General features: G+C 46.3%; 5 protein-coding genes across 8 annotated transcripts in view; 3 read left to right on the plus strand and 2 right to left on the minus strand.

The window, feature by feature from the left end:
- The first annotated feature begins 2,747 nt into the window (after positions 1-2,747).
- Positions 2,748-7,829, plus strand: hpca (hippocalcin). 2 transcript variants are annotated; one of them, XM_034544928.1, is made up of 5 exons: positions 2,748-2,843; positions 3,537-3,596; positions 5,681-5,686; positions 6,294-6,399; positions 7,634-7,747. In XM_034544928.1, exons 1-5 carry the CDS (start codon positions 2,748-2,750, stop codon positions 7,729-7,731), a joined length of 366 nt encoding a protein of 121 aa, XP_034400819.1. In that variant the 3' UTR covers positions 7,732-7,747. The 2 variants fall into 2 exon arrangements, with proteins under 2 accessions (XP_034400819.1, XP_034400818.1); XM_034544927.1 differs by lacking the exon at positions 5,681-5,686 and having other exon boundaries at positions 3,537-3,818; positions 7,634-7,829.
- A 10,910-nt stretch (positions 7,830-18,739) lies between these two features.
- Positions 18,740-19,474, minus strand: LOC117739207 (gap junction beta-3 protein-like). Its single transcript, XM_034545501.1, has one exon. The coding sequence runs from the start codon at positions 19,472-19,474 to the stop codon at positions 18,740-18,742; it is 735 nt and encodes a 244-aa protein (XP_034401392.1).
- Positions 19,475-21,582: 2,108 nt separating this feature from the next.
- Positions 21,583-22,512, minus strand: LOC117738787 (gap junction beta-4 protein-like). Its single transcript, XM_034544914.1, has 2 exons — positions 21,977-22,512; positions 21,583-21,877 (listed from the first exon to the last, which is right to left on the minus strand). The coding sequence occupies exons 1-2, from the start codon at positions 22,510-22,512 to the stop codon at positions 21,583-21,585; spliced, it is 831 nt and encodes a 276-aa protein (XP_034400805.1).
- Positions 22,513-24,404: 1,892 nt separating this feature from the next.
- zgc:91944 (uncharacterized protein LOC436941 homolog) lies at positions 24,405-34,898 on the plus strand. 3 transcript variants are annotated; one of them, XM_034544859.1, is made up of 11 exons: positions 24,405-24,798; positions 25,807-25,999; positions 27,138-27,603; positions 27,877-27,962; positions 28,698-28,808; positions 29,792-30,010; positions 30,665-30,821; positions 32,479-32,561; positions 32,818-32,913; positions 33,035-33,153; positions 34,257-34,898. In XM_034544859.1, the coding sequence occupies exons 2-11, from the start codon at positions 25,918-25,920 to the stop codon at positions 34,470-34,472; spliced, it is 1,635 nt and encodes a 544-aa protein (XP_034400750.1). In that variant the 5' UTR covers positions 24,405-24,798; positions 25,807-25,917; the 3' UTR covers positions 34,473-34,898. The 3 variants fall into 3 exon arrangements, with proteins under 3 accessions (XP_034400750.1, XP_034400749.1, XP_034400752.1); XM_034544858.1 differs by having other exon boundaries at positions 24,405-24,648; XM_034544861.1 differs by lacking the exons at positions 24,405-24,798; positions 29,792-30,010 and having other exon boundaries at positions 24,808-25,999.
- A 15,808-nt stretch (positions 34,899-50,706) lies between these two features.
- khdrbs1b (KH domain containing, RNA binding, signal transduction associated 1b) overlaps positions 50,707-52,258 on the plus strand; it is a 5,488-nt gene continuing 3,936 nt past the window's right edge. Inside the window, exons 1-2 of the mRNA XM_034544910.1 lie at positions 50,707-50,800; positions 52,124-52,245. Coding sequence (XP_034400801.1) covers positions 50,707-50,800; positions 52,124-52,245 — 216 coding nt within the window. The remainder of the gene's footprint in view (positions 50,801-52,123; positions 52,246-52,258) is intronic.

Consider the following 52,258-nt stretch of genomic DNA (forward strand, 5'->3'; position numbering starts at 1 on the left):
GATGGATTAGCGATTTGTGCCTCACGATGGAGGGATGATGGATGGATGGATGGATGGATGGCGCAAAGGGATTCAAAGTAGGGTGGTTTTTTTGGGGGGGGGGGGGTCACAAGCGGGGATTTAAACTCGGGGAGGACAGAATAATTTGTCCTATTCTGTGATTCTCGGAACCCTACGGGGAGGCGTGTGTCACAGCTCGGTTAAATGAATAGTAATACAAACGAGTGGGGAAGGGGAGGGAGGGAGCGATTGCAGTGAAAAAGGTCATTGTTGTGTTGTGTGATTTGCAGCGGAGCGCGTCAGTCAGGTGACGCACTCTCGTCGCTTTACGAGATTTGGTCTGCGAGGTGCTGTCGGGGATGACTCGTCAGCTCCTCCTGCAGCCATGTTGGAGGCCCAGTGGAAGCTAATTGTCGTGCCAGAATCAGGCGTGGCTCATTCCTGTCATGATTTACGAGACTTTTGTAATCTGTTTAAACTGTTTGAGTCTCGACAATTCTGTAACTCAGGGCGTCAGAGTATGGCATTGTGTCTTTAAACGTGGTCGGGTGCTTGCTTACTTGTCCAGTCCATTGGGATTAAGATGCATCTGTTGGCACGCCAGCTGTTTTTGCCGTAATCCCCGCACTCGTGTACCTTTGGCGCCATGAAAGCCCGGATCGCGATGAAGATACTGTCACCGTCTCAGTCGTGACTCTGGGTCTTCGTCTCCCCCCCCCCCCCCTGCTCCTCTCTTTGGAGTTATTGTCACGCTTTGTTGGTTTTTCTTGGACTCGTTGTCTCCTCGTGTCTCAGGATGACCCCCCCACCCACCCACCTTTACTTTCAGTACTTTCTTTTCTTATTCACTTTTGCTACAAGACAATCAGGGCGACGGGTTTCCTGTGTGTCATCGTTAAAGCATTCAATGCTTTAATTAGCGAATCTTTATCTCGCCAATTAAATCTCATTGTCTCTTCAAAGCTTGCCCCACACACACACACACACACACACACACACACACGGAGAGGTTCAGACCGCCTCGTGACTGTTCTTCAGACGTCAACTGGACGGCGTGGGCGGCTATTATTAATCTCCACAGGTACTAAAAAGCGTTTGCGTCAATGCGACTGTGTCAGACACAGCGGTTCCGCGCTCGGCTGAAAATGCACAAATTACTGTGTTGTAGCGAGACGTGCTCATTCCTCATACACATACGCCTCTCAGTTACCCCTCGAGGAGAAATGAATCTGTGTGTCTGCGAAGGGAATAAAAAAAAGACACATCTCTCAAATAAGATTGCAAACCTAACCGAAGCAATTTAAACGAGATTTAAGAGGACAGCGATGTCATGATTTGAGCTTTTCTTTTAACCGTCATACCTCGGCACAGTCAGTTATCCCTTCAGTCGCCTGGGAATTGGCGACAAGCATAACTGTCAGCGCACAAGCGTTTAATGTAACACATTCAGGACGAGGGACTTAATATGAGTCTAATTTTATTAACTGGAGCAGTGCGGCGATGGCGGCCTCCGACGCATTCCTGCTCGACTTTGACCAAGTCCACGCAAACATAAACGGGCCTGCGCACACGTTGGCGTAATTACCCAGACCGGAGGTCAACGGGGTCACACATACACACACACACACACACACACACACAGAGAAGCAGTGATGGTGAAACACACGCTTTAATTAGCTGTCGAATACAGAGGAGCAAAGTTGTTGAAAACACACCGAAACACCGTAATTGCTCACAAGAAAAAATAAACGTTTATGCGAAAACTACTTATATTTCACTTTAAATAAGGATTGTAAGCATTGGCTGAAAGTGAGAGTTACTTTTGATTAACAAGTACAAACATTCTATATCTTACAAAGATGAGATGAATTAAAGATACCTTCGTGTTTTTCTACTTTACATTATAATATTCCTTCATGCAATCAGTTGCAAAAGGTATTTTTAAAGGAGTATAAATACATTAAGATGCAAAAACCTTTTGAAACCGACCAGTTATTATTAATTTTAGGGTCAAGATGAAGATGATTGTATTTAACTTTGGGTGTTTTGCAATGTATTGCACGTGAGTTTAAGGTAAAAGGGCCACGGTGACGGTGCCATAACGTATACTTGCATCTCTGAAATCCTGTCTTGCTCCGAGCTGAGATAAAGATTAGGACACACACACACACAGACACACACACACACACACACACACAGACACACACACACACACACACACACAGACGCTAAACAGCTGATTTGACACACAAACGCACAGCTGGCTTAGATAAACCCCGTAAATGTGACGGTTGACGTCACGGGGGGCTTCTGGATTATTTAATGTTTTTTTCCTTGTGTGTGTGTGATGCAGCAGTATAAAGACTCGTGGCGTTGTGTAACATTCAGTGTCGGGGGGGTGGGGGGGGTGACACAATACTGCGTCACAGTCGCCTCGTGGGGTTTCTCTGCTGTTTGCTCGCTGGGTTTCTTTGCACTAACTCTACTTCTGTGTTTTTGCAGACGGTCCGTCATGAATAATCCTCTCTAAATTCCTCATATAAATATAAATATATATATTTTTCTTTTACCTCACAGGAGGTCGTCCATCTCTCGTCCCGGGTGCGTTGTCTCCGACCTGACCTCCTCCCCGATTGACAGGTAGGGGGAAAAAACAGCGGCCCGGCCGGTGCTGTGGTCACTGCTGTCGTCAAGGAAACCGAGAGCCCCTCCCCCCTCCCCCTCCCCCGCCCGCCCGCCCCGTTGCCATGGGGAAACAGAACAGCAAGCTGCGGCCAGAGATGCTGCAGGACCTCCGGGAGAATACCGAGTTCTCCGACCACGAGCTGCAGGAGTGGTACAAGGTACGTTCGGGGTGAAGAAGTCGTGGTAAAAGTACGACGAACACCACGGTTACAAAGTAACCGATTACGCTCGCTTTTTGCACAGCGCCACTCATCTTCAGTGTGTTTGTGTGACGGCTTAAAACATATGCAACAGCTGTGTGAGCCGTCCCGAATAAGAGCTGTGCATGTTATCCCGCCACCTCCACCCGACCCGTTACTTAAGCCCCACTGAACCCGGGTTTCCTTCACACTGACGGCGGTCAGCAGATTAACGGCTCCATTAACAACACGGCGTGGTATATATATTCCACCGTGGCTCAGAAGTTATCCACCTTTGGTCTTTCCAAGAAAAAGTTGTGGCGCCCTCTCTGGGGAAATGCCACTGGTAATGAAAAAAGAAAAAAAGTTTTCATTAAGCGCAGTAGTGTGTTGACTTTGCGCTCGTGAGAATATTTGATATGACGATGAAAAAGTAATTCCATCCTTTGTCACCTCTCGATCTCACAGACCTTTGTAAGATGTTTATCTCGACCGAACACGACTTCTTCTTCACGGGGCTCAATGTTGCTTCTGTGATGTGACATTTAATAAATTTGATTCACGATATTTACCAACTGGCTCTGAGATGTTTTTTATTAAGACTTCGCCATCGAGACGTGTTGCATTGCCCGGGAGGGACTCGTCTTCACCGCCGCGCCGTCTCCTCCCCAGGGTTTCTTGAAGGATTGCCCCAGCGGTACCCTGAACGTGGAGGAGTTCAAGAAAATCTACGCCAATTTCTTCCCCTACGGCGACGCCTCCAAGTTCGCGGAGCACGTCTTCCGGACGTTCGACACCAACGCCGACGGGACGATAGACTTCCGGGAGTTCATCATCGCCCTGAGCGTGACGTCACGGGGAAAGCTGGAGCAGAAGCTGAAGTGGGCCTTCAGCATGTACGACCTGGACGGGAACGGGTACATCAGCCGCGATGAGATGCTGGAGATTGTACAGGTGAGCAAGGGATTCTGGGTATTGTTCGTTGGGTTCGGGGGGGGGCGGGGTTGTTTGTACACTCTGAGAAACAAATGGTGCCAACCAGAACAGTGTAGGGTTCTTCGGCTTGTCCTCAGAGGAGAACTGCTTTTGCTTCCTGGTAGAACCCCTTTGTAGAGGTTTCACCTGGAACTTTTCAAAGTGGTTCTACCTAGAACCCAACATGAAGGGTTATACCTCAAACCATCTGTGAAAGGTCCCACCCAGAACCCACTCGAGAGGTTCTTTCTATCCAGAATATTTGGAGTGCTAAGACCTTTTTAGAACTCCTTCCCAAAATGGTTCTTTGGATCTCAAAGGAACCCATAGTTCCTGGTAGAGCCCCTTTGTAGAGGTTTCACATGGAACTTTTCAAAGGGGTCCCACCCAGAACCCACTCCTGAGGTTCTACCTATCCAGAATATTTGGAGTGCTAACAAGAACCCATCCAAAGGGACCCACGAGAACCCTTTTATATTCCATGGGTCTCATCTAGCACCCATCCAGGGGGTTCTATTCTGAACCCTATTTATCTGAGTTGTATCTACAACACCTTTTTAGAACTCCTTCTTCCCAAAATGGTTCTTTGAATGCAAAGCGTTCTCAAAGGAACCCATAGTTCCACAAACCATAACCCTTCAGGAAGAACCCGTTCGGGACCCTTACTTCTAAGAGTGTCCATACTCTGGAGTGAACTTGTCCCACGGCCACATGGTGCCATTCATGTTTCCAACCTCCAGGCGAGAGAACCACAGTAACGTCATCAGAGGAACGTCATTCTCCTCAATACGAATGCATGTGTAAATCAGTGGGGTTCCTTAAAGTCAATATATATAACATACGGGGCACATATCACGTGCAAGAGGCTCCACAGTAGTCACACGGGGAGTTATATCAGGACGTGGGTGCGGTGACCCCAAATAACGTCATAAATATATGAGTTACCAAACTTTCCAACAGAGAGAGGGAGAGAGAGAGCACTTACGCTATATGCTCGCTTTAATTATGCAACTTAATACATTGGCATGTGCAGAGAGATTTGAGAGGCGTGCTTATCGTAATGTGCTGACGGACGCCGTTGAGTACGGCTACATTAGTGCCGCATGTAATCCTGTCGCTCTCCAAGAGGAGAAACAAAGACTGCTCGAGATGTTCGCCCCCAGGTTCTCGCAGCACGTGTGTGTGTGTGTGTGTGTGTGTGTGTGTGTGTGTGTATGTGTGCGTGTGCGTCTGGGTTCTCGTAGATTAGCGGGTTAAATTTAACCCGAGTTTATCCCTGAGTGGGCAGAATACTGGGATTATCCTCAACCTCATTGAGGTTACGTTCTGTTGGATGAGAGAGGAGGGGCCTATTGTGTGAGAGAGAGAGAGAGAGAGAGAGAGAGACATCCACATCAAAAGATAAAAGACATGTATGGTTTTTTTGTCATAATTTGGCCTGTTTTTAAAATTTATTTTATAATTTTCATTCAATTTTAAAAGCAGTGCTGTATTACTCAAAACCTGTTTAATAGATATACAAAGCAATCAAACTATGAATTTCACGTATTTAGAGGCGTGCGCAGGTAAAAAAAAAAAAATCATCTATCGGACTTCCTCTTGTCCGGTGTTTTGAATAAACACTCCCAACATTTTGGGATTATTGCATTCACGAAGTCTTTGAATTTGAAACAAGTTCATTTCTTTGCGTCACATAATTAAGAGTCATAGTCAAAACCACAAAAAAAATAAAGAATATAAAGCCAAAAAGCCCCCGGCGTCTTTTTAGTATAACGTTTTTATGTTTTTTTCGATAAACAGCTTTCTTTTAGAAGATATGAACTCGTTTTATAGCCCGAGAGATAAAAGTTTTACAGCCGGTGCCCAAAAAGAAAAAAGCAGCTCATTTTGTGCCCCCTTCCCTTCTGAGGATGCTGCTGTGACATCGATCTGGAGTCAGTTTGCACACCCTCTGCTCCCAGTGGAGAACATGTGAGTTAATGGGCACGTAAGCTGATTGTGGATCAGCGTCCGAGGACCGGGCTGAGACTCGGCATCGCTGGCGGAGGTTAATTTAATGGCGCCGGGGGGGCTCGTAACGGTCCACGGATAAAGACGCATCGGATCAATGGAGTAAGCTCTACCTCTCTAAGCCCCTCCCCCTACGCTGCTCGGCATGTGGCACGGCGGTGCGATGCCGGGGTTGTGGAGCGGTGCGTCCGCGTGGGCGTTTATGAAGTATAATATAACGGATGTCATTGGATGATTGGATCGTGTGGTCTTCAGGAGAAATGGAGTGGCTTTATTTTTTTGAAGTTCAGCTGAGTTCTCTCCCGCTGAGTCTCCTTGATGGTTCCCTGCCGGCTTGAATTCACTTATCTTTCTGTTCTCTCTCTCCCCCCCCCCCCCCTCCACCTCCCTCCCTCTCCACCTCCCACCCCCGCCTTCTCTCCTTTCTCTCACTCCGTCTATCAGGCCATCTACAAGATGGTGTCATCTGTGATGAAGATGCCAGAGGACGAATCCACGCCGGAGAAGAGGACGGATAAGATCTTCAGACAAATGGACCTCAATAACGACGGTGAGAGGAGGACATGGCAACATGGAGGGGTGCTGAGGGAGGAAGGAGGGAGGGAGGAAGGAGGGAGGGAAGGAGGAGGGAGGGAAGGAGATGTGACAGTTTATCCACAATAATCTTTGAAATGTGCTCATTTTACTCCACTTTTAGGAATAAAGGTGCTAACTAGAACCATGTGGGGTTCCTCCGCTCCTCTTCACAGGATAACACTTTTTTTAAATGTTCCAACTGGAGTTCAAAGGGTTCTATCGAGAACCATCTGAGAAAGGTTTTACCCCAAAAACACACATGGGAAGTTCTACAGAGAACCCTTCTATGATGTAATGATTCCACCCGGAACCCTTTTTGGATGATATATCCAGAACCTTCCCACATTTTCAAGTGCGCCAAAAAAAAAGAACCTACTCAGGGGGTTCTGCTGAGAACCATTCTATATTCCAAAAGGTTTCATCTAGAACACAGCCAAGGGGGAAGAACCCTTTTGTATTTCGTGGGTTTCATCTAGAACCCAGCCAAGGGGGAAGAACCCTTTTGTATTTCGTGGGTTTCATCTAGAACCCAGCCAAGGGGGAAGAACCCTTTTGTATTTCGTGGGTTTCATCTAGAACACAGCCAAGGAGGGTTCTACATGGAGCTCGGTTTAATATGCCATGGGAACACAATCCACATCAACCATGGTTCCCGATCCAAAGGAACCTTTGGTCTCACAAAGAACCCTTGAATATCCCTTTCATAAAAAATAAATAAAAAGGTTCCTCAGATGGTTTTGAGTAGAACCTCAGCCCTTCAGGAAGAACCCATTTAGAACTACGTTTGGAAATTTATGAATGTGGAAACCACATCATCTTTCAGAGAATTTGGGACTGCATATATTAATATATTGTAAACAATATAACACAATAAAAAAAGTCCCCAGTTACAACATTATTCCACACTTTCATAAATCATATGTATGTGGAAAACAAGTTGATGCTGATAAATGTTCTTTAATCTCGTCTCCCGGGGAATAATAAGCGTCTGTGTGCGAACAGAAAAACTAATTATTTATTTTTGTCATTTTACGAACACAATATGCAGTAAAAAAAAAAAAGAAAAGAAAAGGACAGTGGAAGACCGAAAATGGGAGTAATATTCCACATCATCGAGACATTTAATAAGTACGGCGTTGTACAAAAAGGCGTTTTCTTGGAGCCGTATTCCTACAAAATAAAAGCTTCTTTTTTTTTTTGCTCTGCAGGCAAACTGTCCCTGGAGGAGTTCATCAAAGGAGCCAAAAGCGACCCCTCCATCGTCAGGCTACTCCAGTGCGACCCCAGCTCGGCCTCCCAGTTCTGAACCCTGCTTATGACCCTATGACCCCCCCCCCCCCCTCTCCCCCGCCCCCTCTGTTGCTATTGAAACAGTCACTCAAATCAGTGCATGATGGTTCTCGTCTCTCATATCATCTCTTTCATTTGTTCGTTGTCGTGTGCAAGGGCGGAGGAGGGATTTTAAGGAGGATAAGAAAACGCCATCACTATCATTTTACTTTCCTATATATATATATTTATATATATATATATATATATATATATAAATATAAATAAAAGGGACATGCGTACATTTAACGATCAGGCGTTCCCGAATGTCTCTCTCTCTCTCTCTCTCTCTCTGGAACGACACATTTCCAGAGAGCTGGTGACAAAGGGTGGATGTTTTTTTTTAGGGAGGAGATCCTCCAGCGCACACATGTACATCGTGTATATATTATATTCTGTATGTTTATGAATATCACAAGATGAACTTTTTCTCTTCACATATGGTTCACACTCTCTCTGGCATTGAAAAAGCAGTATTATGTAGCGCAGCTTCCTGGTCTGATATGAATGGGTGTAGAGGTGAGGGGGGGGGGGGGGGGGGGTTGGGATTTTACTGCTATATGATCTTTCGCTGAGAAAAAGAAGGCCTAAGATCCCATTCAATTTTCTATTGATATCTAGTGGCAATGTGTTGATTTCTAACATTATGTTTTTGTTTATTGTACATATTGTTTTTCCTCCTTTTATGTTATCGTGCTTTTAATTTGAAACCTTGAGGGGGACCAGTTTACAGTGACAGAGAGAGAGAAGACGCGAGATGGGATCGAGACCCTACAGTGGCTTAAGGGCATCCCATAATGCTTCTGATCGTTGTGCTCGCGACGACCTTTTACAGTATCGCACCACGTCGTGTTGTTTCTTAATCTGTAAAAAAAGAAGAACAAAGAAAAGTACGTTGAAGTTCTTCGACGACGAGCAGGAAAGCGTTACCACGGTTACCGCGCCCGCATGATCCCACCCAACCGACCTCACGAGGACCTCATGACGCCCCCCCGCCACCCCTCCCAGAGACACTAAGGGCTCGCTCATCTCCCTCCAGCCCTCTCGATGCGCTTTATTTGCCTCCCGGATTAGTTTAGATATTATATTACATATTACACATCCTTGTTTTAGGAAGGGGAGGGGCCTTCAGGTTCTTGTATACGGTGGTGTGTACAATGTAATTAAATGCATTCACTCGGAATACCGGAGCGATATTTTTCGTATTTATTTTGAAAATATTCCATTACCTGACATCTATAGTTTACTAGCTACTTTTTCAGTTCATAAAACATATTGTTCCAGATTTAAAAATAGATGCTAAACGTCTGAATTGGCTCCAAAACTTAAAAAAAAAAGGTTCGGTGTTTATTCCTTTAAAATCTTAATGAGATGATGATGATGTCAAGTGGTTCAGCAGCTCCACAAAAGGAGGTTTCGGGAACCGACTTTGCGTCGCACATTTGAGACTGGCGGCGAATAAAAGCGGTTCCTCGGTCCGCCACGTTGGATAAAAAGGACCCTCAGCTAGTTGGAGAAGAGCCCCCTTCAAACCAGACTCAAACCATATGATTTACATTAGCCCAATATGTGCACTTTGCCCCAAATGGCCGAGTGAGCCCCCACAAGGACCAAAAGGTTCCTCGCTTAGTGTCTCTGCCCTCTGCTGGCAGGATGAGGAACACCAGCCGCTTTAGTTTAACCCATTTTTGTTCTTTCTATTCTCGCTGCCTCTGATGAACTGGTACCTTGTGTTGAATGAATACGCCACCTTTCTTTCTTTCTTCCTTCCTTCCTTCCTCACCTCCTTTTCCTCGCTTCCTATTCTTTCTGTTGCATGAAAACCTCACCGCGAGGACGTCATGTTTGTTCCCGTTTGGACCTGACTAATTGAAATATACCTTTTGTGTTTCAAAAAAGCCGCACGTGTGTGGACTGTTTTCCTCTCTTTTCTGGCCGTGGAAGGAGTGCGTTAACGCGGACCCGGCTAACGTCTGGGCGCGAACTGGCCGAATATTCATTCCCTCGTTATCTCCACGGTGGAACCGGTCCTTCCTGTCAGGCCACTCTCAGGGGTTACGCTGCTAAACACACACACACACACACACACAGATGCAAAACTTTGAATAAATACTTTATTGACTTGACTTTGTCGAAATACATTAAAAAAAAAAAAATAACCTGCAGTTTTATTTTGCTCTCGACCTAAAAAAGCAGAAAAAGAAATGCACCAAATTCTCATTTACTCAAAACAGGCAAACACACACACACACACACACACGGTTTTATGACACTGTGGGGACTATTGACTGGAAGCAGCCTGGTGGTTTTCACAGAATATGCTGCTGTGAAAGACAGCAGCATATTCTATTATATAAACTATTATATATCTGTCCATCCTCGTAATAATAATAATAATAATAATAATAATGTGACCCTCGTTAGCACAGAAATACAAGAACAGACGCTCGGCATCCTGCACACTGTGCAAGAAGCCTGAGCCTCCAGGAGTACAATGGTGTTGTGAATGATGATGTTTCAATCCAAGCACTCCAGTGTGTGTGTACACACACACACACACACACACGCAGAACTGACGTGTCTAAATCCAGAAGCTGGACCTCTCCAGCGTCGCCCTGTGCAGCAGTCGGCTCCGCTCCGGTGCCCTTTGCCGGCTGCCAACACGCGATTCCAGCCTCTCGGCGTCTGACCTTTCCCGGTTGGGCTGGCGGAGGAGCCTCCTCTCCGAGGGAGGGAGGCCCCGGTGATGATGGGGACGGCGCGGAGGAGGGAGGGGGGCTCTGCGGTCCTGCCTCGGAGGCTCGGTACTCCGCGTCGGAGGCTCGCGGTGGCTTCCCGGAGGTTCAGGGTAGCGTGTTGGAGGTTCAGAGTAGTTTGTTGGAGGTTCAGAGTAGTTTGTTGGAGGTTCAGAGTAGTTTGTTGGTGGTTCAGAGTAGTTTGTTGGTGGTTCAGAGTAGTTTGTTGGAGGTTCAGAGTAGTTTCTTGGAGGTTCAGAGTAGTTTGTTGGTGGTTCAGAGTAGTTTGTTGGTGAATCAGAGTAGCTTCTTGGAGGTTCAGAGTAGCGTGTTGGAGGTTCAGAGTAGCGTGTTGGTGGTTCAGAGTAGTTTCTTGGAGGTTCAGAGTAGCGTGTTGGTGGTTCAGAGTAGTTTCTTGGAGGTTCAGAGTAGCGTGTTGGAGGTTCAGAGTAGTTTCTTGGAGGTTCAGAGTAGCGTGTTGGTGGTTCAGAGTAGTTTCTTGGAGGTTCAGAGTAGTTTCTTGGAGGTTCAGAGTAGCGTGTTGGAGGTTCAGAGTAGTTTCTTGGAGGTTCAGAGTAGTTTCTTGGAGGTTCAGAGTAGCGTGTTGGTGGTTCAGAGTAGTTTCTTGGTGGTTCAGAGTAGTTTCTTGGTGGTTCAGAGTAGTTTCTTGGAGGTTCAGAGTAGTTTCTTGGAGGTTCAGAGTAGCGTGTTGGTGGTTCAGAGTAGTTTCTTGGTGGTTCAGAGTAGCGTGTTGGTGGTTCAGAGTAGTTTGTTGGTGAATCAGAGTAGCTTCTTGGAGGTTCAAAGTAGTTTGTTGGTGAATCAGAGTAGCTTCTTGGAGGTTCAGAGTAGTTTGTTGGTGGTTCATAGTAGTTTGTTGGTGGTTCATAGTAGTTTGTTGGTGGTTCATAGTAGTTTGTTGGTGGTTCAGAGTTTGTTGGTGGTTCAGTTGGAGCACCTTCCTCCACCGACCTCACATGGATCTATACAAACAAATTATGAACAAGATTAGTCACATTTTTTATTATATAATGGCTCTATTGAAAGTCGTCTCATGCCCCATCCGGAAGGTAAAATGTGGGAACCTCACCGCTCTGTCGCGGCCCCTGGCTCCCTCGTTGCCGGGGCAGCAAGGCAGACCCAGGAATGAAGCGCAGGCAGCGGAGCAGCGGGCTGAAAACACCGTCTGGATGAAGCAGGTCACGATCAGAGGCACCCAAAGGATCAGAGTGGTACTCTGGGGAGGGATGGAGGAGCAGCGTTAGCAGAAAGAACACAGGGACGCAGTCCGGGTCCTGGTGTGACTCAGAAACCTCTTTAATTCTTTCTTTTTTTAAAATCAGACGGCTGTGGAGCGGGGACACGGCAGCGAGTCTGGGAGCTTCAGTCGGCACCGGAGAGAGTCGGCAAACGCGAATAAAATATGCAGAGCAGAATGTATCAGAGTGGAAGTGCACAGAGGGAATTGAGAGGAAGAAGAAGAGGAAGAAGAAGAGGAAGAGTGGCCGTCTGTGAGCCACGCTGACTCACACACTACAAAGAGAAGGAACGGTAACGGTTGGAAGTTTGGACGCTTTCTTTTGGAATTTAGGATGAATTATGCATGAAGCATAAAAAAATAAAATGACTTCCTCTAAGCAGCAGCTATTACATCAGAACCAGAAGCCCAAAAAAAAAACACACTTTCAGGTGATGTAATGGGCCCTCCGGCAGCCATGTTGGAAGGTCCCTCGCTGATAGCCGACTAAAACTAAAAGTGAGTCACTTCAGACTGAAAAGATTCATCTAGTTTATCTTAATTTTTTTTGGGGGGGGGCATCATTTTTTAAAAACTTTATTAAAAAAAAAAAAAAAGGTAAAACCAGAAGTGCGTGCAGTCAAAATGATCCCTAGTTTTATGAAATCTGAACAGATTGGGTAACAATTTTAACGTTCATCACAACAGCATCTTCCCGATGACGCGCACCCGTTAAACAATGAATGATAAATAAATCGCTCTAACGTACGTTTCATTGGGACTTAAATGCTCATCGTCGCTGCACAGGTCGTCATGGTTACGGGCAGACACAGAAGTGCTGAACTAGCTTGAGGACTATTGGGTTGTCAAGTGATTTTCAGGTCAACCGCTGCACACCGCACTTCTGCAACGTGCACTTTAATGTTTGTTACTTAAAAGTGTCTCGTGATGACGGAGCGTGCTGAACACACACACACACACACACAATAAAACACCTGCAGTCCAGGTTGCACATCCCTCCAATGCTGTGTTTGAGCTATTCACGGCCGCAATCCAGACCATGACCTCTGACCCTAAAGCCACGCCGCATGCATCCACAGCGGGACCGGCGTTAACGCCTCCACCGGGTACAGACCCAGCTCAACACAAAGGTCACCATAGCGATGCATTGCGGACGACTCGCCGCGCTAAAATGCCAAAGTGGTGTCGACGTGCGGCCGCGGCCGAGAGGCTGAGCGGGCCTGACAGGAGCGCGCTGGAACCGGACGCAGCCGGAAGTCGGGTCAGCATTCCTGCCACCGGCTGCACAACGTGACCGACTGAGTGACGGGAAAGACACCGCCAGCCTCACACACACACACACACACACACACGCACGCACGCACACACTCACGTAGATGCGCGTGGGGTCGAAGGGACACTCGCTGGTGATGCTGGAGTAGCCGACGGCGTCGGGGAAGCGGCAGCGAGTCAGGAGGCTCCGCCCGCCGTAGACGACGGTGCTCACCACGGACAGGCAGAGGCCGATGGCCGAGGTCGCCGCCATTAGCGCCGCCGCCAGGCCGCACGTGAAGAGTGACCACGTCTGTGGGGGGGGGGGGGGGGGGTGGGGAGACAATCAGCTGAAGCTTCAATGCTGTTGGGAAACTGAGGCAGAAGTAAAAAGATGAGGACAGCAAAGAATAATCTACATTATTATTATTAATAAATCAGCGTTGAAACACGTGACTCATGGACTCAAAAGGTTTTTCATTTGTCAAGTTTGCTCCCCAACTCAATTAATGCAAAATTAAAGTAAAAAATAAATTAAATATTTATATAATTAAACAATTTACTTTTAGCTTCTCATTCCCAAAATTATTTGTTAATGGCCTGAAAGATAAAAAGGAGGAGGCTGAAGTTATTTTGTATTTTTTCTCACGGACAACAAGAAGACCAACAACCAACAATGAGAGCTCCATTATTATTATCCATTATGATAAATAGAATATGTGCATTGTGGTTTATTCCCAGTCACTATTCAGCTGTAAATACTTTAATAAGGCACCAATTCTGCAGCTGAAAATAAGATCCTTTTTTTTTTACTGTCGTTTGCTCTAAACTGAAAAACATTTCTTCTTATGAACCAAATTAATGAGCTTTCCTTCGACTCGAGTCGCTACACATTATTGTATTTGTCATAAAGTGTGTGGTTGACACACACGCTTCAGAGATTTGAGATGTTTTGTTCTACGACATAAAAACACAACAGTAAATATTTAAGCTATTCTGCCTTCGTGGCACCGAGGTGGTTCATTTAAAACACCTCGTCCCGAGAGGCGGGTTTTAGTCCTTCAATGGGACGCGTTGATCCAAACCTCCTGATAGGAGCCATCAGCTGTGAGCAACCAGGACTGAAGGGAACCAGGACTGAAGGGACCCAGGACTGAAGGGAACCAGGACTGAAGAGAACCAGGACTGAAGGGAACCAGGACTGAAGAGAACCAGGACTGAAGGGACCCAGGACTGAAGAGAACCAGGACTGAAGGGAACCAGGACTGAAGAGAACCAGGACTGAAGGGACCCAGGACTGAAGAGAACCAGGACTGAAGGGACCCAGGACTGAAGGGAACCAGGACTGAAGGGAACCAGGACTGAAGAGAACCAGGACTGAAGGGAACCAGGACTGAAGGGACCCAGGACTGAAGGGAACCAGGACTGAAGAGAACCAGGACTGAAGGGAACCAGGACTGAAGAGAACCAGGACTGAAGGGAACCAGGACTGAAGAGAACCAGGACTGAAGGGAACCAGGACTGAAGGGAACCAGGACTGAAGAGAACCAGGACTGAAGGGAACCAGGACTGAAGGGAACCAGGACTGAAGAGAACCAGGACTGAAGGGAACCAGGACTGAAGGGAACCAGGACTGAAGGGAACCAGGACTGAAGGGAACCAGGACTGAAGAGAACCAGGACTGAAGGGAACCAGGACTGAAGGGAACCAGGACTGAAGAGAACCAGGACTGAAGAGAACCAGGACTGAAGGGAACCAGGACTGAAGGGAACCAGGACTGAAGAGAACCAGGACTGAAGGGAACCAGGACTGAAGAGAACCAGGACTGAAGGGAACCAGGACTGAAGGGAACCAGGACTGAAGAGAACCAGGACTGAAGGGAACCAGGACTGAAGAGAACCAGGACTGAAGAGAACCAGGACTGAAGGGACCCAGGACTGAAGAGAACCAGGACTGAAGGGACCCAGGACTGAAGGGAACCAGGACTGAAGAGAACCAGGACTGAAGGGAACCAGGACTGAAGAGAACCAGGACTGAAGGGAACCAGGACTGAAGAGAACCAGGACTGAAGGGAACCAGGACTGAAGGGAACCAGGACTGAAGAGAACCAGGACTGAAGGGAACCAGGACTGAAGGGAACCAGGACTGAAGGGAACCAGGACTGAAGAGAACCAGGACTGAAGAGAACCAGGACTGAAGGGAACCAGGACTGAAGAGAACCAGGACTGAAGAGAACCAGGACTGAAGGGAACCAGGACTGAAGAGAACCAGTACTGAAGGGAACCAGGACTGAAGGGAACCAGGACTGAAGAGAACCAGGACTGAAGGGAACCAGGACTGAAGGGACCCAGGACTGAAGGGAACCAGGACTGAAGAGAACCAGGACTGAAGGGAACCAGGACTGAAGAGAACCAGGACTGAAGGGAACCAGGACTGAAGGGAACCAGGACTGAAGAGAACCAGGACTGAAGGGAACCAGGACTGAAGGGAACCAGGACTGAAGAGAACCAGGACTGAAGGGAACCAGTACTGAAGGGAACCAGGACTGAAGAGAACCAGGACTGAAGGGAACCAGGACTGAAGGGAACCAGGACTGAAGAGAACCAGGACTGAAGGGAACCAGGACTGAAGGGAACCAGGACTGAAGGGAACCAGTACTGAAGAGAACCAGGACTGAAGGGAACCAGGACTGAAGAGAACCAGGACTGAAGGGAACCAGGACTGAAGGGAACCAGGACTGAAGAGAACCAGGACTGAAGGGAACCAGGACTGAAGAGAACCAGGACTGAAGGGAACCCCTCCTTCAGCGCGTTTACAGAAGGTGAGACGCATGAATCACTTTGAGAGTCGGGAAACTCGATAAGAACAAGAAGAGATGCACCGGGAGCGAAGAGGAGGAGGAGGAGGTGCAGGTAGAGAGAGCGAGAGCATACGAACCAGGCCTCTGCTCTTCTTGTTTTTAGACAGGACGATGGCCAGAATGCCGACAACGATTCCCTGCGGAGACAAATTCAAAAGAATATTCACCACGTTGCTCATGAAATGGATTTCCAGGACTTTTCCAAAACTTTTAAAAACAAGATTTGCATGACCAAACATTTTTGTGAAATCTTCGTGTGTACATGAAAAAGTGAGAAAATGTACTATTTAAATTAAAAACCCGAGTATGAGAGCGTATGCCTGCTTATATTTTCAACGTCTTTCTTTTAAAAGCATATTAATTATTTCCAAACTCAAATTTCCATGACTTTTCCAAAACTTTGGGGATTTTTTTCTCTTCCCCCAAGGACTTTTCCAGGCCTGTAAATAACCATTTTTAAAATTCCAGGACTTTTCCAGGTTTTCCATGACCGTACGAACCAATTCATTTCAGCGAACCGGAGATCATCAGAAACATCTCGGACCGATTCAAACAAACAATGTTCTGCATATTTATTTATTTTTAAAAAGGGGGGGGGGGGGAATTGCAATCAATCAACATTTTACAAAAAATTACAGTTTTGATCTCTCCGTTATTTTTCGGGCGCACTCACCACGAGGCCGGAGGCGAGCGCCACCACGTTGGCCACGGCGTACTCCATGGCCGCGGCCTGCTTGTGGAGGCTGACGTGTCGGAGCACCACGCCGTGCATCAGCGCCCCCAACAGGAAGTTAACGTGGCCCACGAGGAGCACGCTCAGACCCATCTTCATCAGGGTCCTGGGCTCCTCCAGGCTGGCACAACACAAACCTGAAGGGGGGGGGGGGACCACAACAGAGGGGAGTGAACTCTGGAGTCGTTACATCACCCACGGGGGGGGTGGGGGGGGGGGGGTATTGATCGGGGACGCGACATCGAGGTCAAACGCACGGCGGAGAGGTCGCGTGTATCAATGATTAGCTGCTGAGCACATAGCTGCTCAGAGGAAGAGCCACAGGAAACCTAAACAATAATATAGTACGTTAGACATTTATATATATATATATATATATATATATATATATATACACACATTTCTGATGATATATAATGCACACAAAAACAGAGTAATTAGTATTTCCACGAGCAGAAAGATTGATTCCTTTAGAAAAACTATATATTATCATGTTGAATTATTATTATTATTAATTATTTTTTAAGTTAAACATGAAAACGCTCACATAACAAATGTATTCTGATGAGTAAAATAAAAAAATATGTTTTAAGACAAACATGTTTCTGCATTTATTATGGGATGGTATCTGGTCTACATGATGATTAATCCTAACCTACACTTCTGTGTGTGTGCGTGTGTGTGTGTGTGTGTGTGTGTGTGTCACACATTCCTGCTTTCACAAAAACACATGCAGGACAATTTGCATCATCATTCATACACTATATTGTTAATATATATATATATATATAAATTAACGTGGAGTGTGAGGACTTTAACACGGTGCCTGTTTTTTTGTTTGATTTCAGGAAGTTCAATGTTTAAATGAAGGGAAATGCAGACAGACATAAATAAATAAAACAATTATGTATGTCAACAAATGACGTCACAGCTCATCAGCAGACAGGTGTGCCACACCCGAACACACATTCAGAGAATGTGAGACAAACAACGGCCTGCACTTTAAAGTCACTTTAAAAAATAAAGTTCCCCACGGGCACGCGCAGCCTTTTCTTTGTTACCTGCACCGGTCATCTCTGCTGGGGCACCACGGCGCGTCTCGTGCGTAGAGCTCATCCGCATGTTCTTTCTCTCTCTCTCTCTCTCTCTCTCTCTTTCTCTCTTTCTCTCTCTCTCTCTTCTCGCTCGGGACAGGCAGAAAGTGGAGTGACGCCTCTCCAGTTTTTCAAAATAAAATACCACCGTGTTTTAAAAACGACTGATAAACACGGAAGACCGTGTTGCTAAAGCACCTTCGGGCTTAAAGCAATGAAGTGCAGCAAAGTAGTGCAGCGTTCAGATGGTGCTTGACTAATAATCTGCATTAAATGAATATAATATAATGCTCAGTTATTTTTCTTTTTCATGCTTTTATTTTGAAACCACAGTTGCTAATTACCTGTTGTCTATGTAATTCCGCCAACCTTCACGCAGGTAAACGTGTGTTTGAAAGACAAAAACATCTCTCATATTCATGTTTTTTTTTTTTTTTACTTTATTTTATTCTTTTTCACGTTATGGACATTTACCTGTTTGTCAATCTAAGCCTGATGGACCAGACATAGAACATAGATATATATATATATATATATATATATATATATATATATATATATATATATATATATATATATATATATATTTAAATGCCTGTAGACTCACGCACGCTCACACACCAGTTGGACTGTGGGAGGGATCAACAGTGTAGTGAGCCTGCAGCGCCACCAGGTGGAGGAATGGCGTCATTAAAAAAGGGAGGAGAAGTCATATCTTATCCATGCTGCGGTTTTTATTATGGTATAGCTGAACATATTCTCAGTGCTTTTTACAATACTTTTTTTTAAAGGGGATACAAGAAACAAACAATGTTTATTGTCATGTACACAAATATGAGCAATTTTTAAACCAATTACTTCAAATCATTCCGCTTACATTTTGCAGGCTGAAATTCTTATTAAAAAATATATTAAAATATCGCTACTGTTTTTTTTTTTAACGAAAAAAACCCCCCAACATATTTAGATAAAAATTATACATAAAATTACTTTTTTAAATGACAAACCAATAAGACAACAATAAGAGGCTTAAGAACAACAAATATCGATTTGCCTATTTTGACGCCAGAGAGGACTTTCCGCCGCCGCAGTCCGCGTTCGGGTGGACCCTCCTGGACGAGGTCTGGGCGCTGCCCCTGTGTTTGAGGTTCGCCACCCGGAAGGCGATCAGATAGAAGACCTCGCAGATGTTGAGCACCACGCACAGGACGGACGCGCCCACCATGAAGTAGGTGAACACGGTCTTCTCGGTGGGCCGCGATATGTAGCAGTCCACCAGGTTGGGGCAGGGCTTGACGTCGCACTGCACCTTCCTGGGCAGCCGGAAGCTGTCGTAGACGTAGTGCAGCAGGTAGAGGAACGTGATCTCGAAGGTGGTCTTGATGAAGAGGCTCATCAGGTAAGTCCACCACAGGCCGCCGTGCTTCTGGCCCGGGTTGTCGTACAGCCGGGTGTCGTCGCCGTGCTTCGCCCGGTACTTGCGCTCCCGCTCCTCCCGGTAGGCCACGTGCAGCACCACCATGAAGGACGGGCAGGTGACGAAGATGAGCTGCAGGGCCCACAGGCGGATGTGGGAGATGGGGAAGAAGTAGTCGTAGCAGATGTTGGTGCAACCCGGCTGCCGGGTGTTGCAGTCGAAGTGGCCCTGGTCGTCGCTCCAGACGCGCTCGGCGGCCACCACGTAGACCATCACCCGGAAGACGAAGACCACCGACAGCCAGATGCGGCCGAAGGCGGTGGAGTACTTGTTGACTCCGCTGAGAAGACCCTGGAGGAACTTCCAATCCATGAGCTCAGCTTTGGTCGGCTTTTAGTAGATAAAAAAAACTGGAGAGAGAGAATAGAGAAGTTAGGCAGAATTTACCCCCAAAATAAAATAAAATGCATATTTCTCCTCTTACCTGTATAGTGCTGTTTATCAATCTAGATTATTTAGGTGTGAGCATGGAGACATTGGCCTTCTTTCTGATATTATGGAACTACTTGGCACTCGGCTTGTGGTGCTCAAAGATCCCTTAAAATGAATTTGGAGAAAACTCCCCCGAAAAACCCAGAAACATGACCCCGGTTCCTTCAGATAAACCCACAGACCTTTTAGTAAACAACTCCCTCACATGAATCTGTTAACAACGAAGGTCTGTGGATCCTCTTGAGTCACCGGGCCAGGATTTCTGGAAAGAGTCTAAAAAGCCAACGTCTTCCCAAACTGGGAAATTCACAAAACAATCTCTATTGATAAATAGAGCGACAGGTCGGGGGGGAGAATGTATATATTTCTTTAAATGCGGGGTGAGCTGTCCCTTTAAAATACCCCAAAAAATACATAAAATCAGCTTGATTTCGCTTAATATTCTGTAATCCCTTTCAAATAATTTACTGAGTACTTAACATGCTTCTCTTTTCCTACTAAACCACTTCGAGCTACGCAACCTCAACAACAACAAAAAGTGTGTGACCTCGTAGTACTTTAAAGTCTTTATCCAAACTGACTGATGACTCTAATACTCCAAATGTCTCAGCTTACCTTGAGAAGAGCTCTCAGTCCATGGCGTGCAGACGGGGAACCAGGCCACCCTCTCTCCTGCAGCGGCTTTCGGGTACTAACTGTCCTCAAGAAACCACTTGGACATAATCAGGAAAGGTGCGGCCCCCTTTTCGGTATCCACCCAACATGCACCTTCCAGGTACTTCCTGTCAAGCCTGAATTCACCTTAGACTTGCCAAAGTCCCTTTTTGCTGTGGCGAGGGGGCGGAGGGGGACCCTGACTCTGGATCGGATCCAGAAAACTGGATAAACACAAGACTCATTGGGGGGTTTGGGGATTTGGACCCAAATGAGGGATCTGGTTGTGACTTTGTGCAAGTGAACAAGCAGACCTTGAGGTGCGGCCGTCTACCCTCTTCCTCTTCCCCCCCCCCTCCCCCCGCCTCCCCCGATCGCCGCGTTCCTCGACAGGTGACTCGGTATCGGCGTCATCAGGCCGGAGATACGCTCCTTTGTGTCGGTTGATAAATCAGGATTAAAACACGGGGCCGCCGCCTCGCGTTTGTTTGCTCGAGCACTCCGGGAACCATTGGCACTCAAATACGCCTGAGATACCGAGATACTGAGATAGGGGGGGGGGGGCGCCAGTATCACCACTTACCTGTTCACTTTCTCAGGTGAGATAAGGTAGCGGCTCTTAATCTCCTCCCGGCCCGCTGTTGTGAAGGAATGCAGGATGTGTGGGACTCGTAGGAGGGGCGACGATAATGTCAATAACGTTACTCCCCATCGGGAACCGTGCTGGTTCGGTTTGTACCCATTTTAGAAACGTCACGATGTGTGTGTGTGTGTGTGTGTGTTATTTAAAATGTTGTAATCCACCATCTGGATCCTTATTGGTTCATTTGACCACCTGCAGGTTCTTTAAAGCTAAACATCCCCTCTACAGAACGCAGGTAATCAGTCTAATATCTAAGATTTAAAAAAATTAACGAGGCAAATTTCACAAGATGGTTGTTTATTTTTAGAAAATATCACCTTCATGTCCGGTTCAAGTTAGTCCAGTACACACACACACACACACACACACACACACACACACATATACAGCTCTCGGATAACAGAAATAATACACAACATTCTTATAAATAGTCAAATTACAGTAAATCACTGTTATTTTTTTATTATTAATCAAAAGCCTTTGAAAGCCAACGATATTATGGAATGAAAACATTTCATCTTTTTGATGTAAAAAAAGAGGAAAATTAGACATGACCTTTGTAAAAAAACAAACTTTTTCTTTAAAGTAAACCAGACTTTTTGCAGATAAATGTGGCCAACGGTACAAAAGCCACCGAACATAGTCGTATATTATATTATATCATATATAGTCGCACCCATAAACGCGTCTCTCAGGAGACCGCGATGCTGTACGCCGGGGCCGAGCTCTCGTTGCCGGCTCCTTCGCTGCCGTTGTCCACCATCTTGGCCTTCTCCGGGAGCGGCTCCTTGAACATGGAGTTCTCCTTCCCGGTCAGAGGAGTCCTGACCATCATGAAGGAGTTGTCCCTCACGGAGCGACCTCCTCCTCGGGAGCACTCCCGGAACCTCTTCCCGCACAGGTAGAAGATCTCGATGAGGGTGAGGAGGATGCACACGAAGCTGGTCACCACCATGAAGACGGTGAAGATCTTCTTCTCCGTGGGCCTGAAAAAGGGAACACGACATATAAGATCAACATGTTCCACCATTTAGAGATGGATCTCGAACCGTTATGGGCGTCGGGAGGGGGGGGGGGGGGCTCACCTGGCGATGTAGCAGTCCACCACGTTGGGACACGGCTCCTCGTTGCATTTCACCAGCGGGGGGAAGAACGTGGCCTCGTAGATGTAGAACAGCAGGAAGACGAACACGCCGTCCACCAGCACCTTGAAGAGCAGGCTGAGGAAGTAGGTCCACCACAGGCCGCCTCGCTTCTTGCCCGTGTGGTTGTACAGCGGCACGCAGTCCTCGCCGTGCTTCAGCCGGTTTTTGCGCTCGCGCTCCTCCCGGTAGGACACGTGGAGCGTCACCAGGAGCGACGGGCAGGTGACGAAGATGAGCTGCAGGGCCCAGAGGCGCGTGTAGGAGACGGGGTAGTAGTGGTCGTAGCAGACGTTGTGGCAGCCCGGCTGCCGGGTGTTGCAGTCAAAGTCCTTCTGCTCGTCGCCCCACACCTTCTCGCAGGCCACCAGGAAGACCAGGAGGCGGAAGATGAAGACGATGGCGAGCCAGATGCGACCGAACGCCGTGGAGTATTTGTTCACCCCGCTGAGGAGGCCCTCGAGGAAGGCCCAGTTCATGGCGTGGGTTCAGATCTTCTTAGGGACGAAAACAAAACAAAAAGAGGCACCGAGATGCGGCCGTGGAGCGCAGAAGAAGAAGGCTCCAACTGAACTCCTCCTCGCACGGCGAGCTTTAATACAGCTCTTATTGCTGCTGCCTTATTGGCACGGGTTGAAGAAAGGGAGGAACACGGGGAGAGCAAACATGGACTCATTCTTCTGCTGGTGGAGCAAACACCTCCACTAACCGGGGGGGGAGAGGGGGGAGGGGGGAGGGGGGGGGGAGATTGATAAATACTATAATAACTCACACAAGTTAAGTGAAGACAATCGTATAACAGTAAGACAATTAAAGAGATGGTTTGACATTTTGGGAAATTAGCTTTATTATTATTATTATTATTAGCTTATTAGCTTTTCTTGTTGAGAGTTTAATGAAAATATCTATACCTCGCTCATTTCTTAAGCATCAGCCACTCTGTCCAAGGTTGGAAAAAACTAATCTGCCTACCAACATCTTTTATTTCAGCAGACAATTGATTAATTCAATTTTTTCCAATTTAATGTGGCTTTGAAAAAATAATTAAAAATGATTCCAAAACATCACAATAAAACATTTTAAATTACACAATATTGATATTAACACAACATTAATATTCAAAATGTTATATTAGAAAACATACAGTACAACAATTGCATAATACAGTGAAAAACAAGTACCTTGATGAGGTCATCGACACATAGCATATATATTAGACTTATAATTGATTAAATGTTTGGTTTCAGATGATGCAAATAGCTGCCTTGCTGTTCATAATTGTTTTTAAACAACAAAAATTAAAAGATGAACTACTTAAATTATGAAAAATAGATCGCCACTAATGCTTCATAAACTAGATATTGGCTAATATGTAGCCTATGAGCATCGTTGGCTTTAAAAATATATATATATATATATATTTAAAAATGTTATTATTTAGTCGGGTTTATGAATAACACATTTTCTATTTCTGAATAAACCCAACCAAAGAATAAGGTACTTAAATTATGAAAATAGATCACCGTATGGGTCATAAACTAGATATGGGATAATATGTAGCCAATGAGCATCATTGGTATTTATTTATTATTTTAAAATGTAAATTATTATGTTGGGTTTATGAATAACACGTTTTCTATATTTCTGAATAAACCCAACCAAATAAAATAATGATATACTTAAATTATGTGAAAAGATATAGTGCATAATAGAGTTTATAAACTAGATATGGACTAATATGTAAACTATGAGCATCGTTGTTTTTTATTATTTTAAAATTGTAATTATTATGTCAGGTCTATGAATAACAAGTTTTCTATTTATGAATAAACCCAACCAAATAAAAGGATAAAATATTAAAATTATGAAAATATAGTGCATAATAAGAGTTCAATAAAGTGGATAATATAGTTAATAAACTAGATACGGATTAATATGTAGACTATGAGCATCGTTGGGTTTTATTATTTTAAAATTGTAATTATTATGTTGACAGGTTTTCTATTAATCAATAAACCCAACCAAATAAAAGGATAAAATACAAAAATTATGAAAATATAGTGTATAATAGAGTTCATAAACTAGATATGTAGACTATGAGCATCGTTGGTTTTTTAGTTTTTTTTTAGGAATAAACCTAACCAAATAAAATAATATGCTACTTAAATTATGAAAATAGAGTGCATAATATAATTAATAAACGAGATTCGGGCTAATATGTAACCCATCAGCATCGTTGGGTTTTATTTCAATTTATACATTTTTTATTTTAATTTCCACATTTTTTTTTTTTGACACATTGTGTTCAAATGTATCTCCGGTGTCTTCAGTACAGTACAACCGGAAATCATAACTCTAATTCCCGCTAGCTTGTCAGTGGCACCGGGCCAGGGGTCATAAACTGAGACAGACTAATACACTGTTTCCCCCCCACACACACACACACACACACACCACGCTGCAGAGCCGAAAGACAACATGACCCTGCACCGGTCGCCCTCTGCGCGTTAAGCGGCCGAGGGGGTTACTCTCTCCGGCGGGGGGTTATCCACTCTCCACCGCTTCCGCCCTCCATCCAGCCCGGGCGGCGGGCCGTCTCTGCACGGCCACGGGAGGTAAGCGAGAGGCGCTCCGCCTTCGGTGGGACGATCCGCGAGCTAAGCTAACGCGGCTAGCTAGCGAGCTAAGTCGTCAAGCACAACTGCCGGTAGACGTGACCCAACCGGCCGGTCGGCTCGCCGGCCACGCTAAACCGTAGATAATCGGTACGTAGCCGCCCGGTCTTTCACGCCGGCGACGTAACTTCCCACCGTGGAAGTTTTAGATAAGTTGTTGGCCGAGATAAAAAACGGGCGGAAGTGTCAAGTTTACCAGACTCGGTGGTGATGTTTCATATGTCCTTCAAAATAAAAGCGCGGTTGTATATTTGAATACACCAAAGGCTACCGAAGTTAAGCTAATGTTTGGTTACACCCTTATTGTTTTGTTAGTTGATTATTATTATTATATTTGTTGTGTGTGTGTGTATATATATATATATATACTGTGCATTTTTATATATAATATTGCTTTACTATGTATACATGCTGTAAAACCATTTCCCTTTGCAGGATTAAGAAAGTATCTATCTAATTAATATAATTAGAATCCTGTCATACAGTTGCATTGAAAGTGTTGTGTCTCTCCAAATGTTTCACGTGCCAAGCTTTGCATTAGAAAGTAAACGGCGAGTTGATTAATAGTTTATAATGGAACGTATATATTACAGCGTAACTTTCAGCCACATTTGCCCCAATCAACCTAGGTAACTTGCTGTGTCTATATCTGCTAGCTCTCCTTTTGTAATTCAACAATATTTGTATGGTTTAAATCGGGTAAACTTGAAGGGAAAAGTGTCTCCAGGTTTCTTTCTCAGCTTAACGTCACTGTAGATACATGCTTATAATATATAATATAATTTTAAGTAAGGTTTCAGTCATTAATACTGTTCTATATAATCCTGAGGCAAAGAGAGGGTCATTATTATTATTATTATTATTATTATGGAGACGTCAACGAAAGCCAGTTTGTAGGGATGCTTTTATTCTGACTGTTACATTACACTACTTCCGCTTTCTATGCGTCACGCACTCGCTAGCTTCACACAAACCAGGTAGCGAGCAAGCTACCGACGGGGAGGCTGGTGCTCCGGGGGGACCGACCGGAGTTTTGACGCCGCTAGCTTAGCCAGCGTCGCCCGCTAAGCGAGTCACCCGCTGTCGTTGGTCTTCCAGCATGCTAACAGCGGCCGCTTAAACCCGCAACACACACGACGCGCACCGCACGGGCGAGTCTCCGGTCCGGACTCCGCAGAGGTCCAGCGGAGCTGAACTTCGCGCGTAGCCATGCGGCAGTGGTGCGTCCCCGCCGCGACCCCTCGCGCTGAACCACTCCCGGGGCGCCTGTCCGTGTCACCCCCTCCATCGGGTAAGTTGACCTCGCGACGGTACCAAGGTTCAACTTTTAACTTTAAAAAAAAAATATATATATATTTTTTTTTAAATTTTATTTTTTAAAGCGGGAGCCAGCTTTCTTGCATCTTTTTGGTTTTAGTGTTTATAAAAAAATTAATTAAAAAAAAAAAAAGAATTACAACAAAAATGCCAAAACCCAATTATCTGTGTCATGCAAGTTAACGTTGTCCTGCTTCTCGTCACGTGTGCATACGTGACACTGATGGAGTTGACATATTGTTATGAATGCGTGAGGCTTTCTAGTGAATTCAGGAAGACCACAACTTTTATAAGGGAGCTGGCTCTTCATTTATTTTGTGTGCAACTTAAACACTGTGTGTTTTTTGGGGGGAAAGCATCCATAGGCAAAGTCATAAAATCACACCTATGCTGAGTTAATTTTTTTATTTTTTTTAATGAGTTTACTGTGACATTTATTATTATTGCACATGACGGGGGGGGGGTATAGGACATGAAAAGGTGTCTGGATGGATGTGACTGGACCTGTTAGGTGATGTCTGCCAGGGTGATCTTCCTTTTAATTCCACCCTGGACACATGGAGCAAGGTTAGCCCCAAGTGTGTGTGCCAAGTGTTTGAAAGGGTGCCAACATTTCTTTTTGAATGACCCGAGGGTTCTTTAGAGGAGAATGCAGTCTTCTCTTCTCTTCTTAATACAAACCAGTCAAAGTTCTTTTGGTATCAGCGTAACTAAAGTTATTTAATTAGGTTTGCATTTAAAGCGCCCTGTTTAAAGATAAATAAACCCCCCGACTGAGGGAAAGGCAAGCGTTTGAATTCGACGACTTGTGTTTCTTTCTCTTTTTTTTTTGGATGTGGGAGGGTTTCATCTATTAATAATCCTTTCATCTTTTATATCAGTTTGCCTGCAGGTTCCCGAAAATGTTTTTGCGAAACCCTATTATCTAAATTTAAGATCCGTCAAAGGCAGAGATAAATATAGCGGCACATGGTAACGCTTTGTGAAGTTGTTGGTTGCTGTTTATCTGCTGAGAAGTAAACCAGACCCCTTTTTTGGAGGGGGGGGGGGGGTATTAATAGGGCTCCAGTGGGTTCATATTTATTTACACAATCCCCGCGTTGTGTCTGCAGATGCCAGGATGGAGTGCTGCTCGGTGGAGCCGCGCTACACCCTGGAACAGATCGACCTCCTGCAGCGCCTGCGTCTCTCCGGCATGACCAAACCTCAGATCCTCCACGCGTTGGAGTCCCTGGAGAGGCTGGACCCGGACCACCGGCCGTCGCACTGTGACTCTCAACCCGCGCCGTCCAACGACAACAACAACAACACCGCCAACGCCAACAACCCGCCCGCCGCCGCCGCCGCCGCTCCGGCCCCGTCCTCCTCATCCTCCTCCTCCTCCTCGCTGTCCCTCGCCTCCGCCACCACGCAGACGTCCGGCCTGGACGGCGCCGCGCTGTCGCCCAGCAACAGCTACGAGGCCTCGCCGCCGCCGCTCTACCCTCTCAGCGGCGCGGCGGTCCAGCGGTCGTTCAGCTACGACATGATGGGAGACGACGAGTGGGACCTGGAGGAGAAGGTGGAGGAGTACATGAGGTGAGCCAAGGGGGGGGGGGAGACTATTATAACATCAGATAATGACAGCTACTAAAAAAAACTGGAGAATAAGCCGACACGTCCCGTGAGGTGTCGGCTTATTCTCCAGTTTTTCTAGTGGAGTTAATTCAGGTCAGGTGTTCAGGGACGGCTGAGACAAAAAGAAAAGAGGAGCATCGGTGAATAAGTTTAGCAAAGGCCGGTGTTTCAACCACCACGTGGCAGTTCTAACGCCGTGGCGGCTTGTTGTTGTTGTTGTTGTTGTTGCTGCAGGAGGGACAGCAACCTGGTGAAGGAAGAGATCAAAACGTTCCTCAACAATCGGAGGATCTCTCAGGCGATCGTGGGCCAAGTCACAGGTACGGGTTATTTATTTAACGCACTAAATTGCCATATGCAGCTTAGCTGGATGCTAAGCTAACTGGCTGAAGATAAAGGTCACAAATATAAACTAAACAAATAATAAATAAATAATACAAAAAGCATAGAAAGGCGTGTGGGAGCTTCATTTGAACATGTAATAATTGGGAGACGAGTGACGTTCTCTTCTGCACGTCTGAACATAATGAAAGTGTAATTTACTGACGGATAATAAACCCGTCAACCATTTTGAGGAATTATTTATGGTTTAAGTCCCATCTTTAAACAAAAAGGCTCTCTATCCAAACATTTCCTGGGTCCAGCTCCTCAATTTGATGTCTTTGATGTAAAAAAAAAAAAAGTGTATTATTTCAAATTAGAAAAATGAGTCATATTGGCATCTGGGAAACTGATAAGCATTTAAAAAAAAATATATATATAGTCAAAAGATATTCATCTAAATGTAACTTGACGGATGAAATGACAACAAAGGAAAAGGCCTCCTCCGCCTTCGACGCAGTCAACCCTGAACCGCGAGTAGCGGCGCGTTCGCAAAGCACTGCACCAAATCACGTGTCCTTTAATTAATGTATTGATATTGGGAAGGCTTTATTAGCTCAACCGGAGCTGGCTCACAGCCGACCCCCCCCCCCCCCCCCCCCCAGATGCTGTCGGTGAAATGAATCAATGTCTTTTAATGTGTGAAGATGACACGCCTCTCCTCCTCCTCCCAGGCATCAGCCAGAGTTACATCTCCCAGTGGTTGCTGCAGCAGGGCCTCGAGATGAGCGACTCCAAGCGCCGCGCCTTCTACCGCTGGTACCTGCTGGAGAGGAATAACCCAGGTGAGTCGCGGGGGGGGCGGGGGGCGGGGGGGGGGGGGGGGGGGGGGGGGGGGGGGGGTGTCCCCGTCCCCGGTTACAGTGGTGTTTTGACGGCCGACGGAGGAGAGGGATTATATAGGTCAATGGGATGATGGATGTTCGCCACAGGAAGACTGATTATGAGAGAAGGCCTCAAGGTCGAATGTCAGGTCCCCCCCCCATCCGCCTGCGTGGTGAACCCGGCCGCCTCTTTAACTCCTCACGCCGGCTCCATCGCGGTCCTCAAAGGTGCTGCGATGTCGAGCAAGGACACGAGACAAATCTATAATTTTTCAGAGGAAAAGGCGAGCGATAAACGCAGTTCTGTCACAGGAGATGCCGATCGATAATATCTCTGGTTTTGGAAGTGAAACCGTAGTGTGTGTGTTTGTGTGTGTGTGTGTGTGTTTGTGTGTGTGATGCGGTTTTGCCTGCGCAGCGCGCGGAGGACCATTGGGTAGGTGTTGACCTCTCCATGTCCGAGGACACACGGGTACTTTAAACACACCGGCGTGAAACCGCTAAAGAGGCTCCGGGCGTTCGCTGGTCTCACAGTAAATCATCTCTGAGGTTTTTAATGTTTACATCACGAGCGCCGCGAAACAAACAAAAGCTGCCAACGGACCATCTGCCGACCCCCCCCCCCCCCCCCCCCCCCCCCCCCCCCAAGCTTTGCAGTAGCTCTGTAGTTCTCAGCCCGGGTGCTGGGTTACTCTGGTGCTGGTTTTCATTCCTACATGGCTAACGGACCGGTTATTAACGGTGATACTAACAATAACTAATGTCCCCCTAGTGGCCCCACAATGCTTTGCATCCGATATCGGCTCCTCCCGGCCTGGAAACCACCGGGCGGGTTCTAGAGGAGCGCGTCACCTAACCCAAAAATAACTCAAACTGGTTTCCGTGCTCTTTAACCCCGCGGCCGCGTGCCCCGCCTGACCGCTTGGTTTTGTCCCGACCTGAAGGGCTGAGGTGGAGTGAAAGCCAGCACAGCGTGAGTCCCGTGCCCAGGGCCCGGGGAGGGGACCGGGACGGGCCGGTGGCGGGGGCCAGCGGCTGCCTCCCCAACCCCAACACCAACCTCAACCCCAACCCCAACCCCGTGTGGAGCAGGCAGAGAGAGCTGCTGATGCACTTGCTGCCGTGGTACACTGCGGCCGCCGCGGCCGCCCAGGCCCAGCCAGGTAAACCCCTCCCTCCTTCCCCCCGCTCCCTCCCTCCCCCGCAACCCTCCCCCGGCCTCAGCAGCTCGCCACAAGGAGACGCCTGCATGCCGTTCGCTCCTGTAGCTTCTTTGCCAGCTTGGGATGCATTTTGAACCCTGGGTGCTGTAAACGAAGCGTCTCCATCTTGTTAAAATGCTCTTTATTAAAGTTCGGGCTCTCGCTATGTGCACGTCCAAATGTAGCCAAATGTAGCCAAATGTAGCCACACGTTGCCAAATGTAGCCAAATGTAGCCAAATGTAGCCAAATGTAGCCACACGTTGCCAAATGTAGCCAAATGTAGCCAAATGTAGCCAAATGTAGCCACACGTTGCCACATGTAGCCACATGTAGCTAAATGTAGCCTAGTCTGAACCCAGTGGAGGAGTTATAGGAACTTACAACACAGCCTCTGCAGGTCTTTCAAAAGCCCAGAATGCAGCTCAGAAATCAGGATTTAGGAAATAATAATAATAATAAAAAACAACATCTTGCTCGCTATCAGCAGTAATGTTAAAATGTGGCTTCAGTTCAGCTGGTGATACAGGAAGTCTGAAAGCTTCTTTTTCTTCTTCTTCCTTCCTTCTTTCCTTTCCTTCCTGCCTTCTTCTCCTTCCTCCTCCTCCTCCTTCAGGGGCCACCTTGTCCATGCGTTCTCTGGTGAAGGAGGAACCCGATTGGAGGACGGGCATCATGTCCGGCGACAGGGCGGGGCTTGTGGGCGGGCCCCTGAGGCTGCGCAGAGGAAGCCGGTTCACCTGGAGGAAGGAGTGCCAATCAATCATGGAGAGGTGAGCAGGTCGGGGTTTTCAATGGCTTCCTTGTTTCCTTCCTCCTTCTGCCGCCTGCACACTACCGGTACGCACTTCTGTCAGAACATTGCACCTCAAAACTTTGGACTTCCTGTTATGCTTTGGCATTCTGCATGGACACGCACTATTCATTAGAATACACTTGATATTTTTCCCGGCATACTAAATGTTTTTTTTGTTTGTTTTTTTTAATCAAAAGGATGGAGGAAATAAGATTGCTGTGACTTGTGATGTCTAGAAAAGGGCATCACTCTTCTTTAATATGGTGATAACTGCGTTATGAATGATAAAAACGTCAAGTGAAGCAGATTTTACTCACTAGGGCTGCAAGTGATGAATATTTCCATTATCAGTTCATCTGAATCACGTAATCTTTCGGTTTATAAAATCTTTTCAGTGGGATAATTTCCTAAAAGCCATATATACATACATACATACACACACACACACACACACACATATATACATACATACACACATATATATAAACGCCGACTCGATTATCTAAAACTTATCGTTTCAGCTCCAAGAAGAACTGATTTCTTTATTTACATGTCAATGTTTGATTAGCACTTATAATATAATAATAATAATAATATGAGCAACCTTCTCAGTGCCTCACTGTATTTTATTTATTAATATTCAGTGTCCTCTGTTCTACGGGTCCCAGACTCCTCTCAGTAAGTAAGAAGCATGCAGAGAAAGAGGAGCGATTGATTCCCCCCCCCCCTGCTGTAAGTAGAGGGTGCAGTCTGGGCACTCTCAGTAATCAGACCACACGGGCACTCACCAGCACACGCCCCCCCCACCCTCTCCCCGGATTACGCAATACCACTGCAGTGCTGATCCCTATGAGCTAGTTTACACCCAAGGACGATACAGTAGAGGTGTGTGTGTGTGTGTGTGTGTGTGTGTGTGTGTGTGTGTGTGTGTGTGTGTGTGTGTGTGTGTGTGTGTGTGTGTGTGTGTGTGTGTGTGTGTGTGTGTGTGTGTGTGTGTGTGTGTGTGTGTGTGTGTGTGTGTGTGTGTGTGTGTGTGTGTGTGTGTGTGTGTGTGTGTGTGTGTGTGTGTGTGTGTGTGTGTGTGTGTGTGTGTGTGTGTGTGTGTGTGTGTGTGTGTGTGTGTGTGTGTGTGTGTGTGTGTGTGTGTGTGTGTCAGACAGAGTGGACAGGATAAGGCACCTCCGATGGTGAGGGGGGGAGGGCTGGAATAAATGGATCCCCGTGTGTGTTTTTGTAACGCGAGCTGATGAATCTTTTTTTTTTTTTTTCAGCCTGAAGGATATAAAAAGCTAGACATGAGAGGAAAGAGATAGATAGAAGAAAAGGGAGATATTTAAGGATGCAATGAATCTACAGTGAGGACTCTACTGGAGCTCATCCTCTGTGTACATGTTGTAAAAAAAAAAACGGATATATATTATGTGTGTGTATGTATGTATGAGTATATATGTGTATGTATGTATATACACATACACACACACACATATGTATGTATGACGTCGCTGTTCCTCATCTGAATTCACGCCGTATTTCATTTCTAACTCTTTCCTAAAATGAAGTTTCATCCTCCTCGATCCTGTTTTTTGTTGTTTTTTCTGCTGATGCGACGTCCTTTTTTTGTGCGTCTCTTCCAGCTTCTTCATGGAGAACCAGTACCCGGACGAGGCGAAGCGAGAGGAGATCGCCAACGCCTGTAACTCCGTCATTCAGAAACCGGGTGAGTGCGGCGAGGCCGGTTCCCGCAGGTGGTTATTAGTGAGGTAAAGTCTCATTTATTCATTTAAACTTAAATCAAAATAGATATAAAGTGTGAAATCATTTTTTGTGCGTTTTTTTTTTTTTTTTGTATTCATATTAACTGGAAATGTCCGGTACTCGTCATTTAAGATCTTCAAGGCGCCACGAGGTGGATCATTGACCAACAATCTTTTTTTTTTTTTTTTTTAATCGCGAGATGTTTTCTTCATCTTCAGGCTGCAAACTGTCCGAGTTTGAGCGCGTGACGGCGTTGAAGGTGTACAACTGGTTCGCCAACCGGCGGAAGGAGATGAAGAGAAGAGCGAATATCGGTGAGGACTCGCATGTGAACACCCCGACGGGGGCTTTTTAAAGCGTCCTTTCGGACCCGTACGTTTAAAGTTCCCGTGTTCTTCCATCTCCTCCTCCTCCCCCCCGTCTTAACACAACCAGAAGCTGCCATTTTGGAAAGCCACGGAATCGAGGTGCCAAGTCCGAGCTGCCAGTCGAACGGTGAGGAGGGAGAGATGCCCGAGTTCGCCGACCAGGTGACTCATCGATTCTCAGAGCAGGTGAGTCGACTTAAGCGTTCACAAACAACGAGTAGGAAACGATAACGAGTAGGAGGACCCGTTGGCCGTGATAGTTGTAGCTGAGAAGTGTACGACTGGGCGACTCCTCTGGTTGTATAGAAGTCTATGCTTCATGTGTTAAAGCTGCATTCTCTCTCCTGACCACCAGGGGGTGACTCCTCTGGTTGTATAGAAGTCTATGCTTCATCTGTTAAAGCTGCATTCTCTCTCCTGACCACCAGGGGGCGACTCCTCTGGTTGTATAGAAGTCTATGCTTCATGTGTTAAAGCTGCATTCTCTCTCCTGACCACCAGGGGGCGACTCCTCTGGTTGTATAGAAGTCTATGCTTCATGTGTTAAAACTGCATTCTCTCTCATGACCACCAGGGGGCGACTCCTCTGGTTGTATAGAAGTCTATGCTTCATGTGTTAAAGCTGCATTCTCTCTCCTGACCACCAGGGGGCGACTCCTCTGGTTGTATAGAAGTCTATGCTTCATGTGTTAAAGCTGCATTCTCTCTCCTGACCACCAGGGGGTGACTCCTCTGGTTGTATAGAAGTCTATGCTTCACGTGTTAAAGCTGCATTCTCTCTCCTGACCACCAGGGGGCGACTCCTCTGGTTGTATAGAAGTCTATGCTTCATGTGTTAAAGCTGCATTCTCTCTCCTGACCACCAGGGGGCGACTCCTCTGGTTGTATAGAAGTCTATGCTTCACGTGTTAAAGCTGCATTCTCTCTCCTGACCACCAGGGGGCGACTCCTCTGGTTGTATAGAAGTCTATGCTTCACGTGTTAAAGCTGCATTCTCTCTCCTGACCACCAGGGGGCGACTCCTCTGGTTGTATAGAAGTCTATATAAATGACTCTACTTCTCTTGATTTATTCCCTTAGTAAACATTGTAAACATGAGTTTATGGTCTCAATCTCTAGTTTCAAGTCTTGCGTGATGTTCATTTAGTAAATTATGGTCATTTAGAGTCAAACAGACCATAAAGCAGGGTATGTTTTAGGGGCGGGGCTACAAGGTGATTGACAGGTCTTCCAACCCTTTCACGTGTGGAATCCGGTGACTCCAGATGTTTTTCCCTCCTCCTCCACAGGAAGACGCCTCCTCCCACAGGATTGTCGACCAACCAGACGCCTCCTCGTCGGCGACCACAGAGGCCGCGGCGGCCCCGCCGAGCCCCCCCCCCCCCACCACCTCCTCCGCCGCCGCCTCAGGCCCCGGATCGGAAGGAGGAGGATTCGAAAAGGGAGACAGTGGACGAGGAGTGACCAAAGCTGGTGGAGTTTGGATCATATTTGAATTTCAATGAGATGAAATGAGATTTCAATGGGAAAAAAATATGTCTCCACCTCCACCACCCATGTAGAGCCTTTTGGGGCCAATCGCACCCAAAGGTCAAAGGGAGAAGGGTGCTGAAGCTCGCTGGGGTGCCTCTGATAGTAAGGAGGCCACTGTATTTATCAACAGTAATCCTGCTTATATTAATGGCAATATACAGTATATGAATATATATATATATATATCGATATATAGTGCATTCCAAGATGGTATTAAAAAGCCTAAATTCCTTAGAGGGAGGATTATGTAATGGCTACCTCGCCCATTTTAAGCTCCGCCTTTTCTTTGATTCTTCGCTACATGCCTTGTGTTAGCCTTTTAAAACAAAAGAGTGTTTGATTGATGGACTCTGGTGACGTGTGCTGAGCCTGCAGGTCAGGTGTGGTTGGGTGTAGAGAGGGGGGGCTGGGAGGGGGGGGGGTGGGGGGGTGGAGACGTGACCTGCCCGCTTGAAACGTCTTTGACCCCGCCCCCTTCACCCCCCCCCCCCCCCCCCCCACGCGTTCCGTAAGACTCTTAACCTCAATCGGTCGATCGTTTTTTCAATCGGTCGATCAATCAATCAACGAGTGCTGTCGCTGCGGAAACCGTCAGAAAAAGAAATAAGAGAAGCCCCCGAGGGACAACTGGAATCTCAGGTAATCCCCCCACCCCCCCCCCCCCAAAAAAAGAACAACAACCGGTGGATGAGGACGTCTCAACACGTGCTTTTTTTCTTTTCTTTCATCTTAACTGTGTTTAACCAAAACGGGACGAGTTATTTATACCTTTTTTATATTAGCAGGAAAACGAGCCGAGGGCTATATATATATATATATATATATATATATATATATATATATATATATATATATATATATATATATAAATAAAGTATGTTGCAGTAGCTCTTTGTTATACCTAATGCTGCTGTTTTGGTCATTTTTGTAGTCGCGCCTCATTTAAAAACCTCAACTCAGCCAGTGAAGCTAGACTAAGATATACAAGTCTACTCGGTTTGTTTTTGTTTACTTTTTATTTGTATTATTTTTTTATTACGTTTGAAAGAACGCTAAAAAAAAAAAAAAAAAAAAAAGGAAGAAGAAGAACACGCTACAAGCAACCTTCTCTCCTATCGGAAACAAGCTTCAAGCTTCAAGCGCCTGTAAGTTTGTACGACTCCCAACAGCTGCACTTGGAAAGTGGACCTCACTATAACCGTGGACAGACCGAGACGTGCACGTGACCCAGAGGACGTGCACGTCTCCGGGGTGTGCGTACCTCCTCCTCTTCCTGTATTGACCGACGTTCATGGAACGGACTCTTCAGACGCTCGCTGTCCAACTCGTTACCTCCTAAAGCCAAAGCTATGCCACGGTAGAGATGAGCGGCCAGGAAGTGACACACACACACACACACACGTTTATTTGCTCAGTACAACACTAGCCAACTCTAGCTTACCTCAGAAATATCTGTGTCACGAATGTGTCCTCAAAGTGACTGTTTTAGAGATATGGAGCGTTGTTATGTAGCATTTATGATGGGATGTAAACGCCGTTTTCTGATTATTACGCTTCCCTCTCTCTCTCTCTCTCTCTCTCTCTCTCTCTCTCTTTATCTGCTTTTATCTTGACGACCGGAAAAGGAAAAACAAGACGGTGACAATAATAAAATTGTAAACGATGGTCGTGACATGTCTTTATTTATTTTATTTTATTTGAGGGTGATGAAACTGGATTCGAGTCTCATTTACAAGCGTTGGCGTCTCTTTATTATACATATTTATTTTTTACGTCATTCGTTCTTTAATGACGCAGCAGATCAAAGTTGAACTTGAGTTTATTTGGAAGATAAATTGATTAAATTGAGTCAAATTGTGACTAAATCTCTTCAAGCTGCATCGTTACAACAACTAGCCAACGTGTGGTTGCCGAGGCGACAATAAAATAAAATAAATCACGTGTGAGGTCTTTACAGAAAGCGAGTGAACGTCCGGCGGTTTGAAACCCTCGTGGGAGTCAAATGTGAAGGACAAGGATGAATATTTAATAATAATTTTATAATTCTGCCCCTTTTTAATCCCTCAAAGCTGTCGTGAGGTGAACTTCTTGGCCTCGAGGCAGAAGTAAATGTTTTTAAATCCATTAATTGTGTGTGTGTGTGTGTGTGTGTGTGTGTGTGTAGGTGGGCTCAATCACGCCTCTTTTTACAAGTTTTATGGTAATGAGATGCAAAACGTTTGAGTCTCCTCTTCACCTGTCGTTCCTCTTTCCGTCCACACGAGGGCGACATTGTCCGCCGGTTGATTTGTATTTTGAGACGCTGGACTCTGACGTTTCCCTCCACATCTTGTTTACAGTGTGTGTGTGTGTGTGTGTGTGTGTGTGTGTGTTCTTCTTTCCTGCCTCGCACTCGGTGAGTCGTCGTGTTGCAAGTTGAACCCCGACCCTCTGGTGCATTTTAGAAAAGCCTGAAGCCTGAACTCTAGGTCAATGCTGCTTGGTTGAAAAGGCTAATTGATTAATTAATTAAACAACTAATTGTTTGAGTCTCATTATATTCATTATGAAGATGATATTTTGGATTGAGTTGGCTGATTGGTCCACGTGTTCCCGGTGTTTTTTTAAATTTATTTGGGGCTAACGGCGTCAAGCTAACGGCGTCTCACTTCGCCCGCTTCCTGGCAAACGTGTTTACCGACAGCCTGAATGCAAACGTGCACTGGAAGTGTTTTGTTGCACGAGAGCTCTGTGCACACACACACGCACACACACACACACACACACACACATGCGTGGTGTGTTTCCACCTCGTCAGGCTTTAACACCAATGTGGCTCTTCTATCATCCCCCCCCCCCCCCCCCCCAGAGAAGTATTTTTCATCCTCTTCTTTTTTTTTTTCTTTTTTCCTTCCTTGTGGAAAACAGAATTCATGACCCGTCACTTTTTCTTCTTTTTTTTTAGCTGACTATGCACGCCGTCCGCCGCCTCGTTAAACGACTTCCCGGACGTTTCAGTCACCTCGCAAAACACTCCGTGACACACAAGTTATGGCGGTTTACGGTTATGTTTTGATCACAGACGTTCTCTCTTTTTTTTTTAAAAAGAGGGAGAAGAGTTTATTTCCTTTTTGATTTTTGGCGATCTGTTGAATGCACACACACACACACAGACACAGACAGACGAAGATAAAGGGAGGAAGGGAAAGGTTACCTTGAGACTGCTGGCAGACGGCAGCATGTGTGTGAACAGGAGAGAACATTTCGTGTGTGTGTGTGTGTGTGTGTGTGTGTGAGAGAGAGAGAGAGAGAGAGAGAGAGAGACCAAATAGGTCATCTGTCCTTGAAAGAATGACGAGACTGTGTGTAGAGGAACCGTTTCTTTCTTTTTAACCATGTCATATTTAACAGAACAAATAAAAAGGAAACACACACACACACACACACACACACACTGTGCCCTGTCAGGGTCTCGGTCCCCCTTCTTCCAGTCAGATAAGAGTTTCCACAAAGGCCGTGTCGCAATCTCACCACACTTTATTATTATTTATTCATTATTCTCTTTTTACTCTTTCCCACGATTTTATATTTCCCATAATTCAGAGCGTCCCTCGGCGTCACCTCGCAACTTCTCAAATGAGCTCGGGCAGGTTCGAACAACACAAGCAAAACCCGTCTCTCCTCGGAGGCTTTTTTTTTTTTTTTATTCCTCGGGGTCGTTTGACCTCGCTCAAGGTCAAAAAACGTTCAGGGACCAAAAAGTTTTGCGTCCGCTTCGGGTTTTTACTTTTGGAACGAGCTGCGAACACAAGACTTGAGACATCGGCACCTTTTAATAAAGTTAATGTGTTCAAACTCACGAGTTTACACAAAGAGCAACATTGTAGCGTTCATCCATAACGGGGCTCCGCAGAGTTCGGCGACCTTTTTCGATCCGTCGTCGATCGAATAAATCCCGTCGAGCGAAATTCAGGCTTAAAAAGAGCAATATGCCCCTCCCCCATTCCTTACTTTAACATGGCGTCTCCTGAGGGGCGGTGACGGTCTCCTGAGGAGCGGTGACGGTCTCCTGAGGGGCGGTGACGGTCTCCTGAGGGGCGGTGGCGTCTCCTGAGGGGCGGTGACGGGTGACGGTCTCCTGAGGGGCGGTGGCGTCTCCTGAGGGCTGGTGACGGGTGACGGTCTCCTGAGGGGTGGTGACGGGTGACGGTCTCCTGAGGGGCGGTGACGGTCTCCTGAGGGGCGGTGGCGTCTCCTGAGGGGCGGTGACGGGTGACGGTCTCCTGAGGGGCGGTGGCGTCTCCTGAGGGCTGGTGACGGGTGACGGTCTCCTGAGGGGTGGTGACGGGTGACGGTCTCCTGAGGGGCGGTGACGGTCTCCTGACGGTCTCCTGAGGGGCGGAGATGGTCTCCTGAGGGGCGGTGACGGTCTCCTTACGGTCTCCTGAGGGGCGGAGATGGTCTCCTGAGGGGCGGTGACGGTCTCCTGACGGTCTCCTGAGGGGCGGTGGCGGTCTCCTGAGGGCTGGTGACGGGTGACGGTCTCCTGAGGGGCGGTGACGGTCTCCTGACGGTCTCCTAGAGGGGCGGTGACGGTCTCCTGAGGGGCGGTGATGGTCTCCTGAGGGGCGGTGACGGTCTCCTGAGGGGCGGTGACGGTCTCCTGACAGTCTCCTGAGGGGCGGTGATGGTCTCCTGAGGGGCGGTGACGGTCTCCTGACAGTCTCCTGAGGGGCGGTGACGGGTGACGGTCTCCTGAGGGGCGGTGACGGGTGACGGTCTCCTGAGGGGCGCTGACGGGTGACGGTCTCCTGAGGGGCGGTGACGGTCTCCTGAGGGGCGGTGATGGTCTCCTGTGGGGCAGTGACGGGTGACGGTCTCCTGAGGGGCGGTGACGGTCTCCTGAGGGGCGGTGATGCTCTCCTGAGGGGCGGTGACGGGTGACGGTCTCCTGAGGGGCGGTGATCGTCTCCTGACGGTCTCCTGAGGGGCGGTGACGGGTGACGGTCTCCTGAGGGGCGGTGACGGTCTCCTGACGGTCTCCTGAGGGCCGGTGATGGTCTCCTGAGGGGCGGTGACGGTCTCCTGAGGGCCGGTGATGGTCTCCTGAGGGGCGGTGGCGGTCTCTTCCGGTACTTCATGATGTTTCCTCCTTCAACAGATTAAAGAAATAAGAAAAAAAAATCAACACAAAACTCATGAATCCGAATGTTTAATTATGACAATTTCAAAAGGTGAGATAATTAGAAACTTAAGTATCGACCCGTCTGCCCCTCGCCTCCCCACGTCCGGCCCGACCTTGTCCTGTTCTAATTACTCTCATTACCGAGCGACTTCAGAGACTTCCCCGTGGACGATGGACGGGCGGCGGGGGGGGTGGTGTTTGTCTCCCACGCAGGTAATTAATATGCTTATTAACTCCTCGGCTCGTATCGTAATCACAATCACGAGGAGGAGAAGACGGCGGGGGTGGAATATCTTAGTGGTATTCAGAGTCACTGGGTCGAGTGATGCTTGAAGTTTAGAGGTGACAGTGTGTGTGTGTGTGTGGGGGGGGGGGGGGTCTTGGAAATCTTTTCAGCATGAAAGAGCATAACATAAATTACAAAAAGACCAATTAGTTGACTGCTAGTGGAATGATTTATTATAATAACCAAGTCTTTTTGTGAGGGAAGTAGAGTTTTGGTTTTGAGAGTTTCTTCGAGGCTTCGCTGAGCTGCCGTTGCTGGATAAAGGAAGACAGTGAGGGGATTTTCATGCACACAACAACAACAACAACAACAACAACAACAACAACAGGACTGCGGTTGGTTGCCCCCGTGCTGCAGGAAGCGCTGCAGGTAGCGGAGCGAATGCAGACTCTCAGACCTCATCAGGCCAGATGTGCTGATGCAGGTGAGTCGAGAGGCCTCGCCCTCTGCTTCACCCACGGGTGTGTGTGTGTGTGTGTGTGTGTGTGTGTGTGTGTGTGTGTGCTTTCACTAAAGGCCAAAAAACGGACAAATCTGACTCGACACTCGAGAAGGACCTCGTGACCTCTGCGTGAGGAGGGGAGGTGAGTTTCCTGATACGTGAAAAGACCAAAAGCTTCGGGGTCTTCGGGGAAATGAACCCACATCACCTAATTACAACTTCCCATCAATTATTGTTCTTTCTTCAGGCGTCGGAGGGGAGAGGTGATGATGAACTGTGTTGCTCTGCCTGTCGTTGCGCCCGTGAAACCTTCAAAGCGGCGGGTAATGATGCAGAGGGGGTCGGGTGACTGCACGGCGGCGGCGCTTTCTTCTCGCTTCCCGTCGTTCCGTCTGCGGCGTCGGGCCATTAGCCGGGAAGAGCCTCACATTTCGACACGCGTGTGCATTACACTCGAGAACTTCAGAGGGGTGCACTTGATCACAAGTCTCTGGCTCCTGGGAGCATCGTGGGTTTGTTGTCATGAACACATGCAGACAGACAAAGCACGCGTATATATGTACATTTATTTATATATATATATATATATATATATGTGTGTATGTATATATATATAATGTGTGTATATATATATGTGTATATATATATATATATGTAAATATATATATAATGTGTGTGTATATATATATATATATATATATATATATATGTAAATATGTGTGTATATATATATGTAAATATATCTTTATAATAATAATATAATAATAAATACATATATATATGAAAATATATACTTATATATATATATGTAAATATACTTTTATAGAAATATATATACATTATATATATATATATACATTAAATATATATATTTACATATATATATATTTTTATATACCAATATATATTTATATATAAATATATTTATATATATTAAAATATATTTATATATATATATACATTATATATATATAAATATATATATGTATATATATTATTTATATATATATATATGTGTGTGTGTGTGTGCACACAGACTCGATCAAAGGGAACCCTGAAAAGCAGCTCAAAGGCAGGATTGCTCTCCTCCACGCTTCTATCTCACCTTAAAAGAATAGCGGCTTTGAAGAGGCACTGTGCGGAGAGGTATATCATTTACAGTCATTAAAAACGCTGAATGTGGGATGAGTTGCTGCATTCATACAAATACCCTGAAGGCTGAAAGCAGGTGAAGAGAGAGGGGAATCTCCTTATTTCTTTACAGAGCTTTAACGGCTAAGAAAGGCCCCCCAAAGCCTAAATGCATTTCTAATGACCCAAAACCAAGCGATAAATCCTCCCATTGGTGTCACAGATTATTCAGAGTGTTTGTGTTCTCCAGACACTCTTCATGCAGACCATGGTTTGATGTTGCTGTATCACCGAGCCAGCAGAGGGTCTGGTTTTTTTTTCTTTCTTCCGGCCATGACGTTCCACCTGTTTTGGGAAAAGGAGAGGCTGAAAAGCTGTAAGCCAGATGGTGTCAAAAATAAATAAAAAAATCTTTGGGATGATTTTCACCCACCTGCAAAAGCGTACAGTAGCAGTTATCTCTAGATCCAATCCCGAATAAATATATATATATATTCTGCCGGCATAAGGCAGTGTAAGAAAATCTATGGCGCCAAGATGACACAAAACATAATTCTGTCTACGTCCATCCATCGAAAAACATCCACCATCAGAATAACTAGAAGTGGGCTGTAATGTGTTTTCCACGTAGGGGCTCTGAGTACTACACTGACCCCGTTATTAGGAGAAGCCAGCTGTTCACACAAGGAGCCATAGACCCGTAAATTCCATCACACTGCCTGTTAAAATGCGTCTACTACATAATGAAATCTCCACTCTGTCCTCGTGGCCCCACGGCCCGATGTACATAAACCGTTCGCTTACTGATGACACAGAACCAGCGAGATCCCCGGAGGCGCCGCTGGATATAAAGAACTTAACGAGCCTAAGGGGGTGTTATGCGAAAGATACACGTGTCCATAAACACCTATTGGCTTTTCATTTGGAGGAACGCGACCGGGCGCCCGTGAATCAATACCGTGGGTACGTCTTTAGCGGGCGAGTGTAAAGCATGCTCTATATGAATCACAGAAACAATAATAACGGCACCCGGAGAACAAACAGAACATTGACGCGAAATAACGGATCTCCCTGGGCTCCGAGGCGGCCTACTTTCTTTCAGCACAAATCACACCGCTCAAACATTTCTTATTAGACGATATCGTCTTCGTATAAATCGTTGTTCGGGATACCGGACAGGTACTCGGCTTTATGAAGAACCTTACGCTCTGTTGTGGATACCCATTTTGGTTTCTGGTAGAACCTGAATCCCCCTTTCAGAGGGTTCTACCTGGAATCTAACATAAAGGGTTATACAATGAACCATGTGTTACAGGTTCCACCTGGAACCCCTTTCAGACATAAAGGGTTATACAATGAACCATGTGTTACAGGTTCCACCTGGAACCCCTTTCAGACATAAAGGGTTATACAATGAACCATGTGTTAAAGGTTCCACCCAGAGAGTGGCCTGAGAGTTGCTGGAGAGAACCCTTCTATGGAGTAATGGTTCAACCCAGGACCCTTTTTTAGAGGTTCTGTCCAGAACCTTTCCACCTAAGGGTGCGAACAAGAATCCACCCGGGTGGTTCTACAGAGAACCCATTTTATTCCAAGGCTTTCATCTACAGCCCAATATAACTAGAGCCATCTGTTAATGGTTCCAGAAAATAAAAGGGTTCTGACATGAACCCCTTTATATTCCAATGGTTTCATCCAGAACCCAACCAGGGAGTTCTTCCGAGAACCCATTTTATTTCAAGGGTTTCAGCCCAATATAAAGGGGTTATACCTCGAGCCATCTGTTAATGGTTCCTGCCAATAAAAAGGTTCTGACATGAACCCCTTTATATTCCAATGGTTTCATCCAGAACCCAACCAGGGAGTTCTTCCGAGAACCCATTTTATTTCAAGGGTTTCAGCCCAATATAAAGGGGTTATACCTCGAGCCATCTGTTAATGGTTCCTGCCAATAAAAAGGTTCTGACATGAACCCCTTTATATTCCAATGGTTTCATCCAGAACCCAACCAGGGAGTTCTTCCGAGAACCCATTTTATTTCAAGGGTTTCAGCCCAATATAAAGGGGTTATACCTCGAGCCATCTGTTAATGGTTCCTGCCAATAAAAAGGTTCTGACATGAACCCCTTTATATTCCAATGGTTTCATCCAGAACCCAACCAGGGAGTTCTTCCGAGAACCCATTTTATTTCAAGGGTTTCAGCCCAATATAAAGGGGTTATACCTCGAGCCATCTGTTAATGGTTCCTGCCAATAAAAAGGTTCTGACATGAACCCCTTTATATTCCAATGGTTTCATCCAGAACCCAACCAGGGAGTTCTTCCGAGAACCCATTTTATTTCAAGGGTTTCAGCCCAATATAAAGGGGTTATACCTCGAGCCATCTGTTAATGGTTCCTGCCAATAAAAAGGTTCTGACATGAACCCCTTTATATTCCAATGGTTTCATCCAGAACCCAACCAGGGAGTTCTTCCGAGAACCCATTTTATTTCAAGGGTTTCAGCCCAATATAAAGGGGTTATACCTCGAGCCATCTGTTAATGGTTCCTGCCAATAAAAAGGTTCTGACATGAACCCCTTTATATTCCAATGGTTTCATCCAGAACCCAACCAGGGAGTTCTTCCGAGAACCCATTTTATTTCAAGGGTTTCAGCCCAATATAAAGGGGTTATACCTCGAGCCATCTGTTAATGGTTCCTGCCAATAAAAAGGTTCTGACATGAACCCCTTTATATTCCAATGGTTTCATCCAGAACCCAACCAGGGAGTTCTTCCGAGAACCCATTTTATTTCAAGGGTTTCAGCCCAATATAAAGGGGTTATACCTCGAGCCATCTGTTAATGGTTCCTGCCAATAAAAAGGTTCTGACATGAACCCCTTTATATTCCAATGGTTTCATCCAGAACCCAACCAGGGAGTTCTTCCGAGAACCCATTTTATTTCAAGGGTTTCAGCCCAATATAAAGGGGTTATACCTCGAGCCATCTGTTAATGGTTCCTGCCAATAAAAAGGTTCTGACATGAACCCCTTTATATTCCAATGGTTTCATCCAGAACCCAACCAGGGAGTTCTTCCGAGAACCCATTTTATTTCAAGGGTTTCAGCCCAATATAAAGGGGTTCTACCTCGAGCCATCTGTTAATGGTTCCTGCCAATAAAAAGGTTCTGACATGAACCCCTTTATATTCCAATGGTTTCATCCAGAACCCAACCAGGGAGTTCTTCCGAGAACCCATTTTATTTCAAGGGTTTCAGCCCAATATAAAGGGGTTATACCTCGAGCCATCTGTTAATGGTTCCTGCCAATAAAAAGGTTCTGACATGAACCCCTTTATATTCCAATGGTTTCATCCAGAACCCAACCAGGGAGTTCTTCCGAGAACCCATTTTATTTCAAGGGTTTCAGCCCAATATAAAGGGGTTATACCTCGAGCCATCTGTTAATGGTTCCTGCCAATAAAAAGGTTCTGACATGAACCCCTTTATATTCCAATGGTTTCATCCAGAACCCAACCAGGGAGTTCTTCCGAGAACCCATTTTATTTCAAGGGTTTCAGCCCAATATAAAGGGGTTATACCTCGAGCCATCTGTTAATGGTTCCTGCCAATAAAAAGGTTCTGACATGAACCCCTTTATATTCCAATGGTTTCATCCAGAACCCAACCAGGGAGTTCTTCCGAGAACCCATTTTATTTCAAGGGTTTCAGCCCAATATAAAGGGGTTATACCTCGAGCCATCTGTTAATGGTTCCTGCCAATAAAAAGGTTCTGACATGAACCCCTTTATATTCCAATGGTTTCATCCAGAACCCAACCAGGTTCAACCTGATGATTCCTTGAGATTATTCCCTGAAGATGTGGCCTGGTGAAGGTGGGGAGACATTGTGAAATGATGTGGGCTGTAATTGTGGCTAAAAAAAGGTACGTTACTCATTTGATTCTGGGTCAAAAGAAAGCGTGTTTTCTCACCTTCCTCGTCACACAGACGGTTATGAATTCATTCACTCGGGTTGTGAGAGATCCTTCTGCGAGACCTCGGCCATCTCCCTCGAGAAAGGCCGATGGATCTTTTGTTCGTGGTGCTCACAACACTAAAAGATTCAAGAGCATCGGACGCCTTCAGAATCAATGTCCTCATCCGAAGGCTGTGAATGGAACTTCTTTAAATAGTCCTCGGACAGATATCACCTTGCGATAGCAAACGATAGTATCCGCACAACACTTTATATTTAATATTCACTAGCCCTCTATTGGCCTTTATATTAAATGTTTTTGATTAATGCCATTTTTAAGATATATTATTGGATATATTAAGTATTTAATAATAATGCTATTCTATTAAAATCTATATAGATTTATTTGTATATATATATATAAATACTATATATAATTTATATATATATATATATATATATAATAATAATAAATATAGAAATATATATATATATAATTAATAAATATACATGTTGTCTAGGTTCTATTCACTAACCAGGTTACGGGATTTTCTCACCATACTTTATTCTATATTTCAGAGTAGTATGCACAACAGGGTGGATTACTGGTGTCCACATGTCAGGGAACAGGAGCAGAGTAATCGGGGGCATAAGGTATTCTCACAAGTACAAGGAAGGTGACAAGTAATTTCCCCAATCCCTCGGAGCTGTGTCAGAAATCTCACATTACTTATTTATAGACACAAAGGACGTTGTGAATTCACCTGCCATGTTGTTTTGTGTGGTTTTTTTTTTGCCCTCCGGTTTGTTAAGCAAACTCATTAATGTTTTTGGCTGCTGGCGTCTTTTTCTTTTCTTTTTTCTTTCGTCAGTTTTTTGCAGTATCAGCGTAAATATGTAAGAGCCCTCCCTAATGGCTTTTTACCTACAACTCCAAGTGGTCTCCAAGTGGAGGAACAAGATTCCTCCAGTGCAAATATTAGTTTCCAGAGGAGTGGCATAAGGTTTTAATGCAAAAATAAATAAATAAAAATAAAACCATATATGTAAATGTTTACATTTGGGGTGCAATTTAATTTTAATCTTCCAGGGGACTTCTTCTTCAGACGCCGATGTCTCCGTGGAGACATTGATCATCGACAAAGCCTCGTGGACACGGGACGAAGGGAGAGCTTGTTTTCTGTGGTGGGTGGTGAGGCGGAGAGAGGGGGGGGGGGGGTGGAGATGGAGGGAGGAGGAGGAGGGTGGAGGGGTGTTACAGACCTAAGCAGGTGTGACAGTTCTGAAAGCTTTCATGGGGGGGAAAAAAAGGTTCCTCTGGCCTCGTAGCGATGCTAAACTAAGCGTGACCCTCGGACTGAACCCGGCCTTCTCTCTCTCTCTCTCGCGCGTGCTTTCTTGGCTCGATCGCCCGAGAGCAGAAAAAAAAAAAAAAACCCTCTCCACTGACAGTGTGACACTAAAGGATGTCAGCGTACACATCCCGTTCATTCGCCTTTCATTTATCTCGCCAACACTTTCATTGTATCTTGCTTTTCTTCTTTTTTTTTAAAACTATTGGCAGGGATGAGAGCCAGCATATCATCCATCCAGTGCATCCTCTGATGAGGTGACCGTGATCTCGTTTAGTTGATTTACATATATACATTTGTTTGTGTTTGTGTGTCAGACGTCTGAGCAGAAGACATAATTAAAAGGCGGTGCGGGAATGAATTGCTGAGAAGTTTTGCCCACAGAGATTCATGGTTCCCAGAGGAAGAACCCTACGAGACCTGGGTGATCTCTAGAAGGTTCCCAAAGCGCCACAATGAAGTTGACCCTTTTGTTAGTGAAATGTCTCAAAGTCTACTGGATGAGTTGCCGTGACCTTTTGTACAGAGATTCATGGTTCCCAGAGGAAGAACCCTACGAGACCTGGGTGATCTCTAGAAGGTTCCCAAAGCGCCACAATGAAGTTGACCCTTTTGTTAGTGAAATGTCTCAAAGTCTACTGGATGAGTTCCTGTGACCTTTTGTACAGAGATTCATGGTTCCCAGAGGAAGAACCCTACGAGACCTGGGTGATCTCTAGAAGGTTCTCAAAGCGCCACAATGAAGTTGACCCTTTTGTTAGTGAAATGTCTCAAAGTCTACTGGATGAGTTCCCGTGACCTTTTGTACAGAGATTCATTGTTCCCAGAGGAAGAACCCTACGAGACCTGGGTGATCTCTAGAAGGTTCCCAAAGCGCCACAATGAAGTTGACCCTTTTGTTAGTGAAATGTCTCAAAGTCTACTGGATGAGTTGCCGTGACCTTTTGTACAGAGATTCATGGTTCCCAGAGGAAGAACCCTACGAGACCTGGGTGATCTCTAGAAGGTTCCCAAAGCGCCACAATGAAGTTGACCCTTTTGTTAGTGAAATGTCTCAAAGTCTACTGGATGAGTTGCCGTGACCTTTTGTACAGAGATTCATGGTTCCCAGAGGAAGAACCCTACGAGACCTGGGTGATCTCTAGAAGGTTCCCAAAGCGCCACAATGAAGTTGACCCTTTTGTTAGTGAAATGTCTCAAAGTCTACTGGATGAGTTGCCGTGACCTTTTGTACAGAGATTCATGGTTCCCAGAGGAAGAACCCTACGAGACCTGGGTGATCTCTAGAAGGTTCCCAAAGCGCCACAATGAAGTTGACCCTTTTGTTAGTGAAATGTCTCAAAGTCTACTGGATGAGTTGCCGTGACCTTTTGTACAGAGATTCATGGTTCCCAGAGGAAGAACCCTACAAGACCTGGGTGATCTCTAGAAGGTTCCCAAAGCGCCACAATGAAGTTGACCCTTTTGTTAGTGAAATGTCTCAAAGTCTACTGGATGAGTTGCCGTGACCTTTTGTACAGAGATTCATGGTTCCCAGAGGAAGAACCCTACGAGACCTGGGTGATCTCTAGAAGGTTCCCAAAGCGCCACAATGAAGTTGACCCTTTTGTTAGTGAAATGTCTCAAAGTCTACTGGATGAGTTGCCGTGACCTTTTGTACAGAGATTCATGGTTCCCAGAAGAAGAATCCTTATGGTGATCTCCTGAGGGTTCCCATAGCACCGAAATGAAATCGACTCTTTAGTTTTAAGGTGTGATGTCTCCAAAACTATCGGATGGGTCGCCATGAAATCTGGTACAGACATTCACGGCCCCCAGAGGATGAATCCTGACTTCTTTGGCGATCTCCAGACATCTTCCTCTCGTGCCACCACGAGGTTGACTTTTGTGTCTTTTTTCTCACCAACTATTGGACCTTTTGACGACCTCTTGTCTTTTCATCTAGCGTTGTTACACCGCAGTTTGTAAAGATAATTGCAGTCCTTTTTCGGGGCATGAAAACATGGTTCAGATCTAAAGGCTTATATGAGCCTAACCCCAGTGTTTACCCCCTTCCATCTGCCCCTGTTTACTCCAGACCGGGTTGTGTACGTTACGGGCCGAAGGCAAAGAGAGCGAGAGCCGCCGGATTGGAACCCCTCCACCTGCCAAGAGGAGTAACTCTTCCTTTTCATGAGCCATTTGAAATTCAGCTCACGGTCCATCCATCCTGTCAACAGCGAGCGGAGTCGGGACAACCTTGCCCCCCCCTCCCCCTACCACCTCCCCCACACTAATAACACTGATACATAGATCAAGCTGAGCGCTGATAGTCCGAAGACAATTTTTGCCTCCATCTGTTTTGAGCGGATGCACCCATGGGTCGATCGTAATGGTTTCCACAGCGGACTGACAAACGACCCACACTTTTGTTGTTGTTGTTGCCGTTTGTTCAAAGCGCATCCGCCTGCACTGATGCATACTGTATACACTTAAAGAGCCAATACACATGGAATGACCTGCTCTGGATTCGTATGCATTAGGCCAGCTCTAACCTCTGACCCCCCCCCCCCCCCCCCCCCCCCCTTTAGGGTCCGCTCCATACATCCTCCTGCGGTCGAATCGATAAACGTGTAGAGGAAAGGCTTCTTTTCCAGTTTCACCAGCAACAGTTTCAGAGGCTCCTTTGCTCTTTAGTTACGCCGCCACCAGGGGGAAGCAGAGAGTCGGGAATGGAAGGACACCGCGCTCCGCGTCTCCCTGCACGGGCACGCGGTGTGAGCTGAAGTTCCGGCCACAAATGAAACACTGAAGGGTGTCATCATCATTATCTCAATCTCACCAATTATCATGCACTCGATGTGAACATGTATTACAACGCAGCACGAGACAATGCAATGCATAATAGGGTTTGGAATATGATCTCCATTGTCATTTAGTTTCATAGATCTATTGCTTTTTCTAATATTTTATAACTCTATTTATCAAAGAACGCGCACAAGTTATAGTTTATTTCCCATGTTCATGTCACTCCGCCTGCGGGTGAGACTTTAATGTATTATCCCCAAAATAATAAAGTCTATACTCAAGTTTTAAAGCATGTGTTGTCTCTCAATAAGACACAACCTTTGATATGCTATAATAATAATCTAATAATATCTTATAAGGCGATGCATACAAAACATGAGAGAAATAAAAAAAAACGTCTCAATGATTAATCTGTCGTCTCCTTCCGATATGAACAAACACTAATTACATGTAATGAATCTGAAACGCGCATCGCATACGTCGTCCTAATAAGTTTATTATTATCTTCGTGAGAGCAGCGGGACGTCAACGCGCGTCAACCGGACGCGGCGGCACGGGAGGCGGCGGCACGGGACGCGGCGGCACGGGACGCGGCGGCACGGGAGGCGGCGTCAGATCATCTGAGCTCACTTCCGCCGGCGCGCGTGGGATATATCCCCCCGTCTCACCCTCTCCAGCTGTTGTTCTCTCATTCCCGTCCAGCCAGCGCTGCTGCAAAGAAGGGAGCTCCAGTCGGCCGGGGAGAAGGACACAAACAACCCCCCCTCCTCCTCCCTACACCCCCCCTCCCCCCCCACCCCCCCACCCCGGACCCCGAGCGAGAAGGAGCGGAGAGAGACGCAGAAAAAAAAACGCCCCGCACAGAGGCTCCGCGCCGCTCCGTAGTTGCGTAACTGGACCTACTTTTTCTTCTTTTTCTCTTATTTTTTTCTCTTATTGTTGGGATTTTTTTTTTCTGGCTATATTTTTTTTAATAATTTTTTTGCACACAAAGTGACTCCCTCCGTTCAACCTCCACCTTCCCCCCCCCCCCCCCCCCCCCCACCACCACCTCCCCCACCGCCCCGTCCCCATCTACACTCAAAATGGAGAACGACGACAAATATCTGCCCGAGCTGCTGGCGGAGAAGGACAGCCTGGACGCGTCGTTTACGCACGCCATGAAACTTTTAAACGCAGGTAAAAAAAGAAAATCAAATAAAAGTCCCGTTTTTGCGGGTGTTATCTTTGTGGTTTGGGAACGGGGGGCGTGGGGGGCGTGGGGGGGGGTCAGGCTCGTGAACGCACCTCCTCAACATAAATAAACGGCACACCTCCTGTGGTGGCGCCATGTGTTAGAGACGTGGACGGCTCCGTTCACCCGATGGACGGAAGAGTTTATTAGATGATGGGGATGATGATGGTGATGGGGATGATGATGGTGATGATGATGGTGAAGATGAGGTCTGAGACGCTTTAACGTAAATGAGTCATCTCAATAATCCTCTCGTGCGGACACACGGTCGTCCGGTGCCATGTTGATGTTGATGCGCTGTGATGGATGTGCGCCAGTCACCGGGACCGGGACCGGGACCGGGACCGGGGGGCGGGGTCAGCTCGCTCCTTTAGGAGCCGAGAGGCGGCGGGACCGGAGACCTTCAGGTACCCCGCTGCCGAAGTGTCCTTGAGCAGGAAGAGGCTGCTGTCCTGCCTCTGCTATTGGCTACAGCGTTGAACGCATTCTCCTGTTATCTCTATTCTCTCTGTATACATTTGTTTTTATTATTATATGACTTCTTATGATAATGAAATGGAGGTGAAGTGGCAGCAGCTGCTGGTTGAGTGATGCTTTTAGTTTTGGTCATCGTTGCCCACGTGCTCTCAGACACTCAGTGGGGTTTTGCTGCAAAGCTGCAGGTTCTTTGCTGCTGGTCTCTGGTGGTCCAGCTGGTCTCTGGTGGTTCAGATGGTCTCTGGTGGTCCAGCTGGTCTCTGGTGGTTCAGATGGTCTCTGGTGGTTCAGATGGTTACCATGCACCCCCCCCCCCCCCCCTTCCATCTGCAGCTGGTAGTCTGTGGGGGAGTTTTTGCACATCGTGGTCTTTGGCGAGGTGGGAGTGATGCGGTGGCGGTCTGGGGTCTGGAGACGAGGAGGTGCTGCTGTGTGACAGGAGGTGTAATGGGGGGGGGGGGCTTATAGTGAATGGGTTTGGGGGATTGAAGCCGGCGGTTCAAGAGCATTTTTCATTATCGATTTTGGTCTCGTGATTTACATTCTTTATTTTTTTCTTTATTTGACCAAATAGTGGGAAAAGAAAACGATTCATTAACACGTGCGAGACCGAGAAAAACACACGTAACGACATTCTTATCCAATAAATATTGATATTGCGACGATATTCTACCGATTATTCACACTATGAGATGAACGGTCATCGGTAATGTGATGACAACGTGCCGGTGGTTGTAACCTTATGACACGTCCTCCCCCCCCCCCCCCACCCCCCACCCCCCCCTTCCTAGAAGTCGATAGAATCCAGAAAGGCGAGACCAAGAAGGAGGCGGACCCGTACCTGGACCTCTTCACCACCAAGAACATCAAGCTCAAGGAGCGCGTGCTCATACCCGTCAAACAGTACCCCAAGGTGTGGGGGGGGG

The sequence above is a fragment of the Cyclopterus lumpus genome, chromosome 11 (genome assembly GCF_009769545.1).
Source record: "Cyclopterus lumpus isolate fCycLum1 chromosome 11, fCycLum1.pri, whole genome shotgun sequence".
Lineage (NCBI taxonomy): Eukaryota > Metazoa > Chordata > Actinopteri > Perciformes > Cyclopteridae > Cyclopterus > Cyclopterus lumpus.

What these genes read in the sequence shown, in the direction of transcription:
- hpca (XM_034544927.1), top strand. Translation starts at nt 2,748, where the DNA reads ATGGGGAAACAGAACAGCAAGCTGCGGCCAGAGATGCTGCAGGACCTC. An exon ending in AGATGCTGGAGATTGTACAG is followed by an intron (nt 3,819 to 6,293) that starts GTGAGCAAGGGA and finishes TCCGTCTATCAG; the next exon opens with GCCATCTACAAGATGGTGTC. An exon ending in AATGGACCTCAATAACGACG is followed by an intron (nt 6,400 to 7,633) that starts GTGAGAGGAGGA and finishes TTTGCTCTGCAG; the next exon opens with GCAAACTGTCCCTGGAGGAG.
- LOC117739207 (XM_034545501.1), bottom strand. Translation starts at nt 19,474, where the DNA reads ATGGATTGGAAGTTCCTCCAGGGTCTTCTCAGCGGAGTCAACAAGTAC.
- LOC117738787 (XM_034544914.1), bottom strand. Translation starts at nt 22,512, where the DNA reads ATGAACTGGGCCTTCCTCGAGGGCCTCCTCAGCGGGGTGAACAAATAC. An exon ending in GTGGACTGCTACATCGCCAG is followed by an intron (nt 21,878 to 21,976) that starts GTGAGCCCCCCC and finishes TCCCTTTTTCAG; the next exon opens with GCCCACGGAGAAGAAGATCT.
- zgc:91944 (XM_034544859.1), top strand. Translation starts at nt 25,918, where the DNA reads ATGCGGCAGTGGTGCGTCCCCGCCGCGACCCCTCGCGCTGAACCACTC. An exon ending in GCTGGAGAGGAATAACCCAG is followed by an intron (nt 28,809 to 29,791) that starts GTGAGTCGCGGG and finishes CCCGACCTGAAG; the next exon opens with GGCTGAGGTGGAGTGAAAGC. An exon ending in GGCCGCCCAGGCCCAGCCAG is followed by an intron (nt 30,011 to 30,664) that starts GTAAACCCCTCC and finishes CTCCTCCTTCAG; the next exon opens with GGGCCACCTTGTCCATGCGT.